Source organism: Ananas comosus, linkage group 8 (genome assembly GCF_001540865.1).
Source record: "Ananas comosus cultivar F153 linkage group 8, ASM154086v1, whole genome shotgun sequence".
NCBI lineage: Eukaryota > Viridiplantae > Streptophyta > Magnoliopsida > Poales > Bromeliaceae > Ananas > Ananas comosus.
The window spans coordinates 5,058,776-5,130,864 of NC_033628.1; the positions used below are offsets into that span (position 1 = coordinate 5,058,776).

At 41.0% G+C, this 72,089-nt stretch overlaps 2 protein-coding genes and 2 long non-coding RNA genes across 7 annotated transcripts in view; 2 read left to right on the plus strand and 2 right to left on the minus strand.

The window, feature by feature from the left end:
* On the minus strand, positions 12,607 to 15,102 carry LOC109713804. Of its 2 annotated transcripts, none has more exons than XR_002217173.1 (3): positions 14,672 to 15,102; positions 14,094 to 14,531; positions 12,607 to 12,913 (listed from the first exon to the last, which is right to left on the minus strand). It is a non-coding gene; the product is annotated as an uncharacterized LOC109713804 (long non-coding RNA). The 2 variants fall into 2 exon arrangements; XR_002217174.1 differs by lacking the exon at positions 12,607 to 12,913 and adding an exon at positions 12,920 to 13,581.
* On the minus strand, positions 17,098 to 18,145 carry LOC109714410. 3 transcript variants are annotated; one of them, XR_002217366.1, is made up of 4 exons: positions 18,105 to 18,145; positions 17,779 to 17,845; positions 17,614 to 17,682; positions 17,098 to 17,498 (listed from the first exon to the last, which is right to left on the minus strand). It is a non-coding gene; the product is annotated as an uncharacterized LOC109714410 (long non-coding RNA). The 3 variants fall into 3 exon arrangements; XR_002217365.1 differs by lacking the exon at positions 18,105 to 18,145 and having other exon boundaries at positions 17,098 to 17,495; positions 17,779 to 18,098; XR_002217364.1 differs by lacking the exon at positions 18,105 to 18,145 and having other exon boundaries at positions 17,779 to 18,098.
* Positions 20,473 to 26,000, plus strand: LOC109714114. Its single transcript, XM_020238551.1, has 2 exons — positions 20,473 to 20,754; positions 24,106 to 26,000. The coding sequence occupies exon 2, from the start codon at positions 24,111 to 24,113 to the stop codon at positions 25,998 to 26,000; it is 1,890 nt and encodes a 629-aa protein (XP_020094140.1). The 5' UTR covers positions 20,473 to 20,754; positions 24,106 to 24,110.
* LOC109714115 (protein IQ-DOMAIN 14-like) overlaps positions 70,208 to 72,089 on the plus strand; it is a 5,726-nt gene continuing 3,844 nt past the window's right edge. The window contains exons 1-2 of the mRNA XM_020238552.1: positions 70,208 to 70,438; positions 71,588 to 71,683. Of these exons, the coding sequence (XP_020094141.1) occupies positions 70,208 to 70,438; positions 71,588 to 71,683 (327 nt within the window). The remainder of the gene's footprint in view (positions 70,439 to 71,587; positions 71,684 to 72,089) is intronic.

Sequence of the window (72,089 nt, forward strand, 5' to 3'; positions counted from 1 at the left end):
ATATTATGCTTTTGGTTTATATTATACACCTTAGATTACATGTATGTACAGGTGACTATTTATTTCTGTTTTAGTAGCTCTATTACTCTCTAGTAGTAGTTCTTGTATTGTTTACAGGTGCTTCTATCGCTTTGTGTACACAGGGTTTCTTGTGTATGCGGCGGATCTGTTGGCAAGCCCGAGTAATGTTGGACCCCAAGGCGTGACAATCTCTTAAAAACCAGCGAAGGGTAATTTAAATGGATCCACAAAGGAAATAAGCCAACTAGAATCTCCACAGGAGAAGAGGTTTGACAATTAGGGAAAAAAAGGATGAGCTGGCTAGGGTTTATTAGATAATAAATATTGACTAAACCCAAATAACCAGATCTAAATTAGAATCCAATAAGAAAGCATTTACCCAAGTAGGAATTAATTGGTCAATTATGGGTTAGAATCAAACCGGACTCAAACCACTTCTCAAAAACACATCAAAAATCATCAATTAAAAACAAAATAATTCCACAAAAAAATAAAAATCTTCTCAACTCCCTCCAGCATCGTCAGAACAACACACCACAACCTATCTAACATACAATAAACAATACAAATTAACATTAAATTCATACATATAAACTAAAATCTAAACAAATTAACATAAATAAGGAATTGCTCATTTTGTCCTGCACCACTTAGCTTGAAATAAGGAATTGCTCATTTTGTCCTNCTGTAAGTCTCGCGGAGGAGCAAGCTTGGCAAAATGCTTGGATTGGTATTCCGCTGTTAAGTCTGAGAGACTTGTCCGTGGAGAGGACTCGAGAAGGCTGGCTCGGGTGTGCGACACTTGAGCGCCGCGCGGGAATTTTCAAGGCGAAAAAGCTAACCTCGTGACAAGTGGTATCAGAGCTATGTTGAGCTCTTTTGGGATGGATGTTTGGCCGAAAAGTGCGACCTTGGCGGCGAAGTTGGAGTGAGCAGAGTTACTCTGACGAAGGTACTTGGAGCCGACAATGCATTGGGATAATACTTCACTTGTGAGAGATGCGAAGTTGAGTTATGTTGGATATTGGTGCTACCCACGAATTCTTTGCGATAGGTGAAGCCGGGTGGTTCGGACTTACACTATGCATGGATGAAAATTAGATAACAGCGAGGAGCTCGGAGGCCCAAACTATTGCGGGTCTGGCGAGAGAGGTGCCTGTTGGTGTGGACTCGTGGTGGGGTGAAAGCCAAGTTCATGTCAGTACCCTGCGAGGATTTCAAAGTCATTTTCTGGATGGAGAAATGGTTAAGACCTTAGTCGTGTGGCAGACGACGGGGCAATGATTATGAAGAATCAGTTAGCAGTCCGTGGTTGGGGTTGCCGCAGAAGTTAGGTATTGCGAATGCCCGCGGAACCTGAGTTGTGCAGAGGTGCTTACAGCTTAGGGTGGGGGAGTACATAAGGTATTAATGTATTCCTGAATGTGAATCCTTGACGATGGTGCTTCTCGAAAGGATATGGATTGGGCGGTGAAAGACTGGGCGAAAGAGTTTACTTCGTGAAAGCTGAGTTTGAAGTCTAACGGGCAGTAGCCTTCGTTGGGAGCAGCTTCGACCAAAGTTGCGGGAATACCAAAGGGGTACTCGATGGACCAGTACTTCTCTCTTGGTAAAGGAAGATCGATAGGGAGATCGATGACTCTTTGGAGTGTGCCCATGATATGGAAAGAGAAGGCATCCTTGTGCGAGAGAAGGGATTGAGGTTGGAACCTTAACTCGCGGAGTGAGGTGATAAGGCTAGCTTCGAGCTGAGCGATGACAGCGTTGGTGGCTCGAGGTAGCATACATGTATCTATTGGATGGATGATATGGGTTCCGCTTGAGGGATTAGTGAAGGTTGTGGCAGAGCCGGAGCTAGCAGAGCGGAATATGGGGCATTGGGAATGCCGATGAGGTCTGAGTGCGCTTGGTTATGGGAGCGACTCAGAGTGGGGGAGCACGTTTGTTCATTAAGTGCTCCCATGCGCAATGACTCGGTGAAGGAGCTCGTCGATGACAAGAAGTGGGATACAACACATGTGGTAAAAGAGTTCGCTTCGTGGAGCTCAAGTTGGAAGTCTAGGCAGACGAATCCATGGTAGTAATAGCTAGGCTTTGGACAAGGTTGTGAAGGGGACCAGGGATTGCGAAAGAGCTTAGCATTTCTCTTGGTGCGAGAAAGGCCGATGTGGAGATCGGTTGCTCTTTACAATGTGGCCACGAGTTGGACGGATAAGGCATCCTTAGTCGGGTTGTGCGGTGTGTGGATTCACCCGGGATCATGGTGCTGGTTGGAGTATGGATAGTTCGCAACTGCGGGAAAGGTCGAGGTATCGAAGTTCTGTAAGGGCGGTGCGCGCAGGGTAGCGGCATTGCCGTGGCAGTCAGGCTTGCGGTTCAGACTAAGCAGAGAGTGAACTGAGTTCCGTTCAGCGATCAATCATGAGGGTGGTTTTCCTAGAGTGGGGATATGGCAAGTTGCGAGCGAACAGAGACAGGGCGTCCGGTAGGCTCGAACTTGGCCGAAGACTTTGATTGCGAATCGAAGTGAAATTCCGCAAGAGCCTAATGAAGAGGGGCTTGAGCGAGTTGTGGGACAAAGGCTAAAGGTGCCGTGCATCAACAAGTAGTCGAAATGCAAAGCAGTCAAGAGGCATGACAAGAGTCCGTGGTAAAGTTAGTAAAGTGGAAGTAATCGAGGCAAAGTTGTTTCGATGAAAGACTCGAAGGCTTGGGGAGACCATGGGGAGAGCTCAACGTTGTGCAATTGTGGAGGCATTGGGGTGGCAAAAGTTGTTTGCAGAGAAGGCGCAGGAATGGCACTAGTACCCACAAGAGTTGTACCTATAAGATTCAATAAGATGAAAATCTCTAATACAATGGAAGCGGGAGTTCGAGTGGAGGAGCTCGTCGAACACTTTGAAGCGGGAGTTCGAGTGGAGGGACTCGCCGTATAAGACTAGGAGCATCGGATTGAGGATCTGTCGGCAATGCTTAGGGGAGGCATGAAGTCTGATATTATCAAGGTATGTTGAGGGGCAAAGGCGAAGACGAGTAGCGGGCTGATTCGCGTATAGGGCTCCAAGACGAGGGGCGTTTGGAGTCTAACCCCAAGTCCAAGGTCGATGGATATATGACCTTGAATCCCAGAGAGGGAAAGTTAGTCGGAGGACTATTTCCATGAGATGGAGTTAAAAGGTTGGCTACTGGACTCGAGGAACTTTGGTTAAGTCAGAGCGAAGTGGGCGTGGAGGCCGAGTAGCTCCAATGGAGAGAACCAAGTATGGAGGGGTGTCAGTAGAACCTTGCAATCTGAGGGATTAGCAGTATTAAATTCTGGTTCCGTGAAGGAGTTAGTGTGGTGCGAGCAAGGCACCAAGGCTAGGGAGCTCTAACTCAGGGAGGGACAGAATATGTGTATGAGATGTTTGGTCGAGGAGGACCAATGGACTTTGAAGAAGCGTTGTTGAGCAGACGAACTCGATGGCAGGTCAGTGTGGCATGTGATGCCAAGGCCGTGGGTGGCTCTGGTCTGGAAGAGTAGTATTACTAGTAACGGAGTTTGAAGAAGTGGTGGAGCATCGACGAGGACGTCGATGGTTCAAGTGGGGGAGCTTGTCACGGGTCAATCGCTGGGACTCGACCGTGATACCTTTGGGGGCCATATTTGGTAGGCACTTGGGTTGACGAAGTTATGGAGTTGCGGAGTTGAGGCGTTCCGTCAGGTGGGAGTCGCTGTTAAGTCAACGGAGGCAATTCCCTAGCAATGGCCCGTGCCATGACATGAAAATAGGTGCCGCATGCGGGGTTTGAAAACGTACCCCTCGGTGAGCACCTTTGTACCCCCGGGGTGCTAAAGGGGTGGATGCCTCGTTGGATATATAGAGGAAGGGTGGACACTTCATAAGTGGCCCCGACTCCCCCGTCGATCCATAGGACATGGGTCGTCCCTTGGCTAGCGGAGTGGCCAAGCCTAGCGTTCCATGTGACCGGGTATTGGACAATTGAAGGGACACGGGCCTAGGGTAATGTCAGAGACGCGAGTGGTCGACGACATTACGAAGTGGGGAATACCGAGAGGCTTTCCTCCTAAGTTCGCTTGCACTACCTTATGACGGCTTGGATCTCTGTAGTGGAGCGTACGAGCAGATGAGGGATAGTCTAGTGACGGATGGTCCTCTATAAAGGACAAGGCTCGCAAAGGCAAAGGTGCCGAGCGGGGATTCGTGGGGCGCGGCGCCCACAAAGGCCTAAAAAGCCGGGACTCAATAAGAACGCTAAAGGGAGGCACGCCGGGGGAGAATTAGTATGACAAGAGGCCTACGAGACTCGAGGGGCGGAACCTAAAGAGGCAAGCGGTATCGGTATCCGTATCCGTATAGTAAACCTTGATGGACTGGACCAATGGTGTGAACGGCCAGGCGTGACCGAGCCAAGGACGGGGCCAGTGGCTAGCGATGCGGAGCGAGGTCGGTTCGTTTGTATGGGGCCTTATGAGACGAACCTATGGGAGTCGAGGGCGCGGAGCGCCGTGGCAAAGCGAGGGTCGTTGAGACGGTCGAGAAGCACGGTGTGGACTTGTGGGTTCCCTTGCCGGGAGCGTTGGGACACAAGAGCCGTACGAGTTGGATGCGAAGCACGGAAGTGTGAAGCATGGGCGTGCGGGGTGTCACGCTAAGTCGCTGGCATTGGGAGACAGGCGAGCTATGGCGCATACTTGAGTGGCTTTTCGGAGGTAAGCCGTTGGACCGAGCGAGGAGGCTGCGTAGGCGGTATGGCCATGGACATTGTCAGGCGCATGAGGCACGACGGTGAGGAACTTATGGTTATGAGTGCCCTTTGTGGCATGCGATGTTGCGAAGCCCGGACGTGGACGCTAGAGGCGTGGGGATTAAGTCACGGGAACGAAACGCATGGGAGGCGAGACGCTTGGCTAGACTCATAATGAAACAAGTTGGGGGAGAACTTGTAATGTCCTTGGGCTGGCGACAAGGCAGCAAGGCATTCGGTTATGAAGCACTCTCGAGGAGAGATCGGTTGGCAAGACGGGATGCACCTAGCTTGGTGGCCAACCTCGGATTGGGGTTGCTCGTTGGGAACTCGAGGAGTCCGATGAGGGGTTCGATTAGAGGAGAAGGGTCGGGCTGTAAGTCTCGCGGAGGAGCAAGCTTGGCAAAATGCTTGGATTGGTATTCCGCTGTTAAGTCTGGGAGACTTGTCCGTGGAGAGAACTCGAGAAGGTTGGCTTGGGTGTGCGACACTTGAGCGCTGCGCGGAGATTTTCAAGGCGAAAAAGCTAACCTTGTGACAACGTGGCATGTGGCACCAAAATCAATCCACCAAGTATTAGACGGAACAGTAACTAAATGTAACTCATGCATCAAAACTAAAAACTTACCATTCTTCTGGAGCCATTTCTGATACTTTTGGCAGTACTTCTTTATATGAGTCTTTTTTTTAACAAAAGAAGCACTTGAGAATCCAATTACTTGTTGGCCTTGTAAACTAAATGGAGCTTCCTTGTTATTTCTTTTTGAGTCATTCTTGCCTTTACCATTCTTAGCTCGTTTTATTTGTCTCTTTTGAGAAACAAAGTTAACTGTATTTTATTTCTCTTGCATTAATCTATCTTCCTTTTGCACACATATGGTCAACAATTCATTAATTGACCATTTATCTTTTTGTGTGTTATAAGAGATATGAAATGTTCCATATTCAGATGGTAAAGATTCAAAATAAAGTGTACTAAGAATGAATTAGAGATGGTTATTTGAAGTGCAGTGAGCTGCGTTGCAGTATCTCGCATTTTCATAATATGCTCGTAAATTGAGCCATTTCCGGAGTACTTCATGGATGACAGTTTATTCATTAGGGTGCTCACCAAAGTTTTACTAGAGCTTACAAACTATTGCTCCACAGTATTCAAGAAATCGCAAGCTGTTTCACACTCTAAAGTTGAAATCCGAATTTTTTACCGACACGCGCTTTCATCAGCATTAAACTTAGCCAATTACAATGCTCCCACTTTTCTAAAAATACTATTTGTAAGAGGAGTAGGTTTATCCTCTCTTAAAGCCAATCAAGATCCATGTACACTAATGTAAGTATGATCTGTTTTTTCGACTCCGAGTAATTAGAACCATTAAGCACAGGACTGAATCACCAATAGGAACAAAGGATGAAGTCATAGTTGAAATATAAAATAAACTGCATGTTTTATCAATAAAATACCACATCTAAAAATTACCACACCAAAATTAGAAAAATACACCTTATATGACTCCACAACACCTCCTTTGGGAGCAGAATTGTGAGCATAAATACTTTTCTTTCTTTTTGCATATGCTTTATATGACATCATAACCCTTCCTTTGGGAACAGAGTTATGAGCATAAAAATGCAATTTCTTTATCAAAGATTAATTTAAACTTCCTATAGATCGTGACAATTTTAAATTTTTTATATAAAGAAATTGTCAGCTTTGGCTAGACAAATTTCTCCAAACGAGTTACAAGAAAATTATGATCTTATACCATCCATGTACCTTCATGTCTAAACCTTCTTTGGGAGCAAACTAAACATAATATTAGAGTGCAATTTTTGTGTGCACTTCTTTTAAGTAATTAATTTATCTTTTGTTCTGGTCGGGGCTGCTTTGGCTTACACTCGAATAGTTGAAATAACAAATTAATATGATTTACTGCTGCATGATTAATATGAAATTATCCAAAAGTGCAATTTTAATTAAATTAAATCATTATTTCTTTTAATTAGGGCCGTTTTGGCTTGCACCTAACCATTCGAAATAATAAATTAATTTAACTTAGCGTGAGCCTTAAATAATCTAACAACAATTATTATTATTTGACTTTCATGTTTTGTCCGGTCAAAATAAGAGTATAGATGCAATAATTTAAAACATAATATTGCGATCATAATTAAACTTTATATATTCTTATTTGACTACAAACATACGATGAATAAATTTATGGTAAATTAATATAATATGCTAGATTAAATCCTTATATATATGTGGATGGATTCTTTATGTTCACGATGCATTATTAAAGATAAAAACCCCAATGGATCGAATTCAGATGAATAAAAGATTTAAGTGCGTAATGGGCTTAAAATCAGACACTTACTAAGTACAAATTGGCAAAGGGAACCCAATAAATTAATAACAGGCTCAATCTTTATAGGTTCATCTCTTGTCCATTCCTTAATTAAGCAATCCATCACACAGAATAAGGGGGTGTTTCGCCTAGCTTCTCAAAAGTGATTCTGAGTCCAAAATCACTTTTGAGCTCAGTAGAGCATTTTGGGACGACAGATAGAAAATTTGATTCTACTTCTCAGAATCAGAAAACTGATTTTGAAGGCTTTAGAATCAGAAACAGAAAAAAGTTGCTTCTCCAAAACTGATTCTAATTTTGAAATCAAACTTCAAATTTTTATTTTTATTTTATATTCAAAGTATAAATTTAATATTAAATTTAAATTTTGAAATCCTAAATTCATATTTGAAATTTTAAATCTCAACTTTTCAAATTTAAAATTTCAAATTTTGATTTAAATTTTAAATTTAAGTTTCAAATCTTAAATTTTAAATTTTAAAATTAAAATTTTAAATTTTAAATTTAAGATAAAATTTAAATTTTGACATTTCATATTTTAAAACTTAAAATTAAAATTTTGAAAATTTAAAATTTAAAATTACAAGTTTTAATTTTCTAATTACAAAATTCAAATTTTAAATCTTAATTTTAAATATCAAAATTCAAAATTTTAAATTTTTAAATTTTACANTAAAATTACAAGTTTTAATTTTCTAATTACAAAATTCAAATTTTAAATCTTAATTTTAAATATCAAAATTCAAATTTTTAAATTTTAAATTTTAAATTTTTAAATTTTAAATTTTAAATTTTAAAATGTAGATTTTAATTTTACTTTTAAATTTCACAATTTAAATTTGGCCAATATGCATACAAAATCCATAAATTTTGAGCTTTTGCAAAACTGGGCTGTCTTTTTTGATTTTGCAGATTCGGTTCGAATTTTCAGCAAATTGACAAAAATACCCTTATTACGTTTTCTCTCTCCTCTTTCTCTCTCCTCTTTCTCTCTCCTCTTTCTCTCTCGCCGAAGAAAGCAGCAGAGGTGGAGACAGAGGCGGAGGCGGAAACGGCCCACCTCGCCTCTCACCCACATGCTCTCGCCCTCGCCCTCGCCCTTGCCCTCGTCCACGCACCCCCCACCTTCCTCGCCTCCGACCCCGCCGAGGCCGCACCGCGACTCTTGTTTTTTTTTTTTTTTCCTTTCCGACTCTCCTCCACCGTCTCCGACGACAACGCCTCTCTCGCCCTTCCCCACCCTTCTCGTCCTCTCTCTCTCCTTCCTCCTTTGCCGCCTTCGATGACGATGCATCTTCGCCGACGCCGACACCGTGGAGGTTGCTGCGGCGCTGCAACCTCAGAACTGGGGGTCCTTAGCGGCGTCGTCGCCGGTGCAGTGACCGTTGGCAAAGAGGGGTGACCAAAAAAAATTATGGAAAAAGCAAGAAAAAAAATAAAGATAAAAAATTATAGAAAAAAAAGATGAAGATGAAATTGCACCGTTAAAAAAACGTTGCACTATTATGGACATAAATTGCACTACTTAAGTTGTAAACTGCAACTTTAAGATGAAAGTTATACTTTTTAAACAAAAATTGCATTCTTTGGGAGATATTTACACTATTTCTCTTTTTATCGCACTCTTTCAGATGTAAACTGCATCCATTAAGATAAAAGTTACACTTTTTAAACGAAAGTTGCTCTCTTTGAGAGTTATTTACACTATTTTTTCTCTTCTTGCACTCCTTGAGATATAAACTGCACCTCTTTAAGAGATATTTATGCTGTTTCTCCTCTTGTTGCACTGTTTTTTCTCTTGTTGCACTATTTCTTCTCTTATTACACTATTTCTCCTCTTAAAGGGTGCAGTTTAAAATAAAAAACAGTGTAACAAGAGAAGAAATAGTGCAATAAGAGGAGAAAGAGTGTAACAAGAGGAGAAACAGTATAAATATCTCTTAAAGGGGTGCAGTTTACATCTCAAAGAGTGCAACAAAACGAGAAACAATGTAAATATCTCTCAAAGAGTGCACCTTTCGTTTAAATAGTGTAACTTTCATCTTAATGGATGCAGTTTACATATGAAAGAGTGTAATAGGAGGAGAAATAGTATAAATATCTCTCAAAGAGTGTAATTTTCGTTTAAAGAGTGTAATTTTTATCTTAAAACTGCAGTTTATATCAGTAGTGCAACTTATATCCATAATAGTGCAACATTCGTTTAAAACAGTGCAATTTTATTTTAAATGTGCAATTTTATCTTTATATTTATTTTTCTATAATTTTTTATCTTTATTTTTTTTCTTGCTTATTCTATAATTCTTTTCTTGTCATCCCTCTCTGCCAACGGCCACGGCGCCAGCGATGACGCAGCTAAAGACCCCCCGTTCCGAGGCTGCAGCGCTGTAGCGACCTCCACGGTGTCAGCATCGACGAAGATGCATCGTCCTCGAGGGAGGCAGAGAAGGAGGGAGAGGTAGAGGACGGAAAGAGCGGGGAAAGGCGAGAGAGGCGTCATCGTCGGAGACGGTGGAGGAGAGTCGGAGAGGGAAAAAAAAAAAAGAGTCGCGGCGCGGCCTCAGCGGGGTCGGAGGCGAGGAAGGTGGTACGAGGGCGAGGGCGAGGGCGAGGGCGAGGGTGAGTGTGAGGGGGAGAGGCGAGGCGGGCTGTTTCGGCTTCCGCCTCTGCCTCCGTTGCTTCTTCGGCGAAAGAAAAAAAAATGAACGAGGGAAAAAAAGAGGAGAGAGAAAGATGAAAGAGAAAAAATAATAAGGGTATTTTGGTCAGTTTGCTAAAAATTCGGTCCGAATCTGCAAAATCGAAAAAAGTGATCCACTTTTGCAAAAGCGCAAAACTAGTGGATTTTTTTTATGCAAATTGGCCTTTAAATTTTGAATTTTGAATTTTGAATTTTGAATTTTGAATTTTGAATTTTAAATTTTAAGTTTTAAATTTTAAGTTTCAAATTTCAAATTTTAAATTTTAAATTTTAAATTTTGACTTTCAAATTTCAAATCTTAAATTTTAAATTTAGATTCAAAATTTAAATTTAGATTGGAAAATTGAAAATTTAAATTTAGATTTAAAAATTCAAATTTTAAATTTTAAATTTTAAATTTTGAAATTTTAAATTTATTTTTTTGTACAAATTGGAAATTAAAAAAATACACTTTTAATTCAAATTTAAATTTAAATTTTAAATTTTAAATTATTTTAAAATAAAATTTTAGTAAAAATATTAATATAAGCAAGGATTAAAATTTTTTGCCAAATAACTTTAAAAAATCATTTCAAAAAAATTACTTTTAAGTAAATTCAAACAAACGCTCTACAGCTTTTTCACCAAAATTAATTTTTCAAATCAAAACTACTTTTGTAAAATTCACTTTTTCATACGCTAGGCCACAGGCCCTAAGTCAAAAACAATATTATAGCCAGGTGCAACTCACGAGTCCATACTATTGCACCAATGGATTGGCCAATCAACTTAGTACATGTTAATAGTTTGACCGATTCAAAGCTAACCAAAAAATAGATGCGAATAGATGAGACATTCATAACGTGGCATGCATGTAGCGTAACTATAGATTTCATATCGGTCAACTCAAAGTAAATTGATCCTGTTCATCATTTCCTTCCATTATTATATTTGTTTATAAATTGTGCAAGGCTTAATCAAATCTGGCCATGATATTAAAATCGCAAGATACTTTTCTTACTTAATTCTAAAATTCATCATAATTCAATCCAATCAAAGAATGCACACAATAATATTAAATTTATCGCTCTAGGCTCTGATACCAATTGATAGATCTTTATCGGTATGTAAAATAGCAATAAAAATAAATACATACCAAAATCAGGATCATGAACAAAATTATAATAACTTACAAAGCGCCGTAGAGAAGAAATTTTTTATTAATATGCGGAAGCGAAAAGTCTAGTTATAATCTGAACGTCAACAACTGAACTTGGGTAATTTAGTTTCTCCTTCTTTCTTAGACACTCTCCCGTATGGTGTGGAACTAATGGTAATTTTTCACCAGAATTCATATGAGAAGATGGAAGGACCAACACATCTTTATATAGAGTACATATCGACTTTCCATTAAAGCCTGATTAGGATATAGATGAGAAAGGGATAAGATATACCATATCAAACAGTTCTATATCTATTAGGATTGACCTTTATCTATAGTAAATCTAAATTAATTATGATTAATGAGGCCACAATTAATGAAATCCTAACAGGTTCAGCTCAACCGGGTTCTTCCGCCAAATACTCACAGGTAACCTGAAAAGCAAGCTTGGCTGAAAGAATTAAGCCATTTACATCGATAGAAAAGTGAGAATACAATGACCATAGGAAATTAAAATCTACTCCTAGAAAAGCTCTTGACTAAGCTCTTAAGGAAAGGAAAAATTGTAGACTATGAAACTGTAAATGTTGAAATTGAAATTGTTGTGGTCTCTTGTTCGTATGAAGGACCTCTCTTACAGGCACATTTTCTCCTATTTATAGTAGTACGCATTCCCGCCTGCGTTTATTGGGTGTTCTTATCGTGGAGGACTTCTCGGCCATGTTCCTCTTGCTGGTTGCTAGCCACGATATTTTCTATCCATGTCTCTAGCCGTTTTTGCCTAAATCTCTCTTACATTTAGGCATTCCTTTATTAGCACTGGTGCACCACATGTCACCTTCTGTTTTGTTACGCCAATGGGTAGTATGGGCCGAGCCACCTACCACGTGGTGCTACTTTTCTAGCACCAACACATATTTTATAAAAAAAAAAAAAAATTTCTATTTCCTGAAAAGCAAACATTCTAAGATAATCTTCCCGATACTCTTGCTTTTAGCATGTTATATAGTGTAGTGTTGTTCAACAAAATATTATTTGAGTAATATTTTAGAGGTATTATGACATTATATATGATCTTCTTAATTATTTTCTTTCAAAATAGAGTTATGCATTATAAATCGGAGCATTTGATTTTGGGCCTAAAAATGTATTATGTCAATAATTCCAAATCTTTTTGGCCAATTTACATAAAAAATCCACCAGTATTGAGTTTTTTTTTTAAAAAAAATAGACTACTTTTTAGTTTTTTGCACATTAGGTCAATATTCTTAGTAAATTGATGAAATTACCTTTATTTGTCTCTCTTTCCTTCTATCTCTCTCATTTATTTTTCTCATCCCTCTTTGTCTCCCTCCTCTACCGCTCATTCCTTTCTTTCTCCTCCTGCTTTCTCTCCCTCATCCTCCTCCTTTTCCTCCTCCGCTCCCACACTGGCGCCATACTCCCTCCTACCTTCCCCACATCTCTGCCTACGTTGGTGGCAGCGACATAGGCTTGAATATGGTATAGATCGCGGAGGTGAGGCTACAACGATGGATGTGCCGAAAATAGGGACAGTGTTGAAGATGCCACAAGATTTGAGGACAACTGGAAGGGAGAGCACGTCGGGGTAGGAGCGGCAGCTGTGGAGCATGCATGGCAGGAGAGGATGCAGAGGGTAAAAGAAAAAGAAGTCGAAAGAAGGAAAAGAAATAAAATAAAAAACAAAGAAAATATTTTTTTCTTTTCTTGGAAAGGACACAACATGCCACGGCCACTTCGGAAAGACCAAGAAGAAGAAGAAGAAAAAGAAGAAATTGCATTATTTTAGGTTAAGTTGTACCATTTAAGGCTAATTTACACTATTTAAACTATTTTCCGGTTGTAACGGAACTCGGGCTCGCCAACAGATCTGCTACGTACACGGGAAGCCCCGTGCCCATGACGTGCTAGTACCTGCTCAAAATAATAATAAAGCCATTCGGAAGAGCAAAACAGAGCTAAAGTATAAAACTAGCTAAAGACTGAAGTGTACAAAAACATCATCCGAATACAAGATCGATCATCTAGGTATAAAAATAAATACAATCACCTGGCAAAAGCCAAACCCAAAATGTATAGTAGTCTAACAAAAAATAATATTCGGGCCCACAACTGGCCCACAAAATATGAAGGAGAGTATCTAGTCAGTGATCCCCTTATCTCAGTTTACAGTGGTCACTACCGCTGCAAAGGTCTCTGCAAAAGGGGTCAGCAGAGGGTGTGAGAACTACTAAGAACCAGTAGTCCTCAATGGGTACGACATCGACAACTACAACCCACCCACTAGGTCTACCAGAGGCATAAAGGGTAAAGTGGTAAAGAACACCTATAACCGCTGAAAGGAAAACTACCACTGCTATGCCTCTACACTAGTATGGAATGAGCAAGTATAAATGGAATGATATGCATCCATTCTAATAATCCGTGGAGAATAACCCAATCAACCGACTGGTTCGAAAGCCCAATCCCGCCTGCACTAGCATCACATCTGATCTCACTAACAACTTGTGGATCGCCGACGTGGAACATACCCAAAAGTAATCAAGCCACTTAACTCCAAAGTGGTACTCGAGGGGAGCGACCTGCTCGAGGATAAAATATCCAGGCCAAGTATGTCGTAGGCATAAATCAATGCTCATAACCAAAGTGAAACATGCTAGCCACTAATGAATAATCTGGGTCCAATCAGATGGAAAATCAATAATCCAGCACAACCGTCCCAAATCTACGGCTACCATAAATCACAAGAGTCAAAAGTCCAATGATGTCCTATCCCGACTCTATGATCATCACACTACCTCTAACCTATGCTCAACATCCCAAGTACAATGAACTAACCAACACAAGGAAAGGGGTTTCGAGTCCAAGTTCATAAGCAACATATATAAACAGTGTATGTAATGAGAATCCTAACTAGATGGCCAAACAACTCATGAAAATAGTCATTAAAGTATGATAAACTTAGTTTAGGATTCTGTCATCAAGATCTAGCACATTAAATAGAGAAAATAACATATGTCCTAACTATAACATGCTGAAATTTACACTAGACATAGTGTAGTTTGCAATTTTCGATATGTTAGTTCAGACCCACCTAGAGCGCAAATCCAACAACAGATCGGGATGAAACTCAGCAGGCACATGTCTCAGATCCCAAATCACCAAACAAAATAATAAAATCTCAAGGATCCCTGTCACATTGAGCCAAATAAAAAATCAAGCTAAATTCCAACAAAATGGCGATTCAATTAGAAAAACTGAAATTCAACAATGCTCATCTCAAATCGGCGGCTCAAACTTAAATCCTAGGTTCCTCTCAACCTTAGGAACACTCAGGAACCTTCAAATGGCAGCAACAAAGTCCCAATCAAAAGAAATTTCGAAAATTCTTCATTGTTGTCCCTGTACTAGGTTGCTGCTACTACTACCGCTGTAGCTCAGTTTCGGCGGCTCTTACGGCTATTCTAGAAAGTCCATGAGGGAACCAAGGAAATGAGGAAGACCACAATACTCCAAACTGTGTTCCTAAGCCCTAGTCCATCAAAAAAACCCCCATAATTACCGCTAAATCATCATGAAAAGGTGATAAAAAAACTCAAGAACACAAACACCACAAAATACTAATTTTTGGTTGATGGACTCAATAAAAACTAAAATTCACTAAAAACCAACCTTTGATTCAGCTCAAACGAAGCTCCCACTTGCTCTAGATGAGTTTAGATTCTCCTCGACCAAAAAAAAGCTTAGCTTCAAGAGAATCTAGAGAAAATCCATCAAAATCTCAACTTGCTCTCAAAAACTGGCAGCTTTTACCAAAACTTTAATAAATCCAAAAATGCCAGAAGATTTGATGAAATGGAGACTTCCAAAAACTCTTAACTTCAAGAACTAGCTGTGCATGCATCTCTCCTACAATCCTAAGCTTCGAAACATCATCAAAATTCAAGGAGAAATCGAACTCCTCATGTTGTCAGGTGTTTGCTGCTGTGAGAGTGCTCCAATGGTGAGTAGAAGCCGAAGAAGGGTAAAGAGAGGAGTAGATGTGAGAGAGAAGGAAAGGAGAGTGGGAGAGAAATAATCTCAGCTAGCACTTCACTCCAAACTCCCCAATTAGGAGGAATTGGAGGTGTAAGTTGAGACTAAACCCCAACTTAACACATAATAATATTCCAGCTGAAATAAAAAATATTTTGAAATTATTTATGGTACCAACTTCGCATCCAAAACAAGTCTGACTCGACCCAACACTTTTCCGACGTGTCACTTAATTCATGACCTGTAATCATTCTGAAAAATAGTATTTTGAAGGGCTTTTTTTGCAATTAACCCCCTGAAAAAAAATATTTTTAAAAATAGCCCCCGCAAATTTATATTTGCAAAAATGGCCCTGGCCCTGCCAGGCAAGTGCCACGTCAGCGCCACGCAGGCTCGGCTGGGGCCAGCTGGTTAAGTTAAACACGGTGAACCATTCACCGTGTCTAAACACGGTGAATAGTTCACCGTGTTCTTTTTGTATTACTATCCCGCCCGAGCTCTCCCTTTCCTCTCTCGCTCGATCTCTCTTTCTTTCTCGCTCTCTCTCTCTTTGGCCCGCCCCGACGCCGCCCTCTCTCTTTCTGTGTGGCCTACCCCGCCATCGCCGCCGCCGCCGCCGCCACCATCGCCGTCGCCGCCGGCCTCTCTCGCCCGATCTCTTTCCCCACCCGCATTAGCTCTCCAACCTAGTACCCCCATCTCTCTCTCTCTTTCTCTTTTTCTCTCTGATCCACAGCGGCTGCCATTGCCGCCGCCGCCACCCACTCTCTCTTTCTCTCACTGTGAGAGCCCTTCTCCCCTCCTCTCCCCCCACCGTGAGAGGCCCCCTCTCACTGTGCGCCCCCCTCACTATAAGAGGCCTCCTCTTACTGTGCGCCCCCCTCATTGTGAGAGCCCCTCTCTCACTGTGCGCCAACCCTGTCACGCCCGGGTACCAGCGGAAGCATATCCGGCACGTGCACAGACCCGCCATACACCTGCAGTATATAAGGCGTCTACGAAGAAAGCAAATCGATAGGAAGTAAAGCAAAGAAAATCCTATCCTGATATCAGAGCAATGTACAAGTCGATAAATAGTATCAGTAAAAACAAAGAGAGTATACAATCCAAAATCTCAACAAAAGGAGAAGAAGTAAGAACTATAACATCTGGATCATCAACTCATATACAACACAGGGTATACAAAAAAATAGGTACAATGGTGGTCACTCTATACAATAGACATCACCCTCGGCCGTAGCCCGAGTAATAAGGTGATCGACTAGCACGCTCCTAATAGTGCCTAGCTAGGCGCGACTCCCTTGCCACGATCCCTAGCCTCTCCTGTAGATGGCTCTGTAAAAACAACCACCAAAAGGGCGTGAGAACTATTAACAATAGTTTCCAGTGGGTAAGCCGCCAGCCTCGGCGAATTACACCACTAGGCTCAAGATGTACTAAATGAAAGCAAAAACAATAATTGCATGATTTATAAGCATGATGCTAATAAGTAATAAGCATGTAATCAACATGTAATAGCTTTCTACAGTAATGAACCATTTGCATAACAAGATATAACAACTTCTGTAATCATGAACATAGACATGAGTATAAGCACGAACATAAAAGTGACTACTGTACACTTTAAGTAATAAACATTCATTACTGTCCTTTTTCATTTAGTACTTTCCTTTCATTCACAGGGACCTACCCAAGGTAGTCCAGCTTGCGCCGCGCCTAATGGCCCCGTGGTAGTAAACACTCCTCACGGCAATCCACTTCGGCACCCAATCCCGCACGGGCGAGCAACTGTCGCGTAGGCCAACTCCGGAGTGCCGGCTTGTAGGGAGCGACCCTCACAAGCGTGTGCGAATGAGCACGATGGCAAGCAAGCATATTTCACTGTCCACATGTCTCAATTCTCATGTTTTCATTTGCAATGTTCTCGCTCTCGATCCTTTGATCGACATTTCAGTATAACAAATATTAACAACAACTAGAATCCACTAGTTTAGTAAGCATGCAGGAGTAATGCTAATTTACATATGGCATTAGAATCTTTCACTATCATGGCACTATCAACATAGGCACAAGCATGTCATAGTTCTCTACTTCAGAGTCAAGAGAATGTCATTGTTCTCTACTTGTAATCAAGCGAGTAAAAAGAGAATGTCACTGTTCTCTACGTTTCATGAGCATAATAACGTGTCTCATTGTTATTCAACTAAACCAAATAGGAATATGAATACATTTAGGCGTGAGGATTCTCTACTTCATAGAGATTCTATGTCAATATAGTAAATGTTATGATGACGAATTCTCAAGCCCTTTAGCTATCACATAAGCACACAACTAACACATTTCTATAATACATATAGAACATAGAGGAGCTTCACTTGCTCTGGTTAGGTCCGACCCACCTAGTACTAGGCTCCAAAACAGTCCAAGGAGTTCCAAGGATCAGCTCCACTAGGTCGCAATCCTGCTGAACACGAAGCATACATATCGTATCAAAATTACAATCGAAAAGGCCAATTTCGGCGCAATTACACTTTGTACATTGGAATAGCTTAAATCCCTGTTTTGGCTTAGTTCAATACCTCACGTTAAGCTTCCAGAAGGCCCTCCAAGGCCAAACGAAGGCGGTCCAAGGGTCAAACACCCTCTTGCTGCGAACAATTCCGAAACGACATCAAACTCATCAATAATAGCAATTATGGTCGGAATCTTGCAATTTCGGCTTCCTAACTGCAATTCTTACTTACCTTAGGGTAGAACAACTTCCAAACCAGCTTCAACGAGTACACGTTCAGCTCAACGAGGCTCGAAGACCTGCTGCGAAGTCAACGTACAAAACTGCATCAATTTGATCGCATAAACCGTGTATAGTCCGAAATAGCTTCATAAATGGCTAATTATCCTAATTAAGCTTTAAAGTAGCTTAACCCTGGTCAAAGAAGGTTAATTCACAGCTAATTAACCCATATATACATGCTGAAATCTCAGGTTAAAACAGTTGGAAGCAAAAACATGAAATCAATACACAAATCGACCAATAAAGCGCCGATAACGGAAAAATCAAGTCGTTTACCTTCTCAAGCTTCCAACCAGCACCTCACTGGTCCAGGGCTGCGAAAATCCCTCCAAAACGCTCTCTTGCACGTGCACAAAGGTGCTGCGACGCTCGCAACCAGCGAAGAACGCGCGCGGCGACGAAAACGAGCGAAATCGGCGAATTCGATGTAGAGAGAGAAAAACCCTAGAGAGAGAGAGAGAGAGAGAGAGAGAGATGGTAGAACACTCCTCTGCACTCCAGCAACATCCACAGAGCTTCTGGGGTCGAGCTGGGTCCATAAGATAGGGATAAGCATGTGAAATTACCAAAATAGCCTTGCTGCCACGAATTGCCACTGTGTACCGGTACACCATAGCGGCTGTACCGGTACAGCAAGCAGAAAAGGCTGATTTCGCCAGTTCAATGCGTTTTCTCACTTTTAGCATTCCAATCAACCTCTAACTTATCCAAAAACTTGTTCTAACCTTTTAGAACATGTAGGAGTGATCCACGCACCATTCCACATACTCGAACTCCGCAATTTGCACAAGTTCAGTGTATTACAAACCCCCCCTCCCACTGTGAGAGCCCCCCTCTCACTGTGTGCCAACCCTCCCTCCCACTGTGAGAGCCCCCCTCTCACTGTGCGCCAACCCTCCCCTCACAGAACCCTCACTGTGCGCCCCCACCTCACTGTGCACCACCCGCCCCTCACAGAACCCCCTCTCTCTCTCTCTCTCTCACTGTTTTCTCTTACTGATCACTCTCCCTCTCACAGATCACTCATAGTCTCAGTCTCTGTCATTACGCCCTTGCCTTCGGAGCTCTTGATCAGCATAGAAGTCGGTGTTGTCCGCGATCGCAAAATGGTAATTGCATCTCTCATCATCTCCTTTGTTGTATGTTAGAAATGTGCTATATTAATATGTCACGAGTGTAATAATTTTGTACATTTATTATATCACTTTAGAACTCTATGGTTGGCGAATGTGTTCCTTTCTATATCCATTGGGACGGAAATTTAGACGTGAACAATAATGTACCACGATATGTTGGTGCCGTAAACAATTGGTTGCTTTCCGACGCGATATCTCATTTCGGGAATTTGAGATGGAAATATATGATGTTACTAACTATGATCGAGTGGAAGATCGTCTCCACATAACGGTTCGATGTCCAATGGGAACCAACGAATGGGAATTAGTTGACGTATCAAGTGACAATGCACTAATTGGCGTGATGAGTTTTTTTCCGTTCTATGGATGTATAAAATTATTCGTGGAGAAACATATGTCGATGACACAAGACCGTCCAAGTACCGTTAATTATATGGAAATGCGTAGTAGCGATTATCAAAGGAATTATGTCAATCGCAAACAAGGTCGTACATCAAGGTATAAAGTAATGATTTTTATAATTGTTTTTCATAATTCCTCAATTAGTTTAGGTGCGTGAAATTAATAACTTTGCCTTGTAAGTGTTACAGAGAGTTTGGAGTCCCATGTGTGCCAGTTAGTACATCATTGCCATCTACTATGATGGATCCTTCTCCGTTGGTTGTTCAAAATGAGCGGTAGGTGCTTGTATGATTTAGCTACATGAAAATTGGACCAATGTGAATAGTTAATTTTAAATATCTTTGCAGGTTTACTATCCCTCATTATCAAAGTGAAGGTCCACCATCTAGTGTTCGTGAATGGGCAGATTGGACCGACGTGAGAAATACAATTGATAATGATGACGTAAATATAAGTGATGAGGAGTATGTTATTGAAAGTGTTGTAGAGGATCAAAGGCGAATTGATGCTGATTCTAGTGATGATGATGATGAATCCTTTGTTCAGCCACGTGGTCACGTCGAGAGAGTATTGGTATGATTTTAATATATAATATCTCTTTATATTTATTTTTATATATACAAGAAAGTTTCGTATAATTTTTATAATGGTGCTTTTATTTTAGGTTGATATCGTGCAAAGATTACATTGTACGATTAGATGTGTCCTGCCAGATATTCCGAGAGGTGGAGTAGTAGATGCTCTATTACACGTTGCCGATCAGATGGAAGCAGTTTTGGATACTTTACCTACGCTTCCACACACTGTACCTCCACGGCCAGTAGAATATAGTGGACCAACACTACCAAAAAGTAGTGCATTTGCTACAGATTTGAATTTCGTATGTCACCAAAAAGACTTTTAGTTACAAAAAAAAAAAAAAAACTGTCACAAAAAAAAAGGGGATGGGACTTGAACCCGCAACCTTTACAAAAGGCCTATTCCTCTTAACCACTACACCACAACTAATGTTTACAAAAATGTCAACACTTTTTTTATTTATTCATATTTGTACGTTGTATTTTAAATCCCCAAACCTCACATAATACCATTGGCATACCCGACATTTTTTTCTCCCAAACCCTTCCCATTCGTATCCAGCTTTCGTTCCTGCCGAGATCTCCGGCGATCGCCGCCGGAGAGATCTCCGGCGATCACCACGCGGAATCGGAGGGGACGGGAGCCGCCGCGGAGCTTCAACAGCGGGTGTGAGCAGCGACCGACGCAGGTGCACGTCCATCTCCTTGCCGCACAGCACGAGCACGGCAGCGGCGTCGGCGTCGCGGGTTTGCGTCTAGCTCGGCTTCGGCTTCAAGCATCAGCTCCTCGCGGATAGTCTCATTAGACAGGTATTTGTTCTTTAATTTTGTAGAACAACTACTAATCCACAGATAATCTGCAATATATCTGTAACAAATTAAGGATAAGTAGAGTCAAAGAATAAGGTGAATGACACCAATCAAATTCATGGATAAGTATGTGAATGTCTTTCATAAATGTATGTGCATGTGGTCAAACCCTTTCACACTAATAAATTTGAGCACAAGGAAAATAATTTTTGTTTCAGATGCTGAGAATAACTTCCACTGTTATGACAAGAACATCTCAACTACTCTTGCATACCGAGAAAAGGACCAAACTCCTCTTGTTTCAACAAAAAACAGTGTGTTATATGGCACAGTAAACTAAGTCAAAAATTGAAGATTATGAAAGAGATAATTTGGATAAAGTATAAGCTTTCGTAATAAAGGTATTATCTGAAATGTTCTATATTGGCATCAGGTCCACTAAAGTTTGAACTTTAGGAAAGAAAAGGTGTATTCACTTTCAAGCTCCTTACTTGCGCATTACTACTTTTCTATTATGACCCAAAAGAAACAACTCGTTGGTGGTTAATTAAATTAGTTTTCTTTTGGACCCAAAGAATAAAGTGATTCATTATGATGTACTAGTCTGAATGAAATAGTGAGAAGATATTGCATTTGATTAAGCTACTGGCCTAAGTGATCCCAAAAAAGAAGGGCTTTTGATTAAGATTTTGGTTAGGCTTTTTCTTTGACTACTATTAAACATGAAACCAAGTCTAATCATAATTTAAACCATATTTTAACATGAAAAGAGATGATAATAAATATCCANGAAGCTTTCATGGTTGCTGCACATGATGATGATGAGCCTAGATCCTTCCAAGAGGCTCTCTCATTACCTACTCATAAGGAATGGATGGGTGCAATGATGGAGGAAATAGAATTGATGAAGTCAAATCATGTCTGGGACTTGGTTGACTTGCCACAAGGGCGCAAAACAATTGGGAATAAATGGGTTCTCAAGATTAAGCGCAAGGCAGACGGTTCTATCGATAGGTACAAGGCTCGCCTAGTAGCAAAGGGTTTTACCCAACGAGAAGGCGTTGATTACGAAGAAACTTTTTCTCCTGTTGTAAGGTTTGCTTCGATCCGTCTGATCTTGGCCATTGTCGCATTTTTGGATTTGGAACTTTACCAAATGGACGTTAAAACTGCATTTCTCAATGGGGAACTGGATGAGGAGATCTATATGGATCAGCCTGCTGGCTTCTCTGTAAAGGGTGAGGAGCATAAAGTTTGTAACACTACAAAAAAGTAATGCATTTGCTACGGATTTAAATTTCGTATGTCATCAAAAATATTTTTAGTTACAAAACAAAAAAAAAACTGTCACAAAAGGTAAAGGACTGGTGCTTGAACCCGCAACCTATACATATCTTCAATCGCTCTTAACCACTATACCACAACTAATATTTTTTAAAATAATAATACCTTTTTTCTTTATTCGTATTAGCACGTTATATTTTAAGTTCCAAACCTCACCTATTGTTGGCATACCCCCACATTTATTTTCTCCCAAACCCTTCCCATTCGTATCTAGCTCTCGTTCCTACCGAGATCTCCGGCGATCGCCGCCGGAGAGATCTCCGGCGATCACCACGCAGAATCGGAGGGGACGGGAGCCGCTGCGGAGCTTCAACGGCGGGTGCGAGCAGCGACCGATTGCGTCGTGTGCCTCTAGGACATCCAAGCGCGGAAGCGGTGCCGTGCGCTGCCCCCCTGCGGCCACGTTTTCCACGCCGCGTGCGTCGATCGGTGGCTCGTGAGGTCCCCAGCGTGCCCGATCTGCAGCGCCGCCGTTTAGGGGCCGGGGGAAGAGATCGTGCAAACGCCACGGCGACAGGTTTGATCTTCCCCCCTCCCTTTCTCTGTTTCGATCTTGATCGCCTTGTAATTTAATATTACTAGTTGTTTACTGCTAGGGTTTATTCGCCGTGTACAAAAGAAACAATCATGATGGCACCTTCTAGTCAATCAAACCCTCTTTTCCACGAAAGAATCAAACAATTAGTCCTTTATATAGTTTCTACTTATTCGTTTTTCTATTACTTTTTCTTAACAACTTTTCTAATAGGGATGGATTAATAATAGTAGTTCCTCTGATTAATAGTTTAGTTTTGCTAATGGTGTAAGAGCTGTGATTAAGTGAGCTAATAATGTGCAGTACAAAAGCTATCTTTTGGATGTAATGAAAGATGTTTTAGCCCCTAACTCCATATGATATTTAATTTCGGTTTAGATTTGCTATGCTTAGCTATTGACAAATTCACATATCAAATTTTGGATATATTTGAACTACAATTAATGTTTGTTTGAGTGATTTTCGAAGAACGGAGTGCAATTTGGGGATATAAGTATTGTGTCATTATATTTTTTAACATTTACTTTGTCCTATACGAGATGCGGAAGCAAAATATTTAGTACATAAAAAAATCTAAAGTAATTAAAATTAAAAAAAATATAGACTATAAAATTTCTTGCTGAAGCTTGCAAAAAACTTGAAATGAGCCTTTATAATTAGGGACTAGAGATAAGATCCTAATTTAAATCTTCTACTTCTAGTTTTAAAATATATAATTGTATACATGTTGGGGACTGTAGCAAAAAACAGATATAAATACTTTATAGTAGCATAAAAAAAAACACTTCTTCTCCAACGACCTTAAAAATCGTTTTTCTAATAATAATAACAAAAAAAAAGAACTTAAAGTTGCTTGCTTTTGTAGTACTTGGTTTTAAAGTGCTATACATGTATGATGCTATATGTGGCACATGTTTAGAACAGTGTACTGTTCACAGAAGAATAAAGAACTACATATATATTTGCTGTAAATATCTAACTCAAAGATGTATGGATCGAATATATTAATTAAGCACCCTGATTGATGCAAATGAATCGTGTTAATGCATGATTTATACTCATGTATACTCAACTATATAAAATGTTTGTAGAAGCCTTTTATGAGCATCAATCCATTTGTTGAGCTTAAATATTTACATGCACACCATTCTCATTATTTCTTGTAAACTATCCATAATAAATCGCAAAAGGGCACGAGTTTTTATCCGTCATAATAGATCATGTAATCGAATTTTCATATGTCTAAAGTTATGTATAGTTGGTTAACCCTAAATAATTTCTATTGGTATTAGTGTGCCAGTCGTATTATTGGTCAAATTTACTACTATCATTGCCAATGTAGTTCTCGTAGAAGTTATGCATTATGTTATGGATATAGGTTGTAAATTCAAGAGCTATTTTTTGATTTTGTTTTTAATATTTCTGTTGCTTTTCATGTTCCATACATAAATTCCACTATTTTATTATTATAGAAAATATGTTGGACAAAAGCTGGATGCATATTCAAAATCGATTAAGTCCTGAATACAAAGAAGGGGTTTCAAAATTTTTGGATTTTGCATTTGGAATGACATCTGGAGACACAATTCCATGTCCTTGTAAGAAGTGTAATAATGTTCTATTTAAGCAACGTAATGAGGTTGAGGCCGATTTAGTGGTGAACGGTGTTGTTACCGGTTATACACGATGGTTATTGCACGGGGAAGAAATTGAAACAATTGAGAGTAGTGATTGTGATTCAGATGGTGAGTCAGTACATGATATCTTAGAAGCTCATTTTGGAGCCCATAATGTGGAGAGGTGGGAAACTAGAGACTTAGGTGCATCTGATTCAGAAGAACCGAATGAAGGAGCAACCAAGTTTTTCAAATTATTAAAAGATGGTAATGAGCAATTGTATCCTGGTTGTTCACGGTTCTCAAAACTCTCATTTGTTATAAAGCTTTTTCATATTAAGTGTCTTAGCCACATGACTAACAAGGGGTTTTCTATGATACTTGATTTATTGAGTAAAGCCTTTCCTGAGGGGAACGTCTTACCAAAATCTTATTATGAGGCTAAACGAATTATTCAAGATTTGGGTCTTGATTATAAAAAAATAGATGCATGTAAGAATGATTGCATGCTTTATTGGAAGGAAAATAGCAGTGCTAAACAATGCAACATTTGTGGACTTTCAAGATGGAAGGTTTGTGGTAATGGAAAGAGTAAAAACGTTCCTCACAAAATACTTCGCTATTTTCCAATTACACCAAGGCTTCAACGGCTTTTCATGTCTACAAAAACAGCTTCCGAAATGACATGGCATTATAATAGGATTGATGATGGATTCTTAAGTCATCCTTCCGATGCAAAAGCTTGGAAACATTTTGATGCATCACATCAATCATTTGCTATAGAGCCTCGCAATGTCAGACTTGGATTAGCCAGTGATGGCTTTAACCCCTTTGGAAAATTTAGTAATGCTTATAGTATCTGGCCTGTAGTTCTTATTCCATATAATTTGCCACCGTGGTTGTGCATGAAACAAGAGTATTTTATGTTATCTTTATTAATTCCCGGTCCTTGTGGACCTGGAAATAATATTGATATATACTTGCAACCCTTAATTGATGAGTTAAAAGAATTGTGGGAAGTTGGTGTGGAGACATATGATGCTTATAAAAAGCAAAATTTTGTAATGCATGCAGCTATTTTGTGGACTATAAATGATTTTCCTGCTTATGGAAATTTGTCGGGTTGGGTAAATAAAGGCAAATTGGCTTGTCCTTTGTGTAACAAGGATACTCATTCTACATCATTGAAATATGGTGGAAAACTTTGTTACTTAGGACATCGGCGATTTTTACCTATTAAACATCGATGGCGGTTCGAAAACAAGTTATTTGATCGCACAAGAGAAAACCGCCTTGCACCAAAGCAGCTCTCCGGTGATGATGTGCTAGCTCAGTTGCATGGCATCCAATTTCCTTCATTCGGAAAAACTATAAAGAACCGAAAGTTTAATAACTTTACCTGCATAGATGGTTGGAAAAAGAAGAGTATTTTTTTCACCTTGCCGTATTGGAGAACTTTGTTATTGCGTCATAATTTGGATGTCATGCATATAGAAAAGAACGTGTGTGATAACATACTTGGAACTTTGATGAATATTGAAGGAAAAACAAAAGATACTATAAAAACACGTCTTGATCTCAAAGAAATGCATATACGGGAAGAGCTTCATCCAAGACAAGAAGGTGACAAGATAATTATTCCAGCTGCGTGTTATACGATGACGCCTAATGAAAAAAAGATTTTTTGTGAGTTTTTGGCAGAATTATTCCAGCTGCGTGTAATATTCTGTGACAAACTTTATTATCACTAAATATTAGTGTGTAGTGAATAATCATTGTCATAAATGCAATATTTAGTGACGGATACGGATGTCACTAACTATTAGTGACGACATACGTTGTCACCTAAGATTACTATTTTTAATGTTCAACCATTTCGTAAATATTATTGGTGACAAATAGGTAATATTTAGTGACAAAATTGACTTGTCATAAATACTATTTTTAGTGACAATATTTTTTTTTCCGTCACAAAATCTATTTGCCACGGGACCTATCGTGACAACTTATAGTGACCGTATTTATCGTCACTAAAACTATTAGTGACAAATTTTTTATTTTTAGTGACAATGTTTTACTGTCACTTATAAATCTTCTTCTTGTAGTGCATCGACGTCGGGTCATGTACCAGTGTATAGTCCACCGAGGCCATCTTCACCGATAGAGAAGCCACCTTATCATCCAGACACGGTACCAGCACTAGTACCAGAGGTCCACCTCGGCCAGTTGATATTGTTTATCGTAGGCGCCGACGGCAGTAGTAGTCTCTCCATACAGATCAGCCATCCTCTTCAGCTCCTCCACGACCAAACATACGACCGACACCTGCTACGATTGAATACGAGATCAGACGGGTGATCGAGACGGAGGACACTCAGCCGGTTATTGAGGGTGCTGCTATCGAGCATCTCGACTAGTTGGAGGTCTTAGAGCCCTTTGTTGAGCATGGTGTTGATTGTGATCGCGGACGTGGTAGGGGACATGTATATATATATATATACACTTTTTGGAATACTATAGTTGCACCACGAAAAATAAAAAAAATTGTACTATTTGAGATTAAGTTGCACCATTTGAAACTAAATTATAGTATTTGAGAAGTTGCATAAATAGTGCAAATTAATCTCAAACAATGCAATTGTCATGCCCTGAGCTATAGCAAAAGCCTTCCTGACACGTGCACAGACCCACTATATGTACAAAACCCCCCTAGCACATACAAAGCGTCAAAATCAACCAATACAATGCACTTTTGTACAAAAACGATATACAAGGATATATAAGTTGACAGATTTGGAAGCAACTCAAGTCATTATAAATACATGAAATCCTCAAAAATTGGCATTTTGCATATCCCAAAATGATATACAACATTGAACCTTTACAATTATACTACATCATTACCTTCCTTCTAAAAGAACACATAAATGTTCCTAACTCATATACCATATTTTAACTTTTCCTGTATAATCCTCTTCGCACACAGGATATATTATAGGCATCAATTAATATTTGGGTTTACCCTCTAGGACCTTCTATACAAAAAAGGAATAATGTCACTATCTAGCTCGAGATATCTTTTCCACGTCCTCAAGCTATAGCCCCCCACAAATCTGGATCCGAAAATATTAAAAACAACAAATGTGAGAACTCTTATAAATAGTTTCCAATGGATATAACCACCGAGAGAGGTGCTCTGTCCACTATCTAAGTGAGGCACAATAGGAATGAGGAGACTATGACAAATAATAATGATGGCAAGAACAACAGGCAATCGAATGTAATACAACCATTATGCCTCCAAAAGGTTCAATGTGTATGATGGTATGATCTACCTAGATGTCGTTTGCATCAAGTTTCATGAAAATATCCATGCTTTTGTCAATATGTTCAACTTAGTTAATATAAGATTTAAGTTTCTATAGAAATATCAATGACATTATCAATATGCCCAACATAACTTGTATATGCATCAATTTCTCTTTTCATTTTGATATGGTCATTTATAATGACACCCAATTACATCTATCACTCAAAGTCCTTGTGCCTAGTGGGACATTGAACAATTGCATACAAACCTACTTAGGTTCTCAATGGAAAGCAATTCAAACAATCACATAACCAAGTGGCCTACATCTCCAGAGGGCTTAGGCCTGTGGAGGCACGATGAGCAAGATATTTCGTTGAGCTCATTTTGGGTATTGCAAGCTATAGTTACAAAGTATTGAAGGGGCCTACTTGTTTATTCTAGATGTTATAAACAACATTATGGAGCGGGATGAAACCAATGCATGCTTGCGTAGAGTGGTACCGGCGGTGGTGATAGAACAATCAGCCGTGCATGACGGTCATGATAATGGTGGAATCCGCACCATCACCTCTCTACCAACATAGCAACATCTATCTCCTCTATGTTCCTGCTGCGAGCCGATTTCTTTGACCGCTGACTCGGTCAAAACCCTCCTTCGAAAAACGCGCTAGGAGGTAGAGCGGCTACTGTTGATGACCCTCGAAGTTTGCGTCCACTGTCAAATCAAGCGATTCGGTTGATAAGGGATCAAATCAACCGAGTTCAATATCACACAATAGCTTCGGTTCGGCTGGATTAGCCCAGTCCAGGAACTGCACAATATTTTGCAGTTCGGTTGAAGAGCTGAATGATGCTTACATATTGCTTATAATTGGATAATACTTATAGAAAAGGGTGCGCCGCTATGGCGTACGATCTCGAAGGAAAATCCACTCTACAAACTACTTCAAGAAAAGACAATAAATACAGGAAAAGTAAAAGATTTATAGGTAGACTCTCTTAGAAAGTAGAAAATGCAAGGAAAATAAAAATTAGTCACTTGTTTACAAGGAAAAAAGACTCCTCTATCAGGCATCTCTTCTCTATTAATAATCCTGCTCGTTGTTATTAAATTATTCCCTTGATCGGCCACATCCCTAATTTTGTGGGCCATTACTCGTTGATCTTAACCGCATAAGCCTTAACTGCTTTTCGATTTTTGGTGCATGCTTCTTTACTCCTGATGCACCATATGTCACTTATCCATGACCTCAAGGGCCATGCTTGAGGTGCATCCTAGTTCACCACGTGGCGTGATTTTTATTGCGCCAACAATTGCCCCCCTCCCGACAGCTTTCAAACGATCGTTCGGTGGCTAGCATAATCTTTTCAAGGGCTCGGATTTCAAGGCCATCATTTCAAATCGCCTCGTACCGTCTACTCTTTCTAGCTGTTCTTTTATTTTTTGATGGCCACGATCTCCCACGTTCTTTTTGTCTCTTCTGAGACATTAATTAGGTCATTTATGGCCGTCATTTTTTCACTATTAAGGCTTTTTTTTGGAATTTCCTCCGATGGCTTCGCTACTTTTGCCCTTCATCTTTTCTCGTCCTTTCTTTTTCTTCTCCATCTGAGGTTTCCTCTTCTCGCACCTCTTCAACTTTTCATCTTCTCCTTAGCCTGCAAGCTTTCTCGCCATGCTCTGATTCTTTTTTTTCTTCATCTCCTTCTCTTGATTATACTCTCCTTCGATAATATGTTGAATCGGATCCTTCTCGACTTGTGCTTGGTCCTTCATTTGTAGATTTCTCTATCCATGAGGATCTCCTCTTCTTCACTGATGGTCTGATGCCATTCATCTACAATCTTGGTACACCTCAAAATCGTCGAAAAAAAGCCTCCAAACTTGGCCTAGCATTTCAGACGCTTACTTGGCTTGGTTGGACTGAGTCGAAGCATCTTATGCTGACCTCTGGAGTGAAGTTGGAATTTATGAAGCTATCCAACTTTCAAGAGTTCCTCCTCAAGCCGACAACCTCCTCCTTGCTGCGGCTTTATGTTTCTGGTCCACTGTTTCCAATATTTTCTTTTTTAGATTGGGACCCTTCATACCAACTCTTCTTGATGTGGCGGCGATAGTTGGTCTTCGCTCTCACGACATCACTCTTTTGATGGCCTATAATCCTGACGGAGTAGATGATTTTGAGGCATATCTTGATTCAAAGGCAGACCTTGCCTATGCAAAGTTTATTCACCGTTCGCAGGTCAGTCCCTTGCTCTGGTTACCAAGAAGGAGCACACTGCCTTCCTCCTCTATTGGCTTTGTCATAACCTTTTCTACACCCGCTCGTAGAAGATTAACCAAGATTTCATACCGATTGTCGTTGTCTTAGCTAACGGCGAGAAATTAGCATTCGATGCATACTTCCTCTCTTTTGTATATTGAGAGATTTTTGAATCCATCAAACCACTGTCGTCGGGGAATAGCTTGGTAATCGACTCCGGCTGTGGTGTTTTATGGTTTCTGCAAGTGTGCTTATAGATTTATTTTTCATACCTATGCCGAATTCCTATGGTTTGGCTCTTGGTTGTCCAAAACATTTGACATCGGGCCAACCAAACGATTTTGCACATATTTTAAACTTTTTTTATGAACGAGAACAACATCTCATCATCAAGTGGGCACCTTTTGGAGAATGCTTACCAGCCCACCATGGTTTCTCACTCGCTATGAATCCATTAAGGATCAATTGTCTTTTTCTTGCGCGAGCGAATACCCGATATTTGGTACTCTCTGCTGGCCCCTGGAGACTTGCATATTGGCTTGAAAATCCGCTCTAAATTGACGCTTAGCACTGAAGTGTATTCTCCTCAATACGTGGCGCGTCAATTTAGGTTTGTCCAAGCGATTCCAGCCCTGGCTAAATTTATCATGGCTAACACTGCCAGTAGCTGTCCTCTTACAAAAAGTGCAACCGAAGCCGATCGGCTCTCGGCCATGGAAAATCGTCTGCGATGTTTCTACAAGCTCGTGAGTTTTCGGCTGAACCACTCAGAGGTGGTGGATTTTTGCTCCACCAGAGCTTGGGATGCTTTTTGCTAAAAAATCTTTTTCAAGTCCATACTCCATGCCACCTATAAAATTTATCACATAGAAGGTATATTAGCTTACATTCGATTTGATTCTATTTTCCTTCTTTTCTTTTAATTTGTTTTTATAGTTTTCTAGTAACGTCTATAAGTAAAGAAATCTTGCCTGATTCTCTGAGACAAGAGGATTTTGGGGGAAAATTCTGATCAGGATTAAAAAGATTCACCTCACCTCTCCATGATAAATCTTGTTTCTTAATGTATTTTTCTTTTCAAATATGTACTCGGCAAAACTTGGCTAATGCATTCTTTTTTAGCCAACACCTATTCCTGCTCCATCGGCCCAACGTACAGAGAAGCGGCCGATACAAACCGACTCTCCAATTCAATCGCCGCAGTAAAAACGACGTAAAACTTTTGCAATTAAAATTCGTTCTCAACCTTCCTTTGCTCCAACCGAGAATTTACCTCCAGCAGAGGTTCCTTTGGCTGTAACTTCAGCTAAGGAACTGGCTTCTGTTCAGCCAGCTGATCAAATATCGATCGAGGTAAATCCTCAGTCTATCTTAATCAATTCTTCTTCTTCTCATTCCTCAACCAGATCACCTACATTATATGCAATTTCTGATGTCGAAAGGCAAGCTCGTCGGGCAACTCGTCTCGACAAGAAGCAAAAAGAAGAGAGAAAATGAGCGAAAAAGCAGAAGAAAGTTGCAGAAAAGCAGAAAAGAGGAAAAGAAGAAAATCAAAAGAAGAAAGAGAAGGAGAAAAAGAAAAATAGAGAAATTCAGAGAAGGCAAGAAGAAGAAGAAGAGTGGATTGCAAGAGAAAAAGAACAAAGGAGAAAGGAAGAAGAATGTAAAAGGAAAGAAGAAGAAAGAAAGGAAGAGGAAGACAGGAAGAAAAAGAGAGGAGATTAAAGTAATAGAAGAAATGGGTGTAGACTTTCTTGTCGAACCCTCAGCCGAAGCTTTTACTTCAGCTCCTATGCAAGCACCCGGATCGATAGATGTGTTGGCCATTTCTCTTCAAGACTTGGCCGCTTCAAGCCCAAAATCTTATGAGGAGGAAGATTTTCCCACCACTATTTCGGCTGAAATTCAGTAGAAATTGCATGAATGCTTGAGACTGTATAGTAGTGGTCTTCCTACTCTATCCCGAAACTTGGAGCAAATTGATCGACTCGGAGCGCTCCTCCTTGATCTCTTAGACCAGCTTGATCTTCCTTCTTCAGGTATATATTTTGCAGAAACTTTATCTGTTGGCCTCACTTCTTTCCTAACTTGGTAACAAGCACTTTCTGCCGAGTATCTTGCTCTGGATCGTCATTTTTCGTGGGTCGGCTTCTTCAAGATGAAAGCTCCTCAAGTAGCAGCTCCAATAACTGACCTAACCAAGCAAGATGACAATCTAAAGGATCAAGAGTCAGCTCTTCGGCAGCGCATTACTAATCTTAAAGAAGAACGTGCTGCAGCCGAAAAGCCTTGGCTCACACGTCTGAACATTGTGCCACTATGCAAGCTCAGCTTCAGACCTGTAAAAATGAAGGGATGGCAGTACACGATCAACTTTCCCAGCTCTACAAACTCTATCCCATGATGAAACGAAGAAAACGAGTAGCCGATCTTGCTCAATCTAATTTAGAAACCAAATGGAATCAGCTTAAAGACTTACTGTCTTAATTTATTTCTCTTCGGTTTTCCATTCTTTCATCGGCTGTAATATATTTTGATATTTTCTTGTATTTGTTTTGATTTGATTCTTATTCATTTTTCCACATGGATGGATAATATTTTCTTAAATATTTTTCATTGATTGGCTTGTCATTTTCTGATCTGCCTAATGTGTTTAGGAAATATGTATTACCTCTTACAACTTTATATATTTCGAATGGTCCCTCCCAATTTGGATACCATTTTTCATACACTCGGTTCTTTCGACCAATTGGCAATATTAGTCTTTAGATCAAATCTCCAACAGAAAAACATTTAGCCTTAACTCCTTTATTATATGCATTGCTTATTCGGCTCTAATAAGCTTGCAATTATCAAGCACTAACAGCTGAATTTCATCTATTTCTTCCAACTTCTCACTTATTAAAGTCTCATATTCTTTTTCCATCAAATCTTTTTTTTCCTTCGACTCTTAAAGGAGGAACCATAATTTCGGCAGGTACTATAGTTTCGTGACCATCGACCAGCCGAAATAGCGTAACCCCTGTCGCTGTTTTAACAGTGGATCGGCAGGCCCATAATACTTCTAAGAGCTTTTCTCTCTACTTTCTTAGATGTTTCACAATATGCCGTTTCATAATGTTTATAATAACTTTATTTACCGTCTCAGCCTGTCCATTGGCCTGAGTATAATAAGGCGACGAATGAAGCAACTTAATATTTCTCAAGAGAACTATTCTCCTGTGAACATCATTCCTTGGTCTGTTGTAATCGTCTCAGGAATCCCAAATCAATGAATGACAGAGTCTTCCACAAACTCTACGATGTATTTTTGAGTGATCAATTGTCACGCCTAGCAACCGCCAATTTGGTCGATTTGGGCACATACACAGACGCCGAACGAGTAGAGCCACCCCTGTCTGCCCAAGGCTCCACAACCGCCAACATGTATAAGGAAATGCCCAGTAAAAATTCCAATATGCATAGCTTGCACGAGGGAAAGCAACACAAGCAAGTGAAAGTAACTAGCTATTACATCCATACATTGTATCTTGATTAGTTTAAACAAAATACAAAGTTTACCAATTCTATTTACATTCGTTTTTCCAAAATACATTACACATTCTTTACATATTCCTTTTCATCAAATACAAAAGATGAAATATACAAGGTATAGCTATACTCGAGGAAGTCCACTATCTAGTGCGCAATATTCATGTCGCGATTCTCGACCGCCCGGCTCGCGCTAAGACCTGCATGGTAAGTGGGGTGAGAATTACTGAAAGTTTCCAGTGGATTCAGCTGCCAACCTCGCCGATTCACCCACTAGGTCTACTCAGGCATATATAGGAAAAGGAAATAGATAGCAAACCAGACAAATGCTACTACAATGCCTGTACAAAACTGAAGCGATAATAAGATGCTCATGATGCATGCATGCTTTTTTACCTTTACCTTTACCCAATTCTTTTGGTTAACCCTTTGGTTAAACCCAACTCACCAAACCAAATTCCTTTTGTCGGGGAGAATACCGCTACAACCCGACGGGACCGTCTGTTGGGGAGAATTCCGCTACCGCCCAGTTGATGATACTCCGGAGCTGACCACTTGAGGTGGAGCGACCACCCTCAAGCATTCAGACTACCTGTGAGTACAATCCAATGCTCACTTGGAGGATACTATGCCACAACCTTTACAAAGTTCTCTTTGTTTAGCATTTCCAATTCTAGGTGCTAACCAATTCGTTTAGTTATAATGCCACCTTGTTTACTATTGTCATGGTCCAACACAAGTGCTAACCGATCCATCTAGTCACAATGTCACTTTGTTTACTATTGATGTAGTCCAACTCAAGATCATACATTCATAGGGTTTCTAGTTCCATAATATCATTTCACATGTACCTTTATATGGATAACATACAAGATGTTTTCCCAACTTAGCCATATATCAACATTACCCTACAATGCATGATTTTCACACTATACATATACATATATGCTCAGGAAAGTGACAAAGACATAATAGGTTATTCGAAGATTTGGGAGAGCACCACCCACCTCGTAGGGATGCCGAGATGCAAGAAACCAAGTCTCGCGATTTTTGGACGTCTATCTCTCTTGATCCATGGCTAACGAAGGAAAAACGAAGCTTTTTCTCCATATCTTGCTGTAGACTCATCGGAATGTCGATCCGAGTCTCCCAATGCGTCGAATTTACCGTCAATTGGGATTACATGAGATCAATTCCATGCTAGATCTCCAATCCTACAAAATCCCATTTCCATGTCTAGGTTTCACATAACCTCAACATACTCAAATTTCTTAATTAGGAATTCATGGAGTAATCCAAACCTCCAAAACCCAAGAACCTCAAAAACCAACAATTTAGAGTATTTTGATCAAATCCTAGCAAATAGGATCAAGAGAACTTACCTTGACTCCCATGCTACCCAAGCTCTTCTTGTTCTAGAGCTTCTACAATACCAAAGTCACCAATGTCCCCTTCAATCCAACCTCAATCTCCTCTAAAACCCTTTTAACTGTTGGAGAAATCCTAGAGAGAAGGAGAAGGAAACGATAGGGAGGAGGAAACAATGCTTCTCCTTGCATGGGGAGTGTATAGGTGTTAGGGTTGGGGTATATATAGACCCCCAACATTAGCACTTAGGCCCCTTACAATTTACCCCATCAACCATTACAATTCAGTCCCTAACAGACTGGGTACCAGTACTCGGGCTAGAGTATCGGTACACGGGGCTCCCAGTACCGGTACCAGTCACCCAGTACCGGTAGCAACCCCCCAACCCTAGGCTACGCACTTCTAGTCCGAGGCAGAGTACCGGTACCCAGCACCGGTACTGGTACCCGACCAATCCAGTACCGGTACCAGCCTCAGGTACCGGTACACCGCTTACCAAGATCCTAATCCCGAGAGCTGACCAACTGCACTATTGCTGGGTACCGGTACAGCATTGGCCTAGTACCGGTACTGAATGTCCCATGGGCAGTCCAGCAATTACAGTGTTTCGGATTTCGTTTGTGCGCCGGTTTGCACCGAAAACACCCAAACACACCCGAAACTCACTTTTAGCCATCCCAATGCCTTGAAGGCCACTCAGGGACTTCACTTACCACTCTCATACCTCACTTTGATCAATTCGATCAAAGTTAGTATTCCGATTCTTGGATTCAGTATATTACACCAATCTTATAGGTTTCACCTCTACCCACTTAGTAAAATAGTCTACTGCCACTATCAAGAATTTGTGTCCAGACGGCGAGTTCGGCTGAATTTCTTCAATTGAATCCATGGCCCATCCTCGAAAAGGCCAAGGTTTGATAATTGCAAGCATTTCGGAAGCCGGGACCCCTTGTACCGAGCTATGAAATTGACACTCTTGACATCCTCTTGCGTATGTTATGCAATCTTTGTATATAGTTGGTCAATAATATCCTAAGTGTTGAATGGTCCAACTTAATCTTTTTCCGGCCAAATGTGCCCTACAAAAGCCTTCAGGGCCACGCCCGTAACTATTAAAGCTTCCTCAGATCCTAAGAATTTTAACAACACTTCTTCGGTTGTTCTTTTATAAAGTTGTCCATTTAATAGGCAATAGTCAAGTGCCCTCTTCCGTAGATTATAACTGACCCGTTGATTTGGATCATTAAGAAATTTCACTAAAGGTTCTCTACAGTCTTCTTGTACTTCTACTGGAGCGATCATTGGCTCTCGTGTAAAAACCGATAGTAACAACCTCCTTTCTATCTTGACTTGGTTCTCTTTCGGCTCTCTATACCCTAAAGCCGATTGAGCTAAGTCATTAGATTTTTCCCTTTCTTCCCTTGATAGATGCACAAACTCTACTTCTCTGAATTGGCTAAGTAGTTCTATTGTTCGATTCAAATAACTTTACAAATTTTGACTCTCACATCGGTATTCTCCAATTACCTGTTTTATTACTAACTGTGAATCACCGATGACTTTTACAGAGCGTACTCCTAATTCTTACATAATCTCAAGGCCAATTATTAAAGCCTCATATTCGGCTTGATTATTAGAGTAGCCAAAATCAAGCTCGAAAGCAAATTGAAAAGTGTTGCCTTCGGGAGATTGTATAACTATCCCGGCTCCCGCTGATTCAGCTATTTTAGACTTGTCAAAATAAAGCGTCCAAAATTGGCAACCGACCGGATTTTGCATCAACTCATCAATTTCAATGCATAGATGGTTGGCTAAAAAGTGGGCTATTGCTTGTCCTTTAACCGTCTTTGTCGAAATATAATTAAGAGAGAATTCGAACAAAGCTAACATCCATTATCTAATTCTTTCTCTTAATACTGGTTTAAATAACATGTACTTCACCAGATCAGTCTTACAAATAATTGACATTTCTACTGGTAAAATATAATATTTCAGATTAGTACATGCGTAATATAATGCTAACCATAGATTCTCTATTATCGAATAGCGTCGTTTGGCATCTAACAGGTGTCGGCTGAGATAATAAATAGCATGTTCTTCCTTTTCACTATATTCCTAGGCCAACAAACACCCCAGATTTTCTTCTGCAGCTGATATATATAACTTCATCGGCTGGCCCTGTCGAGGAGGAATAAGAACTAGAGGATTTGTTAAATATCTTTTAATGTTTTCAAATGCCTCTTGTTGCTCCTCTATCCAAATAAACTCCTTTTGATTTTTGAGCCGAAGTGACGGAGTGAATACTCCTATTCTACTGGCTAAATTAGATATGAAGCATCGTAAGTAGTTTATCTTTCCCAATAAACTCTGCAATTTCTTTTTATTTTTAGGCGGTGGCAATTCCATAATCGCTTTTGCCCTGTTTTTATTTATCTCGATCCCTTTTCCATGTACAAGAAACCTGAGGAAATTCTCCGCTGATACCTCAAAAGCACACTTCAAGGAATTTATTTTTCAATTGTATTTCCTCATGCATTCAAAAGTAAGTTCTAAATCAGCCCAATGATTGATTTGTGATTTGGATTTTACAACGATATCATCGATATATACTTCCAATATTTTACCAATCAAATAATGAAAGATAAAATTCATCGCCCTTTGATAAGTGGCTTCGGCATTATTTAAACCGAAGGGCATCACTATCAATTCAAAGATCCCAATAGACCCCGTGCATCAAAAAAAGGGCGTGGAAACACATAGGAACTCTTGAATGGAAATTGAAAAGAAATGTAGCTCCAGTTCCTTCGGAAATGGTAAGATCTTTGGCGCAAGAAGAAGGGGTGATCCATATCATCTTGACTTGGTTCTGCTTCCCCTTTTCGCTATATCTTCTTCGGCAATAAAGATCTGATTATAGCTAGCTTGACCATCCATAAAAGATAAAATTTTATGTCTAGCTGCCGAATCCACTAGCATGTTAGCTATAGGGGCATCGAGTATTCATCTTTGGGTGTAGCCAAATTCAAATTTTTAAAATTAATGCAAACTCTAAGTTTGCTATTCTTTTTTCGTACTGGTACTATATAAGATACCCAATCAATATAATGAGCTCCTCTAATAAATCTAGCTATTAAAATTTTTTTAATTTCATTCTTAATTTGTAGTACAATATTTGGCTTAGACCTACGAGCCGATTGTTTATAAGGCTTATACCATTTTTTAATAGGGAGCCTATGTTCTACAATTTCTCGGCTCAATCTTGGCATCTCTTCATAACTCTAGGAAAAACAATCCTTGTATTTTATTAGCAACCTTGTTAGCTCCTCCTGTTGTTGAGCCGAAAGCCTTGTGCTAATATACGTTGGCTATTTGCCTTCGTCTGATCCTAAGTTCACTTTCTTTAATGGATCTTGAGTCTCCAGGTTTTTTTCTCACCGACATTGATCGGTGACTCTTCCATGGACTCGATCTTGATATTTTCAAAAATTTTAGAGCAATTTTGATCATGAGACATTATCACAGCCTCTGTTCCCTGAGCCGCATTATTTTTGTTTAAATTGGCTCTCAAACTTGGTATTTCAACATATAATTTTTCATTGGCCGTCTTGGCTAATTTATTGCCTGATCCTTCGTCGGCCAACTCGATTGATTTAATACATAACTCCTCATTGGCCAGCTTGGCCGATTTAATAGAATAGCCGACTCCTTCAGTCGGCCTGTTAAGTCGAAGCTCATCTTAGCTTTTGACATTCCATTTCAACAAGTCTGGTGGCTCTTATGTAGCCACCAATGCCTCTGCATCCTTCAGGAGCACCAATTGCACTCCCTCTTCAGTAACCTGAACGAAAAAAATTTGATCCGAGTTTCTGTCGGCCCAGTTTTTATGTCACGCCCCGAGCCCGCCTCTTTGGTCGGATTCGGGCACGCCAACAGACCGCTGAACGGACAGGGTTTTCTCTGTACCGCGGACAGAGTCTCCCCTGTACGTCCAAGGCATCACAATCCATACAAAGCGCGAGGTTCCAATCAGGAACAACATACAACCATAGATTGCATAAGGAAGGTATCGAAAACATAAATGCAATTATGCTATTACAAGCATACATCTCACATACATTTTTATTTACATATTACATTACATTTTTAACTCATTTTAACTTCCAAATACAATCCAACTTTAACTTAATTATTACAAATTGGTTCTTTTCTTTCTTACATCCCTAAGTAGCCGACTCAGGGTACCGCTATCTCTGGTCTCGGTGGTAGGGCGCTAACTATGGAGCTACGCCCTCGCCTCACGCCGCCGCGCCGCTCACGTGTGAACCTTACCCCCAAAAACAACACGAGGGTGAGAACTATTGTCCATAGTTCCCAGTGGGTACGGCCACCCAAGGGAAAAGCTCGACCCACCAGGTCCAAAGGAGGCACTGTAAACATGTTAGTCCAACAGATATCCACAAATATTTAATGCAAATATTAAATACATATTTATGCCTCAAGACATGCAATATGTAATATATGCAACAATGCAAGTAGATCATCTGATTCTACTCTCTATCCCGCTATTCTTTATATTATTAGCAATTCTTTATCCTTTATTCTTAGCCATAAATTACTCATTTGTCATTCTTTCCTAAGGTTACATTTACCTTAGCCAACTATGCCACTCAACTCGGTCTCAAGTTAATCCTCTGCGGGATACCGCACACAACCAGGCTTGAGGTAATGGACGTCTCACATATACCTCAGCCCTAAATCCACTCAGCTGGGATACCAAATCTATAGCTCGTGATGCCTGCTTAATGTACATTCATTTGGCTTTTACCCAATTGTACCGGTTAACCTTGTTAAACCCAATAGCTCACAACCCAAAATCCCTTAATAACGGGGGACTCGAACCACCCTAGGGACCGTCCTCTGGGGGGACTTTACCTCGCCCAGTGGTGACCAACTCCGGAGCGCACCGCTCAAGGGGGAGCTACCACCCTCAAGCCAAGACTTATCGTGAGTATCGATCCAATTCCCAATTTGGGAATGTAAAGCCACTATCCACAATGCCACAATGTCATAACAAGTTTCTACCTTGTCATATATGCCACTTTCTAGGCTAAATGCCACAATATCTCTAAGTTCACATTGTTATGTCAAATGCCATAAGTGTTTCCAATACACTAATCATATGCCACTCGATCTATTTGACATCCTAATTGTCCACATCGAGTATCATAGTTCATATGTCCTTATTTTCCAATGTCGAGTTCTCTAATTTACCTAGAGTTTATCGACCCAAGTTCAACATGCAATTGTCAATTAACATAATCCTCTATATGTCAACATGCATAGTTCATCTATCATATGCAATATGTCATTATGTATATATTTCCATTTAACATAATCCACAATATGTTAATTCACAATATATCACCATGCACATATACCAACTAGCATCTCATGATATGTGAACACACATATATACATCATCTAGCATAATCCAAACTATGCCAACATGCCTTCCTATAGTATCACTTTCATGTATTCATATAACCTCTATGACATGCATTCATATAACATTTCATGTATTCTTATAGTATCATTTTCATGCATTCATATAACCTCTATGACATGCATTCATATAACATTTCATGCATTCTTATAGTATCATTTTCATGCATTCACTTAGCATATTTCTTATGCATTTACCATTCTTCAACTAGCTACCATTATATGCATCAATAATAAACAACGCTCCACTTCGACATGGAAGTGAGCTAATATCTTCGGTGAGCACAACCCACCTCGTAACGCTCTCCGATTGCTTGTAGTCACTTGCAATCGGCCTCCCGTAGCACCCGCCGCCCGGTTCGGCCCGATCTCACGCTCAACCACCGAACGACCTCCAATCCACAATCCAAAAATTAAAGGTCTATAACTTGATGCCACGATACTCCGGATCCGTTCTCATGATTTTTGGACGTCGCCTTGGCCCTCCAGGCGGAAACGAAGCCGAAACGTCCGTTTCTTCAATATCTTCGCATAGGCTCGACGAATCGCCGAACCGACTTTGCCAACGCGTTTGTATACCTAGCAATTAGGTTTACATGGGCTCAATTGAGATCAAACCTTCACATTTTATAAAACTCCATTCGGAGCCCTAATATGCAATTAACCTCTAAATAATCCAAATTGAATGGAGCAATATGCTAACAATACTCTAGAGGTTACTAGAATACCAAGTATTAAGGATTTAACCAAATCCTAAATACTTACCGAAATTTGAATGTCGAGACGAAAGCATGCCGCTCAAACGGTCGCACGAGAACCCGAACCGACACCTCCTACGCGTTTCCAAGCTTCTTCTCCACCAACCCTCAAATTTTTAAAAAGAGATTTAGAGAGATGAGAGAGAAATCTAGAGAGAGAAAGGAGAGTTTCTCTCTCCCCACCATGTGTGTGTGGGTGTGGTGTGTGTGTGCTGTGTGTTCGGGTGAAGGAGAAGAAGAAGACAATTGCTTCTTTATAATTAACACCTTCAACACTATTCACTTCAGTTTGTAGTTCAGGTACAGATATTTTTCGCCTGCCCTTCTGAATGTCCGTTTGAGCTCAAACTTGACAGTCAGGCTCGGTTTTACTTAACTTAACGAAAGAAATTTTAATCTTTTAGTTTCGATCACATTTGGTCACCGAAAGCTCTACCGAACTGTAATCTCTAGCAGGTAGCAGTTAGATTTTATTTTCCACCTTCCGGGTGTCGGATTGATATGAAACTTTAAATCTAGCCTCATAAAAATAATTCCGACAAATTCTCCAGTTTTCATAATTTTCTGACACTGTGCATTTTCTGCTAAAATATCAGTCCCGTTTCGCATAGAAAATTCTAAATCTTCTGTTTTTATTCCGATTTCAGCACAAGTCATTTCTGACTTATATTTTACTTCTCTAAATTCAATAAAAATAGTATCTCACACTATTTTTATTTATTTTTACTTTTATACCAAAATCTGGTATGTTACATTTTATGGCCGACATCTTCCACGTTAATATCCACCATTTGAGGTCGTCCCTCAGCCCTAATTTTTTCGACGTGATCTCCAATCCATTGGAATAGCTTTCCATGCAGGGTAGACAATACACACTCGTTTGCATGGATCCAGTCACGTCCGAGCAATAGATTGTAATGGCTCTCTGCATCCACTACAAAAAAAGTTGTCCGGAGGGTTTTAGATTTGATCGTGAGCTTGATCATAAGTACACCCCTTGCTTGTTGACCGTTTTCAGTGAAATCGGTCGTAGTTGTGTCGGTAAGCTTGAGTTCGTCTTCACTCTTGCCTAGTTTCTTAAAGAATGATGTAGGCATGACATGAACCATTGTCCCGTCATCAATCATGACTCGGCCCACAGGCCATCCTGGTATTAAGGCCTTGATAAATAAAAGCCTGATGAACCTGGTCTACAGGGCCAATGGTGTCATGCCCGGCCCCGACGGAAGCCTACCCGGCATGTGCACATACCGCCGTACGCATAAGGCACCCTCGGTGCACACAAGGCATCTACCAAAAAATAAGCTAACCAAGAGAGTAGATGAAATAATCCTAACAAGGTAATCAGAGCATGTGTACTAAACAATAAAGTAAAGCGACAAGTTTACTGCAATAAGTATAAACCTTTCACAAAATATACAATAAGATCACAAACAAAAGTACATCTCATGAAAGAAGGTGGTCTCTATACAAAATGATCTAATACACCTTTCACTACAAAAATAAAAGAAAGGTGTCTCGGGTCCACCTAGGCAACTCCCAAGAGGCTCTAGCTAGTCGCTAATCTCTTGCCAAGATCCCTAGTCTCTCTCGGGGTGGAAGGCTCGAAAACAAAAACAACAACCAATAGGGGTGAGAACTATTAAACAATAGTTTTCAGTAGGTAAGCCACCGAGAGTAGTAAAATACACCACTAGGTCAATTGAGGCAAAAGTAATAAATAGTATTAGTATAAAACTGAAATGTTATAACTGAAATAAAAGCGATTCAATTACTCTTACGCCTCTTATGACTAAGACGGTCCACAAGTATGGAGCTCTACTACTATTGAATGTGTGACCAATAAATATGTCCAACTACTATGTATGCATTAACCAGTTGTGATGTATAATGTCAAGTTTAATTAACTTTTACCTAATCGTCGGGGACTTATACAAGATAACGTCTCGGCTTGTGCCGTGCCTAATGGCTCCGTGCATGGTAGTCAACATTCCCCCTCTAGGAATGAGCCTCACCCACGGCATCCAATTTCAGCGCCTAATCCCGCATGGGCGAGCATGATGGTGTGACGGCCAACTCCTGAGTGCCGGCTTGTGGGGAGCGACCCTCACAAGGTTGTACGAATGAGCACAAAAGCAAACAAGCGTAATCAAATGCGTAGGAATCTCACTCGTCATGTCTAAAACATGAAATATCAACTAATGGCCTAGAGGTCGAGTACAATGTCATGATATCATCTCTAGTCGTTCATCTTCGTTAAGTATAATATACTTAGCTCTACAACTTGTCATTAACATGCAAAGTATCATGTTTTTCTTTAACTGTAGCAAGTATAAAATGTTGCCATTTAAGTTCTGTTGGCGGCCGAAAGTCCCGACCCTTGACTCGGTCAAGGATTCTCCTCGGGAAGAGCGTCGGGATGATGAGCGGCCGTGGATTGTGACCCTCGAAGTTTGCGCCCACGACGGATCAAGCGATTCGGCCGATGAGGGATCGAATCAGCCGGGTTCGAAAACCTCCACAGTAAATTCGCTTCGGCGGGATAAGCCGAATGAAGAGGGGAAGCCCAGAATTCGACTGAGGGATGAGCCGAATGAGGAGACAACTCGAGATCTGATCGGCGAGAAGAGCCGAAAATGACTTTCTATTGAATAGCCGTACAAGAACAGGGGAGTGATGCCCGTAGGGCAGACAGACTCCAAGTATGCTAAGTTATGAGAGCTACTCCTATGAAAAGCGGTAAATGCAGGAAAGAAAGACGCAGGAAAATAAAGGTGGTCTTTTGTGCGCAGGGACGAAGACCCTTTTTCAGGGTATCGTATGCCTATTTATCGAACCGCTTTTGCGTTAGTTATTGCTCTTACACGATCAGCCACTATCTCCTAATTCGTAGGACCACCTTCGGCCGATCGGAACCTCTCGTAACTGCTTGCGGTTGCTATAACTCCTCGGTCCAATGCGGCTCGTATGCATCCGGTGTGCTCTAGGTCTACCGTTTTAGCCGTCTTACGAATATGGACCCGGCGTGCCAGCTGTTTGCGCCTAACTGGCTCAACAATTGCCCCCTCGCCAGTTTTCGAGGCGATGCTTCGGCAGCTGGCGTTACCTTTTTCAACTCAAACAATTTTCTGTCGCCGAAAGCGAGCTTGATCCGAGGCGTATTTCTCGGTCTAATCAAATTCAAATTCTCTGACGTATTCTGCACCACGATCTTCTGTACGGTTTAATCTAAGCCGTTTATTCTCTTCTTTACGGCCCTGATCGCATTCTCTACTTTTGTCTCATGTGCGACATTAATTAAATTATCTTAATTGTCGCTGTCTATTCATCATTATAGCCGACCTTGGGACTCGTAATCGATGCGACAGTTCGATACGACGGCCTTTTCTTCTTCCCCAAGCTTTCCATTCTTTTTGCTATTCTAATTCTTATTTCTTTTCCTCGTCTCCTTCACTAAAACCTCTTCTTCGTCTCCTTCATTCTTCTTTGCATTTCGTAACCGACTCTCTCGGCTCTTCTCTTCTTTTGAACAATATCTTTGGTTCCTCCTCTTCCCTCTCATCCATCTCTTGACTATACTATACTCAAACCTTTCGTTGACTTAGATCCATCTAAATTCATATTAGGTCCTTCTCTTATAGATGCACCATCTCCTACTGACTCCCCTTTCTCTGATGAGGGACTTCCTTTGAAAAGGATTATTCATCTCCATTCTTGGTACTCATCAGCTTCAACAGGAAAGAGTCTCAGAACTTGGCCAAGCGTCTTCGAAGCATATTTGGCCTGGTTAGATAGAGTAGAACCCGTTTTTAGCGCATTCTGGCGGGAAATCGGCATTTATGAAGCAATTCAATTATCTCGGCACCCTCCTATAGCCAATAATCTTCTTCTAGCCGCCGCTCTTTATTTCTGGTCTCCTGTTTCTAATATTTTTCTTTCCAAAAAGAGGGCCTCTTACCCCCACTCTTTTTGATGTAGTCGCCATTGTTGGCTTACGCCCTCATGGCGTTACCCTCTCTATGGCCTACAATCCTGACGGTGTGTCTGATTTTGAGGCACACCTTGATCTAAATGACTTGGCTTATTCTAAATTTCTTCGAAAGTTTGCAGGTGAATCCCCTGCCCCAGTCACCAAGAAGGAACACACAGCGTTCCTCCTATACTCGTTATGCCACAATCTTTTCTGCACTCATTCGCAGAAAATTAACCGAGATTTTGTTCCGATCGCCGTTGGTTTATCTAACGGCGATAAATTGGCTTTGGGGCCATATTTCCTTGCTTTCGTTTACAGGAAAATTTTTGATTCCATTAAGTCACTACCTTTCGGTGATGGCATTGCCATCAGCTTTGGGTGTGGCGTTTTTTGGTTTCTGCAAATGTTTCTTCAATTCTATATTCCTGCTCTATGCCAATCTCCTTTCAATCCGATTTCAGCTGCCCAATTTGATTCTTATGGGCTAGCTCTCGGCTGTCCACAGCCGATGACCTCTAATCAATCCTCTGATTTTCTTACTTCAAAACTTTTTATGAGCCAGCCTCTGATTCAGCTATTTCTTGGGCTCCATTTGTTGATCGTCTCACCAACCCCTCTTGGTTCCTGGCTCGGTTTGAAGCCATTCAGGGCGAGCTATCTTCTTCTCGCGCCGGTGAACATTCAGATGTATGGTATTCGTATCTAGCCCCCGGGATCTTCATATGGGGCTTAAATCACGTTCAAAATTATTACCGAGTACTGAGGTTTATTCTCCTCAGTATGTAGCACGGCAATTTGGGTTTGTTCAGCCGATCCCAGCTCCTTCTAAATTTTTTATGGCCAACACAGCCGATCATCGTCCTCCCACTAAGAGTTTATTTGAAGCTGACAAGCTTTCGGCTATGGGGAATCGTCTCAGACGCTTCTTCCAGCTAGCAAGCTTCCGTCCGAACTATACAGGGGTAGCCCTTGCCGGCTATGCTACCACGTGGGATCAGTTTACTGACCGCTCCTTTGATCTTTATCTGCCTCGAGCATTCCGCAAAACCATCCATCCACTTGGTCAGTCATCTAATATTTGTTTATAATTTTCTTCTAATACGGCTGTAATTTATTTTTTTATTTTATACACAGCCACTACTCCGAGAAAAAATTCTCCAACCGAGATTGAGTCTTCACAAGAAACTATTTCTGATGCTCCGCCTTCTTCCTCGGTAAAATATCATTTCTCTACTCATCTTAATCATAATCTTTTTATCCACTCATCATTTTTGTTTATTTCTGCTTTCAGTCGATTCCTGCTTCTCCATCGGTCCCAGCTTCAGACAAAAGACCGATTGAAGCTGTTCAAGTCACTCCCCCGCCGTCTTCCAAACGGCGTAAATCAGTGGTTAAAAGAAAATTTCAACAAGCCGAAAGTACCCCTTCGGCTGATACCACTAGAGTCGAAGATATTCATTCGGCTGACATCCCATCCGAAGAAACTATTGCACCCTCTTTGGCTACCTCTCTCGGGCGAACTTCTGGAGATAAAAGCACTATACCTCCCCGCTCGACTCAGGGAGCTTCTTCCCCTACTTCCGATGATCCTCTATCTGCAATTCTTCATTCGTTTTTTATTTCAAGCCCTAGCTCCAACGAGGGGGATGATTCTTCAACTATTATCATTTCATCAGATACCCAAAGCAAGTTCGATGAATGTCTTAAAATATATAGCATTGGTATCCCTGGTTTAGCTCAGAATCCAGAATAATTTGATCGGCTATACGCCCTTTTACTTGATTTAGCCGATCAATCAGATATTACCCCCGGTATTAAATGTTTTGTAGCAACTTTATCGCTTCAACTTTCATCTTTTTTGGCTCGACAACGATCTTTAGGCGCTGAACTTGTAGCTTTAGATCAACATTTTCATAGTGTTGATCATTTTAAGAAAAATATTCCTGATATAGCAGCTCCACCTACTGAAGTACATTAAGAGGATAAGGAATTGGCTGATCAAGAATCGGCTCTACAACAACGGATTTCTACTCTTAAAGAAGAGTTAGCCGCAGCCGAATCTACTCTCTCACAAACCTCTGAGCGCCGACTTCAATTACAAAATCAACTGAAGTTCGGAAGAGAAGAAGGGATAAGACTTAAAGAAGAGCTGTCTCATCTTTACAAAGTGCACCCTTAATGAAGCGCCGAAGGAAAGCTGTTGAGACTGCCCAAGCCAATCTTATAGCCGAATGGAACCAACTCAAAGACTTATTATCTTAATTCGGCTTGTAATATTCTAACTTTGACTTTAATTATTTTTCCACATGGATGGGTAATATCTCTTTAAATATTTTCCGTTGATTGGTTTTTCACTTTCTGACGCATCTCTGTTCTGCAAACAATATGCATTTCCTCTTGTGATTCGACTAATCTGAAATGATCCTTCCCAATTTGGGGACCATTTTTCATACATTCGGTCTTTTTGACCGATTGGAAAATTCAGCCGAAGTACTAAATCACTGACGACGAATGTTTTTAATCGAACTTTCTTATTATATGCACTACGTACTCGGCTTTGGTATGCTTGCATATTGTCTAAAGCTATCAACCGAGTATCTATTATCTCCTCTGCTTTTGTCTTTCATTAACTCACTATATTCATCAACTGAAAGATTTTTTTGTTTTTCTATCCTTAAAGAAGGAACTGTTATCTCGGCTGGGATTACAGCCTCATGGCCGTAAACTAGTTGGAATGGTGTCATCCCTGTTGCCGTTTTAACTGAAGTTCGGCATGCCCATAATACTTCGGAAAGTTTTTCATTCCATTTCCTCAGGTACTTTCCGATATGTCGCTTCATAAGGTTGATAAGTATCTTATTTGCTGCTTCTACTTGTCCATTTGCTTGGGCAAAATAAGGCGAAGAATGAAGCAACTTTATCTTTCGAGACTCGATGAACCGAACGAACTGTCCTCCTGTGAACATTGTCCCTTGATCGGTTGTGACTATCTCGGGAATTCCAAAGCGATGAATTATATGATCTTCTACAAAATCGATATTTTCTTTTTGAGTAACCAACCGAGTAGGTTTGGCTTCCACCCACTTAGTAAAATAATCGATGGCTACTATTAGAAATTTGTGACCAGCCGAAGAATTCAGCTGAATTTCTCCAATTAAATCTATGGCCCAACCTCGAAAAGGCCATGGTTTAATTATTGCGTATATCTCAGAGGCAGGAACTCTCTGAATCAGGCCATGAAATTGACATTCTTGACAACCTTTAACATATTCTATGCAATCTTGATGCATAGTCGGCCAATAATATCCTAGGTGCCGAATTGTCCATCTTAACTTTTTTCCTGCTAGATGGGTTCCACATATTCCTTCATGTGTTTCTCCCATTACCAATAGAGCTTCTTCAGGCCCCTAAGCATTTTAATAGAACTTCTTCGGCTGTTCTATTATAAAGTTGACCATCCAACAAACAATAGCCGAGAGCTCTTCTTCGAATATTATAATCGACCCTTATACTAGGATCCTCCAAATATTTGATCAATGATTTTCTCCAATCTTCTTTCACTTCTATAGGAGCTATAATCGGTTCTCGTATATGAACCGAAGGTAGTAATCTCCTCTGTATTACTATTAACTTTGACTTCGGCTCTCTGTATCCTGAAGCCGATTGGGCCAATTCATTTGCCTTTTCATTTTCATGTTTGCTCAAATATTCAAATTCGGCTTCTCCGAAATTGCATAATAATTCTATTGTCTTCCTCAAGTAATTTTGCAAATTCGGATTCTCACATCGGTATTCCCCGTTAACCTGCTTGATTACTAACTGTGAATCACCGATGACTTTGATTGACTTTGCTTTCAATTCTTGCAATATTTCAGGGCCGATTATTAAGGCCTCATATTGGGCTTGATTGTTAGAACAGCCGAAATCTAATTCAAACGCAAATTGACAAACATGACCTTCAGGAGATTGTATCACTATCCCTGCTCCTGCAGATTCGGTTGTTTTTGAACCGTCAAAATACAACACCCAAGGTTGACAGCCGATCAAATTTTGTTTCGGCTTCTCAATCTCTACACATGGGTGATCGGCCAAAAAGTCAGCTATAGCTTGACCTTTGACAATTTTGGCAGGAACGTAATTAAGGGAAAACTCGGATAAAGCTAATATCCATTTCCCAATTCGTCCTCGCAACACTGGCTTAGATAACATATATTTTACCAAATCGGTTTTGCATATTACCGATACTTTAGCTGATAAAATATAATATCTCAATTTTGTGCATGAGTAATATAAAGCCAAACATAATTTTTCCATAGCCGAGTACCGTTTTTCTATATCTAACAGGCGTCGGCTTAAGTAATAAATGGCCTGTTCTTCCTTCTCTTCATTTCTTGAGCCCGCAAACATTCCAAATTTTCGTCTGCAGCCGATATGTACAACTTCATCGGCTAATTTGGTTTCGGAGGTACCAGCACCGGAGGATTTGATAAATATCTTTTTATACTTTCCAATGCCTCTTACTGTTCTTTTGTCCAAACGAATTCTTCTTTATCTTTCAACCGAAGTAGCGGGGTAAAAACCCCAACCCTTCCGGCTAAATTAGATATAAACTGCCGAAGATAATTAATCTTTCCCAGCAAGCTTTGCACTTCTTTTTTGCTTTTAGGTGGCGGTAGTTTTAATATGGCTTTCGCTTTATTTTGATCAATTTCGATCCCTTTCTTATGCACTAAAAATCCTAAGAAGTTTCCTGCTGAAACTCCAAAAGCGCATTTCAAAGGGTTCATTTTCAAATTATATTTTCTCATTCTTTCAAAGGCGAGCCTTAAATCAACCCAATGTTCGGCTTGTGACTTGGATTTGATAACTATATCATCGATATATACTTCCAACATTTTGCCGATTAAGTCATGAAAAATAAAATTCATTGCTCTTTGATAAGTAGCTCCGGCATTCTTTAAGCCGAACGGCATAACAACCCATTCAAAGGTTCCAATTGAACCGGGGCATCTAAAAGCCGTTTTAGCCACATCTTCCTCAGCAATATAAATTTGATTATAACCAGTATGTCCATCCATGAAGGACAAGATTTCATTACCAGCAGCCGAATCTACTAACATATCGGCTATTGGCATTGGATATTCGTCTTTAGGTGTAGCTAAATTCAAGTTCCTAAAATCAATACAAACTCTAAGTTTGTCATTCCTTTTACGCACAGGAACTATATTAGACACCCAATCAACATAACGGGCCGCTCTAATAAATCCGGCCTTTAAGAGATTTTCAATTTCATTCTTAATTTGGAGTACAATACTCGACTCAAACCTACGAGCTGGTTGTTTAAAAGGCTTGAACCCTTTTTTGATGGGCAGCCGATGCTCTACAATCTCTCGGCTTAGACCTGGCATTTCTTCATAGCTCCAGGCGAAGCAGTCCTTGTACTCCTTCAACAGCTTCTTCAATTCTTCCTGTTGCTGAGCCGACAGCTTGGAACTTATAAACGTCAGCTTGTTGTCTTCGCAAGACCCCAGGTTTACTTCTATCAACAAATCCTGGGTCTCCAGCTTTTTTTCGCCGACTTTAATAGGCTATTCTTCCAGCTTCATTCCTGCTGTTTGCCTATTCATTTGACCTTCCTCTTCGGCTTTATGACACGAATCTTTTATAACTTCTTCGGCCTTATTGGCCGAATTGTCAAGTGTTAACACATCGGCTATAACAGTCGAATTATCCTCATAGCCGATCTTGTTGATCGGCTCATCCTGTCGAGGCTTATGCCAAGCCTCTATTCTTGACTTTTGGGACTCCATTTTAACCATTTAGGTGGCTCTTCATTAGCCACCATAGCATTGATATCTTTGGAGAGAATTAATTGAATCCCCTTCTCCGTTACTCTCACAAACGAAATCTGATCTGGATCAGCATCGTCCCAATTGGTGTGGCCGATGTCCTCTATGTTGACATCTATCATTTGAGGCCGCCCCTCGGCCCGGATTTCTTCTACCTTGTCTCCTATCCACCGGAACAATTTCCCGTGGAGTGTGGAGGGTACGCACTCATTCGAGTGTATCCAATCTCTTCCCAATAGTAAGTTGTAGTGGCTATCTGCATCCACTACAAAAAACACAGTTTTTAAAGTTTTTGAGCCTACCGTGAGTTCGGTGGTGAGCACTCCTCGAGCTTGTTGACCGTTTTCTGTGAAATTGGTCATGATTGAATCGGTGGGCTTCAATTCGTCTTCATCTTTGCCCAACTTCTTGAAAAAGGAAGTAGGCATCACATTGACCATAGCACCGCCGTCTACCATAACTCGGCCTACCGGCCGGCCTTCTATTAAAGCTTTTATAAAGAGAGGCCTTATGAACCTCGTCTACATGGCCGATGGTTTCTCAAAAACCACTGCATCGGCCTGTCGAACATCCTCTAGCTGCAATTGGGCTACTGTAAGCCCATTTTCTTCTTCTTCTCTGAATTCCTCGTATTCAACAAACTCTGCTTTGAAAGATTGAGGCAGAGCGTACACCATATTGACCTCAGCCGGTGATTCATCAGCCGACTTTCCTTTGATTCTCTGTTTCTTCTCTTCGACTCCTTGGCCGTTTCGGCTGAAGAGTCACTCTCCATACGGACCTCCCTCTCTTTAGGAGGCCATCTTTCCCTCTTGATCATCGTCTCGAGGGAAGCTATTTTATCTTCTAACTCCCTCCTGGTCATTTTCTCTTCCGACTCAGCCTCGGTTGGCCATTCCACTCTCGACTTCAACTGGAGGGCGGGCGTTGAGCCGCCTGCCTCATGGTCATTTCTCATTGGACGAAAAGGGTGTGGCCGCTCATCAGGGTGTCTCCATACATTGAGCCTCATCCCTTTCGCCTCTTTATAATTTTGTCTTGCCTCGGCTTGCATCCTCTGCTGCCGACGCTTCTGAGTTTTTGTTAACATCGGCCCCTGCCATCTGGCCGATGGTTTAATCTCAACTTCGTGCCATTCATCCACTGGCACGTTTGCCGGTACCTTTACTGTCCTCAGATGATTTTTCAAAATTTCTCTCCTCTCCCAAGGTCTCGGCCAAGGCTGAATGCCGAATTCGTTGACTAGCCTCCGACCGAGGAATTCTATGTCTCCCTCGGTCATTCCTTTGAATTCCGATTTTGGTCTCGGCCTGGCTTGCTGTTGCCAGTGTGGCCGATATCCAGGGAACCTTTGCTTGGAGCCGAATGGTCTATCCTGGTAGTCCCATCGGCCATGACGTTCTCCACGCCTATTGTTGTAGTAATCATGCAGAATCTTCTGCATCAGCATATCTTTCTTGCGTTGAACCGAATCTACTTCCGGTTCGGTGTCATTAGAGGCTGCGTCTGAGCCTTCTTCTTCTTGGTCTTCGCCATCAGGAATGTCATTCCAATCCTCAGGGAACGCCATCAGCTCATTTCATTCATTCCCCCTTTTCTTGGCATTCACGATAGCTTCCCAATCTTTTTTCGTCATTTCGGCCTTGCATCTGATGCAAAGCCGAAGATGCTTCTTGGCATGGGCCGCGTTGTCAGCGGTCTTCTTTTCCATAACCTCTTTTTCTTTAATATTCACCATATTGACCTGAAATAAAAACGAACTTTTGTTAATTTCTTTATCTTCGTTTTCCTGGTCGGCTAATATGAGCCAACCCTCGTCTATTTCTTCTTGAATCTGCCTTTTCGCAGTCGCTTTTCCTTTCCCTTTCATGTTCACGGCGTTGACCTGTGATGGAAAAAGATTCTTATCAATTTCCATATCTCTATTTTCTTGGTCGGCAAAGATCAACCGACCCTCATTTATTTCTTTTTGAATTTGCCTCTTAAAGGCAATACATTCACTAGTTTTATTTTATGGCTCCATGAATGGTGCCATTTGCAGTATCTTCTGTGTTTCAGTTCTTCTACAGGAGGTATAGTTTGACCTTCCTGTAGTTTGATTCGTCCATCCTTTAACAACCGATCGAAAATAAGATCGGTCTTTGCTATGTCAAATGAATAACTAAATGCTGATATTTGTGCTTTCGCTTCTCTCGACTTCGCAGGTTTTAGCAAAGCACGTTTGTACGGTTGACTATTCCTCACCATCTCGGCAGCAGAGATTTCGGCCTCATCAGCCGAATCTTCTGCCTCTTCAGATGAATTCGGCTCTTCATGAGCCGAGGACTCTTCAAAGAAAGAAATATTTTTCTCTTTTCCTTTATTCCAATCTTTGTTTCGGCTCCATCTAGGCCGATCTTCATTATTCCCTTTTCGAAATTGCTCGTATTGAGCAACTCGAACTCCCAAATCAAAAAGATTTGGAAAGAACTTATCTTCAAAATGATCTTTAATCTTAAAATGCATGCCGTTGAATGCCATTTTGGCAAATTTCGATTCCGGCATTCTTACGAAACATCGGCTTCGAGCCGACTTGAATCGGTTTAAATATTCATCAACCGATTCTCCTGTTTTTTGTCTGAATTGAGCCAAATCTGCAACCGACAACTCTGGCTTGGTTCTATAGAATTGCTCATGAAATTTACCCTCTAATTCATCCCAGTCTCGGACGGAATTAGCAGGTAGATTTGTATACCAAGTGAAGGCTGTCTTGGTCAGTGAAGATTTGAATAACCTTAATTTTAAAAAAGGATCTGCCGCTGCTTCACGGCATTGGGTTGTAAATCGAGCGACATGTTCGACCGTATTTTCGGTCTCATCACCGAAAAATTTGTCAAATTTCAGCATCTTCCAATTTGCCGGATATGGGTGTTCTACATCTATATTTGCAGGATATGGTGATCTAAATACAGGCCGCATTGCCGGCCTTGTGCCTACTCCGAAAGTGTTTCGGATTGCCTCTTCTATTTGTGCATATATCTCATTGTTAATTCCTTGGAAAGGAACTTACGCTGGTACCAGGTTTGGTGGTTGCTGTGCACCGAGATTTTGTGCTAAGGGATTAATCCCTTGTACATTCAAAGCCTGCCCCCTAGCCCCTACATTTTGAGGCTGGTGGGCTGTAACTGGAGGGGGTGGAGGTAACCCCCAAGCTACTTCCGGCTGCTGACCGGCGTCACCAACAACCGGTCTATAAGCCACTTGATACTGTGCCCCCTGGTATTGGGGCTGACCAACTACCGGTGTTACTGGATTCTGTAACACTGGCGTTATCACAGGCGCTTGTAGGCCTGCTATCGGCTGTTCATTCCGAGCTAACAATTGCCCTATTCGGGCTATGTTCTCGTTGGAGGCCGTGATTGCGGCCAAAACGGCATCCGGCTGTGCGGTACTTGTGTGACTATTTTGGTCCAAAGTTTGTAGGACCCGAGTCATTTGGCCAAGCGCTTGGGTCAAACTAGGCTCCTGTTGGCCAGATTAACCACTGGTCTCACCCTCAACAGGTAAAACTACTTGGCGCTCTACATTATTCTCCGAATTATTTGGCTGTTCACTCTCAGAATTTCTGGGAATAGCCCTATTACGGAGATTCATGGCATTATCATCAGCCATGCTTTATATAAAATGCAGATTTACCTCAAAAAATGGGTCCCACCGGGCGTGCCAAAAAATTATTGGCGGCCGAAAGTCCCGACCCTTGACTCGGTCAAGGATTCTCCTCGGGAAGAACGTCGGGATGATGAGCGGCCGAGGATTGTGACCCTCGAAGTTTGCGCCCACGACAGATCAAGCGATTCGGCTGATGAGGGATCGAATCAGCCGGGTTCGAAAACCTCCACAGTAAATTTGCTTCGGCGGGATGAGCCGAATGAAGAGGGGAAGCCCAGAATTCGACTGAGGGATGAGCCGAATGAGGAGACAACTCGAGATCTGATCGGCGAGAAGAGCCGAAAATGACTTTCTATTGAATAGCCGTACAAGAACAGGGGAGAGATGCCCGTAGGGCAAACAGACTCCAAGTAAAAGAACAAGGGAGTGATGCCCGTAGGGCAGACAGACTCCAAGTATGCTAAGTTACGAGAGCTACTCCTATGAAAAGTGGTAAATGCAGGAAAGAAAGACGCAGGAAAATAAATGTGGTCTTTTGTGCGCAGGGGTGAAGACCCTTTTTCAAGGTATCGTATGCCTATTTATAGAACCGCCTTTGCGTTAGTTATTGCTCTTGCACGATCAGCCACTATCTCCGGATTCGTAGGACCACCTTCGGCCGATCGGAACCGCTCGTAACTGCTTGCGGTTGCTATAACTCCTCGGTCCAGTGCGGCTCGTATGCATCCGGTGTACTCTAGGTCTACCGTTTTAGCCGTCTTACGGATATGGACCCGGCGTGCCAGCTGTTTGCGCCTAACTGGCTCAACAAGTTCAAACCCAATAGTTCCACTAGTCATGTAGTGTCTTATATGATACTACTACTCATCTTTAACATGCATATATATTTATATATACTTGGACAAGGGAAGGTTAATATTTTCAATGCGATTTCATATGTTTTGACATGCATGTTATAGTCTCAAGCCCTCTACTACATAGAGAAAGTACACTTTCATATATAACACGCATATGCCATATATCCAAAAATTCTATGATGTCAAGAATAGCATAAAAAATCATCTATTAAATCCTATAACAAGATAAGAGACATAAGGGGAGTTCTAGTCAAACCCACCAGATAGTCTTCGAAAACTTGATCGTTTTCCAAATGAAGTTGTCCTTTAGACTTCTAGCACCCTAAGAAAAATTTTCAAGGGGTTACAAGCTTCTAAAAAGCTTTCCACGAATTTCGAAGCTTCTAAAAAGCTTCGAAATTCACCAAAAATCAAGTAGAAAATAGGTGAAAATTACTTTTGATCAAGTAAAACTTGTCCAAGGTCCAAACCAAAGTAATGGGGCTTCAAATCCAACCTAAAAGATTGTTCTACACCCATCAATTTAACCCCAAAAGCTCAAAATAGAAAATCCCCAAAATAAACTCTAGTTTCTACCAAACTAGATTTTCTACCAAAAGTTTTGCAAAACTCACAATTGGAGAAAGCAAGAAGATCACTAATCTCAAACAAGCTCCAAACCAAGCTATAAGATACTAGGGTTGAAGTCCCAAGCCTCAAATAAGCTTCTTCCTTCAATTCCAAACTTTCTTTTAGGTCCTAGATGCATGCATCCATGGTGGAGATGAAGAGAAGAAGGAAAATCCAAGGATTAGAGAGGTTTGGAGAAGAAATCCCAAGACAAAAGGGGAAGAACTCACCTATCTCTCCCTCTCTCAAGCCTCAGCCACAATAGTGGATGAGAGAGGTGAAGAGGTATTATACATAAATGTACAATATCCCTAGAGGCTCCTCAAAAACTCAGAAATTGCAAACTGCATGAAACAATCTCTACAACATTAAATACCGGTATATGAATTTTAGTATCGGTACTCGGACAGTTTCGATACTCGGGGTCTAATTCCACGAAACACGTACATTGGAATCTCCCATTTCTATTGCGTTCTGGTACCCGCCCGATACAGTACTAGTACTTGGCTCAGTACTGGTATATAGAGCCGAGTTCCGCAAAACTAGAGAACTGCCCATTTCGGCACTATTGAATTTTGATACCTCAAACCCAGTACTGATACTCAACAAAAAAGCTACACTTTGAAAATTTTGATGTCAGGATACGTTCTTGCACTCAATAAGCTTCGAAAATCGGTCGATACCCTCGAGACATCAATCAAAACTTCTAGAATAGCTCAAAATGCTATACTCACACTAGAACCTTGCAATTTGCTCTAAAGTTCAGTGCACTATAGATGGCTTCTCGAATACCACCACATCGGTCGCTCTAGTTTTCTCAAGTTGAAGTTAAGCTACTGTGAGCTCCTCTCTATAGTGGATTGGTTCCTCCAACTCTATAGACCCTGCTCTGAATGAGCACCTCTCTATAGTGGATTGGTTCCTCCAACTCTATAGACCCCGCTCTAAATGAGCACGGAAAGACATACACCATGCTCACATCTGCGAAGCTTTCTTTGGCTGATTTTTTCTGTTTTTGTTTCTTTTCTTTTGACTCTCTTGCTGTTTCGGCCGAGGAATCACTTTCTGGCCGAACCTCCTCTCTTTGGGAGGCCACCTGTCTCACTTGATAATAGTCTCCAAAGAGGTGATTTTCTCCTCTAACGCTTTTCGTGTCACCTTCTTTACTGGTGCCAACCGCTCAATTTTGGACTTTAACCAAGGCACGGGTGTTGAAGCACTCGCTTCATGATCATTTTTCATAGGCTGAAAAGACGGCTATAATTCAGGTCGTTTCCATACATTCGGCCTAATCCCTTTTGCTTCTTTCCCAGTAATGTCTCGCCTCGACTTGCATCATCTGTTGTCGACGCTTCTGAGTTTTTGTCAATATCAGCCCATGCCATTTGATCGGTGCTCTTACTGTGTGCCATTGATCAACTAGTACATTCGCTGGTACCTTGACAGTCCTGAGGTGCTCTCTCAAGATTTCTCGTCTCTCCCATAATCTCGGCCATGGTTGGATACCGAGTTCGTTGACCAACCTTCGACCGAGAAATTCTATGTCACCCTCGGTCATTTCTTCGAATTCGGTCTTGGGTCTCGGCATGGGCTGATGATGCTAGTTAGGCCGATTTTTCGCGTACCTTTGCTAGATGCCGAAGGATTTCTCTAGGTAATTCCTTCGGCTCATCCTCTCTCTAGTTTGGTGATGGTAATAATCATCTAGGACCTTTTGAATTAAAAGATCCTTCCTAACTTCCTTGGACTCCACTTCCTCTTTAGAGTCATTTGAATCCTCCACCGAACAGTTGTCCGAATCACCTTCTGCCTCAGGCAGATCTTCTCATTCTTCGGGGAACGCCATGAACTCCTTCCATTCCCCATACAGTTTCTTCTCCTGAATGATTGCTTCCCAATCACGTCGTATCATTTCGGCCTTGCATCGTATGCATAGCCGAAGTGTCCTCTTTGTGCTGGCAATGTCTTGCTCAACCTTCCCTTCAACCGGTGCCTTCTGTTTAATATCTACCATGTTGACCCGAGAAGGAAATGAATTTGATCAATTTTCATATTATTTTTGTTTTCTTGATTGGTAAAGATGACCCGACACTCATTTATCTCTTTTTGAATTTGCCTTTTAAAGGCCGTGCATTCATTCGTTCTATGGCTCCACGAATAATGCCATTTACAATATTTTTTCTTTTTAATTCCTCTCCAGAAGGTATTGTTTGACCTTCCTAGAGTTTAATTCTACTATCTTTTAACAACCGATCAAAAATTAAATTGGTTTTTGCTATATCAAAAGAATATGTATACGATGTAACACATGCTTTAGCCTCGCTAGCCTTAGCTGGTTTTAACAAAGCACATTTATACAGTTTACGATTTTCTACCATCTCTGCCGCATATATTTTGGCTTCATCAGCCGAATCTTCTATCTCATCGAAAGTGTTCAGCTCATCTTAAGCTGAAGTTTCCTCAATAAAAGAGATATTATTCTCTTTTCCCTTATTTCAATCCTTGTTTCAGCTCCATCTTGGCCGATCATCATTATTTTCTTTCGTGAATTGCGCATATTGAGCAACTCAGACTCTCAAATCAAACAAGTTCGAAAAATACTTATCTTCAAAGTGACCTTTAATTTTGAAATGTAGACGATTAAAGCCATCTTAGCAAATTCCGACTCTAGCATCCTAACAGAACATCGACTCCTTGCCGTTTTGAATCAGTTTAAATATTCTTCAACCGACTCACCCGACTTTTGCTGATACTGAGCTAAATCAGCAACTGATAATTCCAATTTTGATCAATAAAACTGCTTATGAAATTTTTTTTCTAATTCGTCCCAGTCTCGGACAGAATTGGTAGGCAGACTAGTATACCAAGTAAACACCGTTTTGATTTCGACGTGTTAAACAATCAAAGATTCAAAAATGGATCTGCGGCGGCCTCCCTACATTGGGTCGTGAATCGCGCCACATGTTCGACCATATTTTCAGTCTCAGCACTAGAGAGTTTATCAAATTTCAAATTTTTTTAATTTGCCGGATAAGGATGTTCTACATCGATGTTTGCAAGATAAAGAGATCGGAATACAGGCCGCATTGCCAGCCTAGCTCCTATTCCAAAAGTATTTTGGATAGCTTCTTCAATCCGAACGTATAATTATTGTTCCCTAGTACGAGAATAGGGGCTTGTACTTGGGCCGGATTTGGCTCTGGCGGAAACCCATAATTTTGTACTACAAGACTCACACCCTACATAACAATGTTGGCTTGCCCCCCAGCCCTTATCCCCAAGTTTTGGGGCTGATACGCCGACTAAGGTGGAGAAGGTAAACCCCAAGCCACTTCGAGCTATTGACCGGCATTTGCGTTCGCCGGTCTATATGCAGCCTAAAAAGGTGTGGTTTGAGGCTACATAATCGCCGGAATTTCTGGATTTGGTAACACCGGCGTGACCACAAATCCCTGTTGACCTGCCACTGGTTCTTCATTGTGTGCCAGCAATTGCCCAATTCGAGCAATATTTTCATTGGAGGTCGTTATAGCTGCCAATACTACGTCCAGCCGAGCAGTACTTCGATGACTATTTTGGTCTAAAACTTGCAAGACCCAAGTTATCTGTCCAAATGTTTGCATTAAATTCGGCTCTTGATGAGTCGATTGTCTACTAGTTTCATTCCCGACCGGCAATACAGCATGATGCTCATTTGCATTCTCGCTACTGCTTGCCTAGTCATTCCCTGAAGATTGAGAAACAAAACGGTTGTGGAGATTCATGATGTTATCGTCGGCCATAATATATAATAAATGGAATATTATCTAAATTGGGTGCCACCGGACGTGCCAAAAATTATTGCTAATCGATTTCTTTGACTGCTGACTCAATCAAAACCCTCCTTCGGGAAGCGTGCTAGGAGGTAGAACAACTACTATTGATGACCCTCAAAGTTTGCGCCCACTGTCGAATCAAGCAATTCAATTGATGAGGGATCAAATCAACCTAGTTCAATATCCCACAATAACTTCGGTTCGACTGGATCAGCCGAGTCCAAAAACCACAGTATTTTTCGATTCGGCTGAAGAGCCAAATGATGCTTATATATTGCTTATAGTTGGAAAATGTTTATAGAAGAGGGTGCATTGCTATGGCTTACGATCTCGAAGGAAAATCTACTCTACAAACTACTCCTAGAAAAGACAATAAATGCAAGAAAAGTAAAACGATTATAGGTAGACTACTCATAGAAAGCAAAAAATGCAAGGGAAACAGAAACTGGTCTTCTTGTTTACAAGAAAAAAAGATCTCTCTCTATCAGACGTCTCTTATCTATTTATAATTCCGCCCATTGTTATTCAGTTATTCCTATGATCGGCCACATCCCTGATTTTGTGGGCTACTACTAGCCGATCTTAACCGCATAAGCCTTAACTGCTTTTCGATTTTCGATGCGTTCTTCTCTACTCCTGACGCACCATATGTCGCTTATCCCTGACCTCAAGGGCCATGCTTTAGGTGCATTCTGGTTCACCACGTGGCGTGATTTTTATGGCGCCAACAGTTCCTCACCACCTTTTCTCTCCCTTTCTACTTCAATGATAAAAGAAAAACTACTCAATAAAGATGAATAGGGAGGAAAAGTGATGAAGGAATTCTTGATCTTTCATCATCTCCCTCCTAGCATGACAACATCACTTTCCTCTTCGTTCCTTATCACATTTTCTCTCTCTTTCAACTTCAATGGTGAAAGAAATTTTTTTTTACTTGGTAGAGATGAATAAGGTAGAAAAGCAATAAAGGAATTCTTCATCCTTCATGGATTTGGGAAGCATGCATAAAGAGGACACCACCCAATGGGACAAATGTGAAGAAGGCCAGGGAGAAGAGCTGTGAAGGTGTTAAGAAAGGAGACGAAAACTTCATAGAAAATTCATTGTGTTATGGAGAATCAAATAATAGTCTAAGCTGGTTCAATTCATTTGATATCGATTTGGTCTAAAATTTAAAATACAAAATCATCTCCAACTAGCGATCATCACTATATATGTTATTTTAGTTTATTAAAAAAATTTTGTATAAAATATTTGTCAAGCCAAACACTACAATAAAAACGGTGTATAGCGACACTTTTAAATGTCGGTATAAATAAAAAAATAAATATTACTGGCTAAATTATCGACACTTTTTAAAAATATTGCTATACGTGGCGTCACTATAGATAGGGCCGCCTTGACATTTGTCACCCACTCCTCTAACGACCTGTGACGGAAAGATATATGGCAATCGTAGCTCTCTACGGTCCCTGCGAGATCCTCGCGGCTGAACTCCAACCACCGGAGCCCAACGTCGTCGGCTGCAGCGGCGGAGGGGAATAAGGGGAGATGGTGATCAATTTTTCTTTCTTTTTTCCTTTTTTATTTGTAATCGGGCCAAATGAGCTGTGTGCGGTTGGTTGAGTAGAGAAATTTTTGTTTTTGATTGGATTGAGCTTTATATTTAGGCCTCAGTAGATTTTTTTAAAAAGTTTTGGTATAAATGGGACACTTATATAAAAGTATCCCAAAATTGTGTCTATATAACCTAATTCTGTTGTAGTTAAAGCTACAAACGAAAAATCAAATTACGCACTAACTTGTTTGAGCTTCATATCAGCACAAAATTTTACCGTAAGCTTCCTAATATTTTATCTACTGAATAAACTAATTTTCGTTAGGTTCTGAGATCATTCAGCCAGCTAATAAATTTTTTTCATTATAATAATATGATTAACTAGTTATAGGAGCAGAATTTAGATTATTGTGGAATTTAGGGTAAGTCCTTAGAATAATCATGATTATCTCTTGAGGAATATTCAGAATATTCACAGATCAAAATATCTATAAATTATCATGTTATATTTAGGCCCTGTTTGGATGGTTACTTTTTTGGAGTAAAGTATACCTATGCTATGGGTGTAGGAAAAAAATCCTAAGAGGTGTTTGGATGCTTCAAAAACACCCCAACAAAATAGGGTATAGTTAAACTACACCCCAAAAAACAGAATAAAAGTAACCTCTAAAATTTTCTCTGGAAAAAAAATTATGCTATTTTTTTTGGGCCGCCTCCCCACTTGCCCGACTTTCTCTGGCGCTTCTCTCTCCCTCCCGTTGCCCTCTCCACGCTTCCTCCCATCCTCTCTCTCACCTGAGCCACGTCTCTCTCACCTCAGCCGCCGCCGCCGTGGATCTCGGCCACCACCGTTGCCATCTCTCGGGCTGCCGCCGCCACTCTCCGCTGCCATCTCGTGCGCTACTACCGCCGAAGTCACGATCACCTCGGCTGCCGTCGTCGCCGCACTAACCTCGGCTACCATTTTCTTGCCTCGATCTTGTCTCGCCCTTCTCGCCCCTCGCCTTGCAATGGCCGGAGAAGGCCAACCCCATTTCCCTCCCCCAACAGGTAACAAAGAAATGATCTGATTTTTTTTTTTTTTTCAATAGGTTAGATTTTGATTGATTCATTAATCTTCATTAGGACTTTATGTAAGAATTGATATCTGTAACACATGAACTCTATCTTCTGCCTTTCATGGTGGCAGGATTTAGCCATAGTATGCCAACTGTTAATTTGAGTTTGCAATAATTTCCTTTGTGACTCCAAATGAGTTGGTTGATGATTAAAGCAGGCCATTAGGACTTAGATGAAGTGTTAATTGTTTATCCTTTTTGATAGTTCCGACTACCCTGCAACTTGATGAATAATGGCGATACTCTGAGAAAACGAGGTTTTATACTTATATGTAGGATGGTCGTTCTGCTGTTTTCTCAGGAGGCAAAGCAATAATGCATAGTTAATTATGTTATGACTACGTCTAGTTTATACTGGTTTCTGTTTGCCATGGCTAAAAAATCTGATGATGAAATGTCAAGCATGCCTATGACTAGAGAGGCGCCAAGATTTATTCGCCAGTTTTAGTTATATTGTTGTAGATATTCCAAATTGGATGGAAGGAGAATTTGTGAAAATCTTGTTAGGTGAGTCCCTTTGATGAACTTGTTGTATGTTTTAAATTTGGTTTGAACCGGCCGGCTGATCTAATTGGTCGAACCATTACCAAGTGCTCAGGTCAGTCCTTGTTAACACATGAAACTCTAGGAGTTCAAAAAACAGCATCAAGCCAAATGTCTTTATTCTTTATGCTTGATCATTTATCAGCTGGTCAAAAAACAATGGACACATTCTTAGGATGCTAAAATGTGTGCTTGAAGTTTATTTTTTTGCATTTATAAGCGATTATTGGGTTAATTTTTGGTCAGGCTATGTTAGAATAAAGTCCAGATTTGGGTTTATTTTTGTCTTCAATTTGTGTTCAATGTAAGCTAGATGGTCAATTTGTTTAGGCCCGTAGAAGCTTCGGTTTGTGTTCAATTTATTCCTTTTGTAATTATTTTGTTCATATTTGTATGTATTCAAATATTGTCACACACTGTTTGTCATGATTAGAATAGCCTTCTCGAACTAATTTTGCAAATTTTTCAAATTTATTCCTTTTGTAGCCTTTCCAACGGCTAATTTTTCAAATTTTAATTTTTAAATTTTAAATTTTAAAATTATTTAATAGTTAATAATTTAAATTTTAATTTTAAACTTTTATTTTAAATTTTTAGATCTTAAAGTCACTTTAATAGTTAATAATTTAAGTTTAAACTCTCAAGACTAATTTTTGAAGATTATCAGAAATTCTATAAAATTGTATAATGTGTATCCAAATAGCTTTTAAAATAAACCCGTGGAATTTTTTTGGAGTTACAGGATACTCCATTTCATTTGGACAAAACTACGGTATTTAAACTCTATAGAATTTATTTACTGCTCATCCAAACAGGGCCTTAGTTTTAGCGCCCGAGGTTATTATAATCTATATCATCAAAACATAGTTTATTATATAAGAGCTAGAAATTACAATCGCTTCTATAACTTTTTTTATATATGCTCAAATGACTGGAATTAATGATAACCTTTCGAAGCTTTATATACCTTTGTTTGGTTGAAAGTTTTGTTTAGAAGTATTGATAATTTGCCAATTTTTAAGACATGCTAATTTGATTACAACTAATTGTATGTATATATAGAAGCTTTTTCTTTCTATGGTTGGAATACATGTTTAGAAGCTTTGGTCGTTCGTAAAGTTTTCTAATGTCCTTAACTATATATATATATATATATATATATATATATATATATATATATATATATATATATATATATATATATATATATATATATATATATTTCAAGATGCCCTCAACAAATAGGAACTATTTGTATAAATAGAAATTTTATATTTATATGGCCGGAGTACATGTTTAGAAGCTTTGATATTTGAAAAAGTTATTCAAATGTGCTCAATATGTATGAAATCTCTCTTTTTAAGGTGGATATACATGTTTAGAAGAATGAAAGTCGTAAACCTTTTGTCTGTTATGTTTCTAGTTTTGGTAATTTGCCGACTACTCAGACGTGCTAAACTAATTACTTGAAGTTTATTATGTACACTTATTTGTTATTAAATTTTGTTAGAATGTGATATAAATTAATGAGGTGATAATATATGGCCAATTTGTATAAAAAATCTAGTAGTTTTGAGATTTTGCTAAAGCAAGCCACTATTTTGGATTTAGCAGATTCGGTTTGGATTTTCAGAAAACTGACCAGAATATCTTTAATTATTCCTTTCTCTTTTCTTTCTTTTTCTCTTGTTCTTCTATTTTATTCTCTCCAAAGAGAGGCGGATCAGGTGGCCCACCTTGCCTCTGCCCGGCACGCAATCCCCTGCGCCTGCACACACCCACCCTCTAATGTTGTGCTTAATTGTGCAATTTACATCCCAAAGAGTGCAACTTACGTCTATAACAATATAACACTATTCTAAAACAGTGCAACTTCATCTCCATCTTCCTTCTTCTCTAGTGCTTCTCTTTTATCCCCTAATTTTTGGCCTTTAGTTTTTTTTTTTTTTTTTTTNAACAAGTGCTTAGCTAGAGATGCTCCCGTGCACTCCCCGGCCCTCCTTGCCTTCGACCCCGCCGAGGCTGCCCTCGCCACCACCCTTTGGGACACCGCCTCCGCTTCCGCCGCCCTTTTCTCCAGTATCGTTGTGCGCTCCTTCGTCTCCACCTCGCTTTTCGCCGGTCCAGGGTGGGCGGTGGGCCATGTGCCCCCTTCCTCACCGGCGAGCTTCTCGGCATCGAGAAGTGCTTCCTCTTCGTCATCGGCGGCAGTGGTGAGAACGGTTGGTTCCCGAAGTTGGTTTGATGGGTGAAAAATCTACTGCAGTAAAAGTAGAGGGCAAATGGCGGAGAAAGAGGATACGGTGTCATCCTCGTTACCATCGCGGAGGGCCACAGATGCGGTGGAGGGTTGGAGAGAAAAAGAAAAGAAGATCAAGGCGCGGTCTCGACGGGGTTGGAGATGAGGAGGGTGGGGGGTGCGCGGGCACGGGAAAGAGGCGAGGCGGGCCACCTCCGCTTTCGCCGCTCTCTTTGGAGAGAGAGAGAGAGAGAGAGAGAGAGAAAGAAAGAAATAATGATATTTTGATCAATTTTCTGAAAATCTTGACCGAATCTGCAAAATCCAAAATTGTAGCCTACTTTTGCAAAATTTCAAAACTAATAGATTTTTTATGCAAATTGGCCATAATATATTGATAATATTATATATTAGTTAATATTTATGTATTAATTAATATTTATATATTAATTATCAATTAATTTATATATTCATATTAGCTCAAGGTTGAATAGAGGGGTTTTTATTTTAGAATTGTAATCACCTATTTTTCCGACTTGTCCCGTTTATTCATCAAAATAGGTATTCTTGGCATTTTAGAATTCCAACTACCTATTTTTTCAACTTTTCCAGTTTATTTAGCAAAACGCTATTTTGCTCATCCTGAGAATAACATAGTTCTCAATTAAATGCAAACTTGATCTTATTCTTACTTATTCTAAAAATTATACATACGTTTCAGAAATAAGCAGCCGAACAAGGTGACACCTAAATGGCAGCAAATTTTTGAGTGCAACCCAAAAAGGTTTATATGGGAAATGGACCTGAGGGTCACTCATGTGAATAAAAAGTTATAAAACATAAATCAGTTTAACCGTAGTAAGTTGCCACTCCATTTGGTTAGGGGATTAAGTGGGGATAACAAAAGTTATCCCCACTATTCCACCAAACTGAGTATTTTTTTACCAGAATATTTTACTTCGATTAAATTTTGTTATTCCTCCCGGTTTGATTTCAAATTTTCTTAAAATTATAAATTGAATTAAAAGTAAATTATGCAGACTTAATATATTATATATTATAAAAATTATTTTTCTAATTGTACTATATTAATACATAATATTTATACTTAAACATTATACTAAATTATATATAAATATTACAATATATTATTTTTATTAAATGTAAGCTTAAGTAGACTTTGAAAATATATATATATATATATAATTATATATTTTTATTAAATATTATAATAAATTATTTTTTTAATAAATTATTTTTTACAAATTATTTTTATTAAATTATATTTTTTTTATCATATTCAGCTATCATATTTTTGACTATCCTCTACTATTTCATAAAATTAAACAAATATAATTTCAGTTATTCCTGCTATTTTTTATTAATTGTACAGTTTGTACTATATTGATATAGTGTTCCAGAGGTTTGGATAGGATTGGCTACAGTATTAGTGACTGGTCGACAAGTCTGGAGAGTGTCGGACTGAGTCGGAGTCGTTTCTGCACGAAGAGTCGTTTCTGCACGAAATGGATGCGGAAATGGACTTGGCGCACTCAAATAAGCAAAACTGGAGTTTTGCCAGATTCGGGCGCCCAGAACTGGCCTTGGGTCGCCCAGAAGTTGAGTGCAGAATTGAATTGAACTGGAAGCCAATTTGGGTCCATGTTTCGGGAGCCCGGATGTGGGTCCGAAAATCCACTTTGGAAGTATCGATCGTGCTGACGCGTGGCTGGTGGTAGGTGAGGTCCGCCGGAGCCGGATATGGGCACAGCATACCGCGGGCGGAGAGTCCGATGAGGGAGCTTTTTGTAGCCTAGATGATTCGGGCGCCCATAATGTGGGTTCGGGCGCCCGAAAAAGCCCGTGTCTGCAGGGACACCAGATTGCAGCAGCTGTTCTTGGGGCTTATTCTACCATTCCAGCACCCTATAAATAGGTGGAGAGTGACCCTGATGAGCTCTTTTCACTCTCTCTTCACAGTAGCACCTCTGATTTCTCCTCCACCCCTCGATTTTTCTCAAATTGTATCCAATCTTTCAATTGGAAGGTGGTGGAGTGCTGATTCTGTAGTTTTCTAGCGACGACCTTCGGTGTTTTGGCTCGTGTGCGACGTAGGAAGGTCGGATTGCGGTGAAACTTGGTTTGCTGGATTCTAGACTTCCAGAGAAGTTCAGAATTGCATATTTTGGTTGAGGTTAGCTTGGTCGATTTCATATTTTTCTAGACTATTGGTGACATTGAGCTGAAAATCTGATTTTTGGATTTTTCTTGGTGCTATCTTTGGAGGCAGGGTGTTTTTGGACCTGAGACACATACTCCATCCTACTCTACTAGATTTGAGATCTTCCATACCAGATTTGGATGTGATTAGGTAAGTTTGGACATTGGAGTTGGGTTAATTTAGCTTAAGTGCTGAAAATTTGTGTTGATTGTGACATTTTGATGGATTTTGGTGGATTTGGAAGTTCAGATCTGAATTGTGGACCCTTGCTGGCTGAGAGGGAGTTCGGCTGAGTTTCCAGTATCTCCGAGATCTTCTTGCTGCCAGGAATTAGCTTTTGAGGTGGGTGTTTTATCGGTTTCGCTCTTAAGTACTTGTGTAGTCGACATGAATGATTTCGGTTCTTTTATATCATATTGTAGCTCAAATTCATTGATTGTAGTATGTATGAAATCTGAATTGGGAGCATGATTATTAATTAGATGAATATACACGTTGGGCTTGGAACTTGACTTAGGAGAAAACCAGCGATTCGACCTGTCATATGATTCTACTACCTAATTTAGCTCTAGGAGCCGTGGTTTGATTGTATCACTACTGTTTCAGCACGGTGGATACCTGGGGTAGTTTAGAATGCATTTACGCTTGTGCTGGGATGCCAAGCTTATTTTTACAGTAGAGTCTAGGCTGTTTCAGGTTGTCGGGTGCCATTGGGGTGGACGGTGGACCCAGATTTCTGTTTTTGGTCTCAGATTGTGCCGAGGGCACGTGGGTTTGGTTTCTAGACCTGTTTTGACCCTAGCTACTTGACTTTGGCTTGTTAGAGCCTAATTGAGCTCCACAGATATACGCTGCATACTCAGTTGGGTAGCTCCCACGAGTGCCACTCCGGAGACGGGCGCTGTGCTTTTGCGTTGGTGTCGTTCATGCAGGTTGGACTTGCTCTCCACTAACTGGTTAGTGTGGAGGTAGCTGTATAGTCGCAACCGGGCGGGACGGGTGTGTTCACAGTCCCAGGAACAGGTATGATTACAGTCCTTATTTGAGATTGGGTCTGAGTTGACATTATTCTACAGAGGGTTAGAGTTAAAGCATGATAGTATAGTGGTATTTAGCTGTAGATTTATTCCAGCTTTCTTTACTATTCCTGCTTATCCCTGTAAACTTAGTGGGTGGACCGATGAGTTTGAAGGCGGTATCCACTGAGGACTATTTCTTTTTGTAGTACTTCTCACGCCCAGTTGTTACCACTGTTTTGCAGAGCCGTCGCCTTCGGCTGCTGCTGTTGCTTATCTTGATCGTGGCAAGGGCGTCGCGAGTTAGAGCCCTTCCAGTCAAGTCGCAGAGCCAGAGGAGCACCAGCTACAGGTAGTTGTAATTTTTGGGTCTTTACATACAGTTGTTGTTATCTCGCCAGAGCGAGTATTTGTGTACCTGGATCACATGTATGTATTAAACCACAGTTTTTATATATGGTTTATTTTCTTAGCTGCTCTGTACTACTGTTTGTAGTATTGTATGATTACAGGTACTTCTACTTTTCGCTTCGTATATAGGAAAAATACCTATGTATACGGCGGGTCTGTTAGCGAGCCTGGGGAAATGAGTAATCCGGGGTGTGACAGATTAAGTTGGTATCATAGCTTTGCATTAGGTCGTTGGGATCTAGGAAACCTAAGTTGTCCAATCTTAGGAAAGTAAGACGCGAGAGGTGTGATTTATCGCGAAAGTCACTGATTGAAGCGGAGGGAGTGATTGAAAGAGTTTCTGTTTCGGTCCAGAAAAATTATGTTTGCTGCAGACGACATAATTTTGAAGAGAAACAGGGGCCGCCTTCTAGACTTTCGTTGATTGGGTCGAGAGTGTTTGTTTGATCTGACTCCGTTCTGTTTCTTGCAGCTATGTATCGTCACCGAGGTCGACCGTCTACGCGGGATCGTGCACAGTTGACTCAGGATCGTGCCGTACCTCCTGAGATGTTGGAGCAGGCAGAGGCGAGTGCACCCCCTGTTGTGGAGTAGACGGCCCGACCGAAGATGGGTGTACCTCCCGACTTGAGTGCACAGTTGGCTGCCCTGATGGAGGTGACGAGGCGACAGAGGGAGTTGTTGGAGAGGATGTGTGAGAGGTTAGCTCCGCCCCCGAGTTCAGCACCAAGAGCACCAGAGTCATCAGCTCCACCCCCGACTACTCCGGCGGCAGCACCAGCTGCAGTTGTACCCCCGCCAGTGGAGATTCCTGTGGCACCCGTTGTGCCTGCTAGGGGGCCAGTACAGATGACAGAGGCCGAGCAGGAGCGGTTGACAGAGAGGCTTGCTCGATTTCGCCGTTTTGATCCGCCGATCTTCGATGGTAGTTGCACTGAGGCCTAGGTTGCTGAGGGCTGGATTAGTACGATGGAGAACCTATTTGAGGATCTATTTGCCTCAGAGAGAGAGCAGATACATCTGGGAGTCCACTGTTTGTCAGGCGATGCTCACGCCTAGTGGAGGAAGATGAGGCGAGACTATGGGCTAGTAGCGCTGCAGATGAAGTGGGACGAGTTCTGTGGAATGCTGTTCGGGATGTATTTTTCCAACAGTGTGAAACAAAAACTCGAGGAGGATCTGAAGAGGATTCAGCAGGGCGAGCGGACAGTTTAGGAGTACATTCGGGAGTTTACGCGACTCCTGAACTTTGTGCTGTTCGTGGCTAGGGATGAGGCGCACCGAGTTTATCTCTTTGAGCAGGGTTTGAGACCCGAGATTTTTCGGTTGGTTCATGCGCACAGGTTGTAGACCTTGGATGCGTCGATGGAGCAGGCTCTTTGGGTAGAAAGGGGTGATGCCTCCATTCGGGAGAGGACTCAGGCCGTGGGGCAGAGTCAGGACATGAAGCACCTCTTTCCAGATGACGGAGGACCGTTGAGCAGCAGACGTCCGCCGAGGCCTCCACGATCACGCTCTCAAGGTCGTGGGTCTTCGAGGAGTCAGCGTTCTAGGGGATTCCGTCAGCATGGACAGACTCAGAGGACACCGCAGTGTGTGATCTGCGGGGGACCACACTGGCCTCGGCAATGCGAGCAGAGAGAGGGCAGGTGTTACAGTTGCGGTCAGCCCGGGTATATGAGGTCAGCTTGTCCTCGTGCAGCATCACCAGCACCATCCACTGCATCAGCGCAGCCAGCATCCCAGCAGTCCTATGGAGCAGCACCGAGTTTCCATCAGGAGAACAGATCGTCTGTACCGCGTCAAGCTGAGCGGTGACAGCAGGCTCCGAGTGGCAGGGTCTATGCGGCCCAGGTGGAGGACTCTACAGTAGCCAACCGAGTGGTGGCAGGTATTATTTTGATTTCTGGCATTAGAGCTCGTACACTTTTTGATACCAGTGCATCGCATTTCTTTGTTAGCCGAGCATTTGTATTGTTGCATGGTCTAGAGTTAGGGCCATTGTCACAGGCACGAGAGGTGCAGATTCCCGACCATGTTTTACAGGTTGCAGAGTGTTGTTGGTCATGTCCGGTGCAGTTAGATTCTTGGATCATGCCCGCAGACCTGTTTGTGTTAGGGCAGCTGCAGGATTTTGACATGGTGCTCAGTATGGATTGGCTTGCGCGGTACTATGCTACTATCGACTGTTGAGCGAGGACTGTGACGTTCCGCGAGCCAGGCCAGGAGGAGTTCACTTTCAGAGGCTGCAGGAGTATTTCGTTTGCCACTTGGATATCTTCGGCGAGGGCTCGACAGCTAATGAGTAGAGGATGCGTTGCTTTTCTGGCGACTGTTATAGAGGTGCCTACGGCGGCGCCGGGACTCGAGGATATTCCTATAGTCCGCGAGTTTCCGGATGTGTTTCCCCCTGAGTTGACTACGATGCCGCCAGAGAGGGAGATAGAGTTTGTGATTGATGTAGTTCCTGGAACTGCACCAATCTCGAAGGTACCTTACCGGATGGCACCGGCCGAGCTGAGAGAGCTAAAGGCGCAGCTTCAAGATTTGATGGATAAGGGATATGTGAGACCCAGTGTGTCGCCTTGGGGAGCGCCGGTAATGTTTGTGAAGAAGAATGATGGTTCGCTCAGGTTGTGCATAGATTATCGGGAGCTGAATAAAGTGACCATCAAGAACAAGTATCCTTTGCCACGCATTGATGATCTGTTTGATCAGCTGCAAGGATCTTGTGTCTTCTCGAAGATTGATCTCCAGTCTGGTTACCATCAGTTGAGGGTGAGGGCCAAGGATGTTCCCAAGACGGCTTTTCAGACTTGGTACGGACATTATGAGTTTACGGTGATGCCTTTTGGATTGACGAATGCCCCTACCGCATTCATGGATTTGATGAACAAAGTGTTCAAGCCGTTGTTGGATAGGTTTGTGGTAGTCTTCATTAATGATATTCTGATATACTCCCGGAACGATGCCGAGCATGAGGAGCACTTGAGGACTGTGCTACAGCTTCTGCGAGAGAAGAAGTTGTATGCCAAGTTAAAGAAGTGCGAGTTCTGGTTTCGGGAGGTTGCTTTCTTAGGCCACGTGATATCTGCGGTTGGAGTGGCAGTGGACCCGAAGAAGATTGATGCTATTCGGGATTGGCCCAGACCGACGACGGTAACAGAGGTGAGGAGTTTCCTTGGACTTGCTGGTTATTACTGTCGGTTTGTGGAAGGCTTTGCGAAGCTTTCCACACCACTCACTC

Coding starts and splice junctions, on each gene's coding strand:
- LOC109714114 (XM_020238551.1), top strand. CDS start 24,111: ATGTTGGACAAAAGCTGGATGCATATTCAAAATCGATTAAGTCCTGAA.